Consider the following 72,089-nt stretch of genomic DNA (forward strand, 5'->3'; position numbering starts at 1 on the left):
TGTAGTTTTTACAGAATGTTGGTATTAGCAATGTTTTACTTCCCATGGCAACGCTGTGACCACAGTAATAAATCAATCTGCTATTTAAAAGCATATTCTTTGTCAACTGCAACCGGACACGCTAGCGAACTTCAGCACTGGTTTCTGGCGCAGAATTCCGCTGTTCATTGTACAGTTGTTGAGCCTGCAATTTATGTACCATGTCTATACGTAGCGAATATATGAATGAATAGAATTTATTGATAGGAAAGACAGACAGGTCGACATGAGCTAGTGCGCTCTAGTCTGCTACTCTGCACTGGGGAAGAGGGAAGGGGAGTGAAAGTATTGGGATGGATGATGATGATAAGAGAGAAGTGGTGAGTGCTTATGTACATGAGACAGTTGCCTCGCTAGAGCCGCTCGTCGAGCTTGGTGTCCTGCAGGAACTTCAACAATACTTTTGTTGCACGCATTGAAATTGCAGTGTCAGGTCATGGGCCGATGATAGCTTCCTCCGACAGTAGTTGTCTGCCAACGCTGGCTAGGAAACTGTCTTACGTCCTTCGCTCCAGCATATATGCTGGGCAGTCGCACAGTACGTGTTGCAGTGTTTCGGGCATCTGGCAGTGTACACAATCAGGGCTGTTCGATTGGCCGATGAGGTGCGTAGCGACGGGTGAAAGCAACGCCGAGCCAAATCCTGTTTAGCAATGATGTTTTGCTCCGTGTAAGGTTCGGGGGCAAACAGAATTTACCTTCTGGGTCAATCATATGTAGACGTCTGTGAATGTTATCAGAGTGGGCTCTGTAAGCCTTTGTAAGGTCCTGCATGAGTGCCTTGATCATGGAGTTGGTGTCAGGTCGCGAGTAGGTAATCCGTACTTCATCAGAGGAAGAGGAGGCCGATCTAGCCTCACTGTCAGCGAGTTCATTACCAAAAACACCACAATGGCTAGGCACCCATTGAAAGGTGATCACGTGGCCACTTAACTCGGCACTGTGATAAAGTTCGACGATTTCCAGCACGAGCAGATAGTATGGTCCTTTCTTTAAAAAGTATTTTAGCGCCTGTAGCGCTGATTTGGCATCGCACAATATCGTCCATTTATGGAGTGTCAGCGTTCTCATAAAACGGACAGCCTCCTGCATTCCCGCAAGTTCCGCAGCCGTAGATGTCGATTTGTGGTCTAATCGAAATCGTTGAGTAATTCCAAGTTGTGGGATGACAAATGCGGCCGTTGTGGCAGATGGCGTGACCGAACCATCGGTATATACTTGTACGGTCCCACTATATAACGCAAATATATGGGAGAGGATGAGCTGCTTCAAGCCAATGGAGGAAACGTGAGGTTTCTTCCTAATTCCGAGTATCTGAAGCCTTACTAGCGGTCTTGGCAATGTCCATGGAGGTGTCGCGGGGATGTCGGTAGCCTGGAATCTTGCAGGTACAATGCTTGCGTGACATGCAATAGCTTTAGAAAAGGCACAGTCAAGGTTGGTGCATGGAAGTGTTGACAGTGGATGGTGTGAGTGTCTGGTTAGCAGGCGAAGATAGATTCGCGCAGGCTCACAAGACCTGTGCATGTCGATAGGGCAAGCCCGTGCTTCTGATATTGTGCCCTTAGTTGACGTGCAGCGTGGCAAGCCAAGACATATCCGTAGTGCTTGTGCCTGAAGGCTCTCCAGCGTGCGTATACAAGATGACCCCATGTTGTATAACACAGGCATGCTGTAGCGTATGTAGCCCACAAAAAGTGCCTGGTACACTTGGAGCAAACTTCACTCAGAGGGGCCCCATCTCAGTCCCCATATTACACGAAGAACGTGTATGAAGGTGGTCAGTTTAGCCCTAAGCGCAGTAACATGTCTGGTCCAAGAAAGACTGCGGTCTATTATCACGGCAAGATATCTCTGGTGGGTGACTAAAGGGAGCGCCGTTCCGTCGACAACGATTGGATAATGTGACATTGATTTGCGCGTGAATGCCATGACTACACACTTAGTTGCTGAGAGTTGCAGGCCTCTACGGCCCAAGTACTTCGCCGTTATGGTAGCCGCACGTTGGAGCCTTGCACGCACTTGTGGACGTGTGACCCCAGATGACCAAATACAGATATCATCGGCGTGCGTACTGATACGCGCTGTTTCAGGTAGCTCGTCTGCAAGGCCCACCATTATGATATTGAACAATATTGGGCTAAGGACACCACCCTGTGGAACACCCCTGCGAACGTCATGCCTATCAGTCTCGCCATCCGAAGTGGACATGTAAATGGTGCGGCCACTGAGGTAACTCTGCAGCCATGCATACATCCGGCCACCAACACCAATATCCTCAAGCGCCTGAAGAATCGAATGGTGGAAGACGTTGTCGTAGGCACTTTTGATATCCAGAAATATTGCGCATACTAGACGACGGCGTCTCTTTTCTTGTTGCACAGAAGATACTAGGTCGATCACACCGTCAATGGATGATCGGCCTCTTCTGAATCCATTGATGAAATCAGGAAGTCCACCACTTTTCTCAAGTAGCCATTCCAGTCTGCTCGGTACCATCCGCTCCATCACATTACCGACACAGCTTGCCAAGGCTATTGGCCGATAATGTGAGAGATCATGTGGGCATTTCCCAGGTTTTAGCAAAGCCACAAGACGACTGCACTTCCAGTGATTAGGCACAGTTGCTGTGTCCCACGTAGAGTTGTAGAGCGCCAGGAGAATTTCTCGAGCTTCTACTCCAAGATGACAAATCGCGGAGTATGTGATTCCGTCTGGTCCTGGACAAGTTGACCGGCGGGAAGAAGATATCGCAGCGTCGAGCTCGTGCATAGTAAAAGGCGCGTGCAGACGGTAATCACTAGATGACGGGAAAGTCAGTCGTGAATGGGTTGGTATATTGTTCGAGGAGCTCACGAGTAATTTGCAGAAGTCATCGGCGACCTCAACTTCACGCCGGCCTTGCCGTATGGCCACAGCGCTGAACGGGTGAAGCTGTTGTGGAGGCGAGCGAAGGCTTCGTACAATTTTCTAAACTCTAGAGAGAGGTTTTCTCGGATCCAGAGAGCCACAGAATGATCTCCAGCGTTGCTTGTCAAGCTTGTCAAGGTGGCGCAGGACATGACGCTGAGCCCGGCGTGATGCAGTGACATCTAAGGGTGATTTGGTCCTTCTGTATTTTCATTCTGCTCGACGCCGTATCGCGCGAAGTCGCTCGTACTGGTCGTGAATAGATGATCTAGGTGAAGGTGTGCTGAGGTGCTTTGTTGTGTCACGTAAAGTTGCCGCGATGACATCTTCAATATTGGATGGTGTTTGGATGGCTTGACATGCGGTGGTCACAGATTCTCGAAATGTTGGCCAATCGATAGAAGGAACAGTGTGAGGAGCTGGGGGATGTAGCCATTTCAACTGAACATATGTTGGTAGATGGTCACTTCCATGGGTGTCGAGATCAGTACACCATCGTGTAGCAGACAGCAGGCTTTTTGAAACAAACGCAATGTCAAGACAACTGCTGTAGTAAGAGCCTCGAAGGTATGTTGGCGAGCCATCATTGATCACCATCAAGCCTTGACTGAGCATGAAGTCAGCCAAGTCTCTACCGCGGGCGTTCGTCGAAGCAGAGCCCCACATGGGATGGTGGGCATTAAAGTCACAGATGACTATGTGGGGACCCGGACAAGCTTTCAGTATGGACAGCAAATATGAACTGTCAATGCTCGATGTTGGGGGTATATAACCGCCAATTACTGAGAGTGTGCGCCGCTTGTACTTCAGCGTTATGCAAACGTACTCGTTGGAAGCGTGTGCAGGAATGTCTTTACGAAGGCACGTTAAATTCCGACGAACAAAAGTGAGCACTTTGCTTAAATTGTGATCATTCCTTGACCACAGTGGCACATATCCAGATACGCGTAGTAAAGACGTCATGTTCGGTTCACATATTACAGCCACGGGAAACTGGTATTTGAACATCCATTGCCGAAAGTCTGCGAGGCGGCCTCGTAGGCCTCTGGCATTCCACTGTATTATTGCAGATCTTCGTAATTGGTTTTCAAAAGAGAGCACCATGATGCCTTATTGTAGAGCCGCGAGGAGCGGTTCCAAACCATCTAGAACATGTAGCGCGGTCTTAGCAACCGGCGCCTGTAGTCCGCAGAGAAGGGAACGCATCGTAGTTACCAGGTGTTTCAGCATACTTCGTACATTTTCATTTTCTGTCTTATCATTCTCAACCGCCTTTGCAGACCCATCACCCGACGCATTTAAGCCTGTTTGTTTGGGTGGGAGCGACGGCCAGTCAATGTCAGAGTCTGTCGGCGGAAGCGTCGTTTTATGTAGCGCATGTGTTCCACGTGCTGCGGCCGAAGAAGGTACGTCGGGCCCGCATCTTGATCGCAGAAGCAAACTTGGCAAGCGAGGAGTTTGCCATGCGGCCGATGGTCCATCTGTACGGGATGTACTCTTGTCTTGCTGTCGTCTGTGTCGCGATCGACGTCTGCGGCGGCGTATCGATGTAACAGCCTGTCTGTGAGTGGAGTTGTCCCGCACCGTCTTTCGAAGCACTGACATTTCGTCCTTGATTTTCTGGCAGTCTTTTGATGTCGCTTCAGGACATTTTAGGGCAGTAGCATCGCAGCTATCATTTTGATGGGCCCCTCCACACCGTTGGCATGTTACGCCGCCCTTGCAAGCTGCGCTTATGTGCCCTATTTTTAAACACTTCCGACTCTGCACCAGTTTTGGCACGTAAAGGCGCACACGGTGTCTTACCTATCCTACTTTTACGTAGTCAGGTAATGTTTTAGAGTCAAAGACTATTTTAATACACCGGGATTGACCGAAGCGGTGAATCTGCACTATTGGTGCGGTGGAATTCAAAAGCCTCTGGAGGTCAGTGTCTGCGATTTATTTGTCCACGTCAGAAATAACGCCAGTCGAGGTTCCTTTTCCATACGCAAAGAAGGAGCGCACTGGGATGTTTCCTAGTAGTGTGGCAGCCTTTAGTGTATCCAGAATTGACTTGTTGTTCACGTCAACCGAAAGGATGTTCCTCCGTGCGTTAATTCTGATCTCGCTGACTTGGCCTCCGCAATTCGCTCAAAGTACTCTGTTAAGCTCTGCCTGTTCAAGGTATTCAGATCGTCGGTAGCTGTGGTAGGGACGTAAGCAACAGTAAATGATTGCTTACCAGTGTCCTGCCTGGGCAACGATTCACTGTCTGTTGATGTCCTCCTGAATTTTCTCTTCAAACGGTGACCCACGGCAAGTGTGAAATCATTGTACGATTCCATTTCTTCAACCGTTGAGTCGTCGGAAGATTCAAGGGCGACAGTGGAAGGGCCAGTGCGGTCCCTTGTCTTCGCTGCAGCCAGTGGTGGACGACCAGGGTCAAACGCTTGGTTGGGATTCCTATCCCCCATCCTGAAGGATGACGTTGTGCCCTTTGCACAGCCTCTGATGTTGAAAAACGTCCGATACACAGGAAAATGAAGAGACCACAGCTATAGGCGTTCTTCTTCCGAGGCACTTCTTCCTTTCTCCTACGCAGCGAAAATAAACAGGCAAAAATGCAATGGTCTTATGTTCTGCAGAATTTTCGCACAGATGCAAAAATATACATTCTAGTATAAAAAAATTGGCAGTGGCTTAGCTCGGCTATGCCAGGGCTATGCGTAGCGAAAGCTAAGGCATTGCATGGTTAGCCTTGGTTAATCTTGATCGCAAGTCCAGGTTAGGCTGGTTGTCTAGCTGTGTTGCTGCGTTTAGCCACTCGCTCAGCGCGCTGTTCGTCTGTTTCCTGGGCGATTCGTTTCCTCTTAATCTCGTTCCGATGTCGATTCCAGGCCTCCTCCTCCTTATCAGAATTGTCGCCGTCCATACTGCCGCCTCAACTGTGGCTGCGGCGCACGCGAGCTTTCCTTTTCAATCCTCCGACATGTTATCAGGCATGCGACGCAGCTGGGGAAGTGAGCGGAGGCGAACGCAACGACGAGGAACGCGGTGTGACGTCATGTGCCTCCTCGGAGCACGGTCACGGCGAAATCACAAGTTTGCGGCCAGTAAAGCTTTCGCTTTAAAAGTCTGGAACTGACACTAAGCGCACTGCCTACCCTCTAAATCGATCTACCCCACTGTCTGTAAATGTGCCCTCTTGCTCTACAGGGCTAGAATTTTTTATCAAATTACTTTCAGTGTTATTTCGGCGGCTGCGTAACTTCACACCACCTCATCACTGCTTCTCAATTATTGATGCTATACTTCACTTTATATTACAGCGAAGCTGTTAGCCTCTCGGTCGGCATTTTTCGTGCCGATGTCCGTGGGAAAAAATTCACCGATGATTACGATAATTCCTAATGTGAAATTTGAGACCAGTGCTTTACGTGTTTTCATTTCGCGATACACTGAGGCAAAGAATTTGGGAGACATGTCACGGAGTCGGCGATCCTCGAATATCTGATCTGTGGGTCGAGCGCGTCGGCTTTTATGCACGACTTGTCGAAGATTCAAGTGTAATCGCTGGTGCCGCGTGGCTCTCAGAAAATACTACACCATTCGTGTCACACATACAATCAGAATACAAAACAACCGCAAACCATGACAATCAAAACAAGCGCGAACGAGAGCTGAGGCGAGCGGACGACAGTACGTAACTAGCCTTCCGGCTGAGACCAGATACGAGTGCTCATCGAGCGGTCGGGTGAGTCCGCATGACACCAGTTTCGCCGCGAGCACGTCACTGAAGGGGCCACTCTCATTGGTCTACGCCGTTCGCGACTGGCGTCTTTCATCTGTTGCTCCGCGTTCGCTCTTTCTATTTTTGCTGTGCTCGTTCGCGGGGCTACACGCCAACGCTCGCACAAGGAACGGGCGCCTAACAGCCGCGCTCTAAAATGTGGATTGATCCCGGATGTAGTACAGTATCGGACCGACACGCGGCGGAGGTGAAGAAGGCTTCAAGTACTCGGCAAAGTGAAGCAAAAAGTGCATACATTCTTTGGAATCACGCACACAACATAGATAACAGCATTTGCTTCAATGAAGAACAAGCACAAAACAAGCATCCGAACAATATAGGTGATAAAGAGCTCCTGATAACAATGCGAAGCATGTAGCGCTTCCTGCATACCTTTCCCGGTGAAGATTACTGTTGAGCAAGCGGCCGCGGCGAGTGACGTCGCTAGCTTTCATACACAAAAGAACCAGCCTAACAACTGATTTCGTTGTTGTTGCAGCATGGCTACGGGTAGGCAACGAATAGTTAGCACTCTAGATGGGCAGTGTGAATACGAGGGGCGGCAAAGGGAAAAAGAAGCTCCTACACGACCAGCGACGGCGTGCTGTCAAAATTACAATTACTCCCATTACTATATTTACTCTAATTTATCAATAATACCGCTGCTCCAAATTAGCATTAATATCGTTACTCTAAAGAAATAAAGCGTTGCATACCACCCTCATCATTTGTAGCGGTGGTTTTCATCAGCTTCGCTGGGCACCCACTTTCGAAGGACCGGGATGGCGAATGAATTTTTTTTGTAAACTATTTACGATTTCGCATTGTCTTGCCGGACGTACATTTTAGCTGTATGCGAAATGTTTTCGTGTTGTCCTTATTTTCTATGCGACCCTTTTCCTTGCTTTCTGCTGTACGCTGATGTCAGCCATACGCCCATCTCACGCTGTTCTATGAGCATCTTTATGCCCTTCGCCTTTTTTTCTCCGAGACATAAAGAATGCTTGAATCGCGTTGATTGCGGTCTTTTTTCACGAATGCGACTAACTTGCCAAGAAATGAGAATATGAGCGCAGGTGTTTTGCGCTGTCCTGAAGGTGCAGCATCCGTTGCCTAGTCAATAGCGGTCCTGTAGCTGTAAGGTGTTTCTTGACACCACTTATGGTAGTGGTCAGTTACTCGATCGTTTCGCCAAGTAGAGGTGCTTCTACCAAAGGGGTTTATAAGCGCGCGGTGCCAGTAAACCGATCGGTAGTCTCCGAAGAGAAGTCACCAGCAGCGTTCACGGCCAACATGAGTCACTGCCATCACAGATATCGGTCAAGTAAGGCGGATTTATATTCTATCTCTGATGAAGCTTGCAAAGCAACATACATATTTATTTAAATACGAATATGGAGGCTCTCCTCATGAAGTTGCAGTATAGTCGCTTAGCAAAATGATCGTCCGTGGAGACGGAGATCACTCTGGAACTTTTCTTTCTTTTTGCTGCTTGCGAAAACTGAAAGTGGCGTTGTCAATCTAGGTTCTGTCACTGAGCACAGGGTCATAGGTTCCATAGTGTACTTGTAAAAAAAAGGAATCAAATTTTATTCGAGTAAGAACCTGATTATACAAGACTTCTTTAGCGATTGATTTGTTGAACTACCTACAAATGGACAACTCGCTCAGTGCATCAATAACGCTACTATAAACTTTGCCGTAAGTCTCTTATGCTTAACGATTGTTTGGGTGTTCATTTCAGTGTGGCACAGCCTACACGCTGGACATTACATAGTCAACTAGTGTGCGGCCGTATAGAACTGCTGAGCCGTTGGTACCCCTAAATAATGCATACATTTCCCGGAATAGAGGGTGAGGCTTAATTAACGAAACCGACGTGGTTGCTTAGTGGCTGTGGTGTTGGGTTGCTAAGCACGATGTCGTGCGATCGAATTCCAGCCACGGCGGCCGCACTTCTATCGGGACGAAGTGCGAAAGCGCCCGTGTACTTAGATTCAGGTGCACGGTAAAGAATCTGGTGGTCCAAATGCTGGTACAAATTATTGCTGAGTGTAAGCCACCTCCACAGCCATGTGCTGAGTATGTCACACTACGGTGTGACTTATAATCAAATCGTGGCTTTGGCACGTAATACCCCATAATTTAATTTTTTCAAGTCTGAATTAATGAGGCTCAAACTAACGTGATTTTGCTATGTAACACCAAGCTGTAATATATGGATTTCCGAAGCACATGGCTCCCTTGTGGAGAGAGCCAGTCGTTTAATGCAATGAGCGAGATAGGTAGCCCCGGAAGGGCGGTGTTTCACACTGTGAATAGTCGAATACCACATGTTGGGTGAAGCGAATTGTCAAAGTATTCTTATCTGAACGTGTTCCGATGTTTTCCGAGGGTTCGCAGCGTTTGGTTTAGGGTATGCTGGATTGCTTTTCGGTACATGTGCGCAAGTGTTCTAGAGCACAAGAAAGATGGCGGTGTACTGCCATGGTGTGACGAATGCGCGCTTGATATGCGTAAATAATAGAAAAATTCATCGCACTCTACCCTCAGCAACTCACCACCCTCACTTGCTAAGTATTGCGCTTTGGGTTATTACCTTACATTGAAATACATCGCAATTTTTAACATAATGAATTTGTTGCTACGGAAACGCTTTACATAGTAAAGGCTTGCCAAAGCCAATACTGCGGACAGCATCTCTAGCTCTGATGCACTGCATTGAATTGTTGCCCGACATCAAAGGCTGGAAATGCGTGCACACTGCGCAGGCGCAGCCCGCCGATGGCTACGCAAGCTCCGCTGGCCAGGATTCCGCGCAGTCCCAGTCGGCGCCATCCGAGGAAACTGCCCGGCGTTACCTCACCTTTCCCAGCATGAAGGACCGTAAGGACGGCCTGTGCTCCTCATGGAATCCGCTCCAGATGTTCACGAGCGCAGTCCAGGGCCCGGGGACTACCATCCAGGAGCATCTGGCCAAAAACGCATTCCGGTGTAGGAGCACCGAGACTGTCCACCCGAGGGCACTTCCATCCACCTCCACTGCCACCGCCTCCTCCTCAGCCCGTAAAATGGGCGAGCCCCGATCTCTGGAGGCATTTCGTACCTGGAAAAACTGATCCTGGCACTGTCTTGGCGATCTTAGAGGCAGGTGTTTCACCATGACACGTGGCCGTTACGACATATGCTGGGCTCGCAAACATGTCTATCATGAGAAGTGCTAAACAAGGAGTTGTTTTTACAACAAACGCCTTTAAAACGAAGTCCTCTACAAAGAAATGACCTGTATAACGAAGGACTGTGTGCGTCCCGATGGAATTCATGTCTTTTGCATGTATTGTAAGCTCTTCTAGAGGGAAGACAACTACAAGAACTTTGTCTGTAGAACGGAGTTTAGGCATCCCGAGCGGTTAATTTTTGCTTGACAACGAAAGTACGTATGGGGCTGCTAATGCTCTCCGCAGCAGTCACTCATCCGAGCGCCGCGCGACATAAGAGTCTATTCGGCAGGATCAACGCCCTGTAGTAAATATTGCCCACCCACCCCGTACCTTTGACATGCTAAATGCAAAATAGAAAACAAGAATATGCGTGTGTTGGGCGGATGAAGATGGACAAGTGGCTGGCACTAAACTGGCTTGCAGGCAAAAAATATATAAATAATGATATGAGCGCTGCTTTTTACGTGTTTTCATTTCGTGATATGTTGAGGCAGATAATTTGAGAGGTGTAGCACAGTTGGCGATCGTCGAACGTCTGGTGTGCGGGTCAAGCGCGTTGGATTTTATACATGACTCGTTGAAGGTCCATTGTACTCGCTGGTGCCGTGTGGCTTCATGAAAGTACTACACAATTCCCGTCTCGCATACACATTCACAAAGCAGTCGCAACCAAGGACAATCGAAAAAGCGCGAATGAGATCAAACAAAGCAAAACGAACAAGCGAGAGTGCACGCGAGCAGGCGATCGCACGAAACGAGTGGTCTGGTTGAGACCAGCAGGGGTGCTGTAGCGTAAAACTATTCCAAACTTTTCTATTCCAATTCTGCAATCAGGCCTCGGCGATTGGTGAAAAACATTTTTGGACCACCCCCACTTCAACTCTTTGTCACGCGACGTCACGAAAACCGCGGTAGCTCCCCATCTGATATGACCTGTACGCACTGATTATGCATGATTTGACCGAACAAAATAAAAATAGTTATTTCTGATTCGACGCCTTTTCCCCATTAGTCCTCGATTATTTCGGACTGCACCCACTTCACCTGCCTGTCACGCGACGTCACAAAAACGCAAAAACTCACCGCGTCAACGTGACGTGTACGCGTTAAAGACGCATTAATGTGCCAAACAAAACTAAAATTTATTCTGAATACCCGCAGATTGCCCAAGGTAAATATATCTGGTAGCGAAGCTTCCATAGGAGCGCATACGTTCAAAACATGGCAGTTCATCGGCGGTTCATGGGGCTTAGCGCCATCTGTATGTGGTGGGAATACTTCCGGCGGAAGAAAAAATAATGTGACGCCATATCCGTTAAAAGCAAAAGTGACGTCATTTTGTTTTCGAAGGCGCGAAATTTGTTTTGTTGGTCTGCCTTTGGAGCTATATATTCAAATGCCCCGCCATTCGACTTGATGGGCGTTTCGAGCTTTCAGCGCGGAAAGCGATTTAGGAAAAAGACAGCCCTAGAGTTGTCGAAATCGCACCCCTGCACAAAACATATTTTCTTTGGAGGCCAACGAAAGCTTGAGGTGTGGAGTACTGATCCTATCGTCGGATGCCAAGCCCGTCGGCCAGCGCAGTCGCACGAAAACAACCACATAATTATCTAGTGGTCGTAACTCCCTACTTTTGACTGAACAGGTTAAGAAGGGATGAAGCGACCCGCGTCACCAAATTAGACAAACTTCGACAAGCAAAAAAAAAAAAAAACCACAACCTGTGCGGGGGGGCGTATTTCAACAGGTGAAGTTTACGAGCGCGCCTTTCTGCACACTTCAAGAGCTGCATTGCATTGCGAGGCATAGTGGCGTCAACGCCCCCTGTAACGATGGGCTCTGACAAGAAATGTATTTATTAATAATTATAAATTCAATAAACTTGTATTATCTTAACTCGCCACGAATATATAAGATGGACCAGGCATTTTATTTTCGTTCAATGAATCTAACTGTGTTTCGCTTTAATAAAAAAAAACGCTTATCTCTTTCCCAATGTTTGTTCCCTCCAAACAAAGTCGCGCTTCAATCGCTGCTCCCATAACCCCCCTTGCTGATGTTGGTGACAATTGTACTGAACCGCTTTTCGCCCGAAGCTTCGCGACCTATTTGGATCGACCTTGGACTGCCGCGTTCCGAAAGGAATAAAAGATGGCTGCCGCCGATTGCTCAGGCACAGGTTAATCGCACCTGCCGGAGAGCATGAGTTTATTTGTGTTTAAGAAAACTTTTTGCGTGGCCCGTTAACGTTTTCGAGCACTTTCGGCACGTTTGCGACCTCGTTCTGCGAACTCTTCTTTGCTGAGGATTCGTTTTAGCGTAATTTTTGAGCTTCCGTTGCATGCCACCGCGATTGCCGACGAGCCATCGCAAGCTAAGTAAGGGAAAGCGGACCAATCACAGGCGCCGGCACCACCTTCTTCACCCGGTTTTCAATCTTCAGTGCACTGGCTCGGCCCCATCGAATCCCTCTCCACTTGAGCGTGCTCCTCGCCTCTTGTGAGCCAATTAGATGAGACAATTCAGACTAGGATACATAGCGCAAAAATTTTGACGCAGGGACAAGCAGAACACAGGACGAGCGCTAACTTTCAACAATTGATTTATTGCAGCTGGTGAGTATATATATACTCACTGAGACGTCACTGCAATAGAACACACTGAAGGGAAGGAGGAAAAAGTCAGTCATGTGACCATTATGCCCAAAAATTCAAGCTCTTTCCTTGATAAAAATATAGACGGCATGCTAACGCACTCGTCACCTGCTCTGGCTATCTCTGCTGCTGCCACAATTTCCCTCGTAATCTTATTCCTGTGGCGATAGAAAAGAACAGTTTGTTTTAATAGCGAAAAGCATGGTGCCTTCGCGTCACATTTTCTACAATGGGCAGCCAGATGCCCATCTATTGCGATGCTCTCCACTTTGTTACTATGCTCCGCCAGACGCACGTTTAAACATCTGCCCGTCTGGCCCACGTAGTACTTCCCACACGAGAGTGGGATTTTATACACAACATTGGGAGTGCATGTCACCAAAGGATCTTTGTGCGCGGTAGCGCAACTAGGCTTTCGTTTCCTCATGGGACAGCTCATCACACTCAACCTCAAGAGTTTGTTAGGTGCTGTAAACACAACGTTTACACCAGAACGTTGCCCACGTTGTGAAGAATTAGCGACTTGTTGCACTGGGTATTTCTTGACTTCGCGTCAGGTAAGTTTTCTTGCCCGTGCTCAGCCGAGTGGTACGGTGCGCTATCTTTGAAGATTCTTCGTTCTAAAGGTCACTTCGTTGTAAAGTCCCAAGCGCTTCGCTATGGAGGCGTTTGACTCCATATAGTCGAATCGTAGCTTCAGTCAAAAACAGTGCAGATAACTAAAAGTAGAGGGTGGAACGTGCGTACAATGTGACCAGGTTACAGCCGTTGGCGAACCGAGGGCCACAAAAAGACCGCCTCTGCAATCGTGAAGTGTAAATGTGGCATCTCATGCCAGAGGCGGTCCCACGGCTCCTTAGATAGCACGAGTGAAGATTGCTCGGGCAAAGACTGACTACGGCAACAGCAGTATATGTATGCATTAATGCTATGGTTGAACTTCATTACCAAAGTTTAACTTGTTTGCTGAAGCTTGCAGTTGTCTCACTGCACGCTAGGAGGCATTTGCAGTGTGAATGCATACGTGGCCTCTTGTCATGCGCTGTGCCTCTTTTTGATTACATACTTCGCAGGAAAAGGTAAGGTACGTCTCACTGAGGTATACTATGATAGCAATGGGCCAATCACAGATGCCTGACTAATGTGGTTTGTGGTAGCGCACATCAGCGATGGACCGTGCGATGCTGAAACGTAATCGTCCCCACCCACATGTTCCTTATATGAGTAGTCTACAGAGGGCGGGGCATCCTGTGTAGACTTTGCATGTGTTCCTTTCTCTTGTCCATTTGTCAAGTGCAGTAAACTTGCACTGAAACAAGTATGGTACTTATTTGTTATAACCTTGCATGAAGATAATCTAAAGAGTGAGTCAATATTTAAGGCACGTTTGTTTCTGTTGCTTATCAATGTTTGTAGAGGTAGTAGTACTTCAGTGCTTGGAGTTTGTCATTGTGTTGTTCAGAATGCTCACTTGACGAAGACTAAATAAATCTGTTTGCTTGCCTCGTTTGTTGATTGAAGGAACAAAGTTGCACTTGAAGTCCTGTGTAGTTGTGAAGTAGCGTGAAGGTCTCCTGGGAGTGCGGAAATAATTGTCACGTGTTTGCCTTGCTGCTTCGTCAGCATCCACCGTCAATATTTGATACTAATGCAGGATTAGCATGGGCGCGAAAGTTTTATAAATGATGAGTCAGTATTTCAGTATAGCAATACAATGAAACAGTGATGATATTGTACATGTAGTATGACTAGCCTTTCGGAGTCATTCGTTGGTATAAGGATCTTGGCAGCACATTGTGTGGCATAGGGGTAGCCCAGTGATGACGATTGCTTGAAGGCCCAGTGTAGCGAATCCAGTCTTGTGAATGCTGCGCAAATAAGAGCGCTAGATGTGCTTGACTGTTCGGGTGCCTTAGCACGGAAATTTCGCCCAGAAGCGGCATTTGTTTGTGCAAGCAGTCTTATACAAATTTTTTTGAACTTGAAAAAATTGGAAGTATGTCGTCTGCACAACATAAAACATGTAGTCTAGGATCGGTGGCACGTTCTCTATTACGCAAGCGAAACAGCTCCACCGCCGCTGTTTCATAGCAGCAAAATCGACGTTCTTGAGTATATCGCGCGCGTGTGAGATATCGGTGCGAACAAAGGTACAACCAGGCTTTAAGGCCAACCGCAGCTAAATTTCACCTTGGCTGGATGTGTTATCGATCAGTAGTATCTACCACTGACGTCACCCTGCCAAAGCCGCAGGGCTGGTAATTGTGTTTTTTTTTTGTTAGCCCCTAAACAGCACCTAATTCGACGACGCGCGTGTTTGGTGGTTGTCGCTATGATGCAAGTCAAAGCATGCCGCGTCCGAGATTTTTCAGCACGTCGCGCGATCCGCCTTATCTCGGCCATGCCGATGAACCACGCATACCAGGTAAACCGCCAATTCCGTCAAGCGGCAATGGCGGCGTGTTCTTTGGTTAGGGTATACGAAGAAATGCTATACTGGCGAGCTTTACGGGGCGCTTCCGCTCGTATTGCAGACCTAAAGTTTCGCACAGCTTTTTACGTGGGCCAAAATTATGTTGCAGTTTGCCTCTAAGGGCGTAAGAGATGTGATGGCGGTAATTGCGGGGAGCTCACGTTTCCTGCACAACTGACCTCCGAGACGACAGCCTGCTGCACAAACTTTTCCATTCTGTGCACCACAGTGATTCAGACGGGCCAGGAGCAACGCGCGGTAAGAGCTTGACGCCTACTGGCAAGAACATTCATCACGTCCTTGCAGTGGTATTCAATGCTGTCGAGCTGCCGTCAAAAATTGAATGGCATTCTGAGTTTTTCTGTTTATTTTTAATAAATCTGCTGCGCTGCGATTGTTAATGGCATCTGGCTTGCAAGCAGTCGAACGAACGTTCGTTCGTTAGTATGACGTCATCCTAAAACACTGCGCAATAGGAAAACGACAAAGTGCGACGCGACAGCACCAGTCAGCGTTTCGTGCGGCAACAGTTCCCCCAATGCTTCGCAATGCGTGGCTTGTCTACTACACTTGAGTCTGCAAATTTTTTGCAAGGTCGGAAGGAAAGTAACACAAAGTAACAGATTACACTTTATTAATTGCTCTATTTGTTTCATGGTGCAGTAATTGGTCGCTGTAGTCAAGTACATACTTGACTCTTGTAACGCGTACAAGTCTGCGTTGAACGTTGTCTCATGGAGAAGTTTTGTGTTGGCTGGCTGTGTTCAGCCAATATGGACTTTTGCAAGCAATTTGTCCGTTATCTACCTGTGTGGATAAATGGCTTACGTTTTCTTATTTTCATACAGTAAGAGCGAACGCAGTCGACATCTTATTGCAACCAACTTCTGCTGTTCGATGATCAATAATAGTGTTGCTTTCGAGTACACGTAAGCCTATACAGTAGATGTGAGTAATGTACGTCGTCGACCTTAGTATATTTATGCACAGTTTTACAGTGTTACGAAATATTGTGCTTAGATAGGGGTCTACCTGTAGACCAAATACGCGACGTGTCGTGGAGTACACTAAGAAATTTGTATTAAAAAAAAGCTAACTTTCTGGCAGCTGGCTTGCCAGAAAATTTTTGCTGTGCTATGTTTTCTGTTGTTACTTCTTTCTGTCAATTTGCAGGTTCTTTCTGTTTGCAACTAACACAGAATTTTAGTGAAATTGACAGAAAGTTTCTGTTATGCTATGTTTTCTGTTTTAACGTCTTTCGGTCATTTCACAGGTTTTTCGGTTTGCAACTAATAGAAAATGTGTGTAAAGTTCACTTTCCTGTGTGCTATTTTCTGTCATTTCAGTTATTTCTGTCGGCACCTGATAGAAAAATTCTGTAAAGCTCCATTTTCTGTCGCCAAGTTTTGTGTCATTTCACAACTTTTTTCTTTTCATGATTCACAGACATTTTCTGTCATTGTACATTCTTTCTTTCACACCTTTTAATGCCTGAATTAATATAATTACAACTCCTCCCACGTTTGAATGCGATGAAATATTTATTTCATGAGACTGCTAAGAATGGCACGTTAGTATTGAGCAATAGTGGTAAACGCATGTGCAATATTAAGAGATGTTATCACGACTAGTACTTTACTATGTCCTTCAGCATCATGCAATTAAGGTTAAATGGTAGATGGGTGACCGAAGAAAAAAGGCAATTGTTCTCCCTGCACAGCTTATATGGGACAGCTGCTAAATAAGGTATGCAGTACAAGCACGCACAGTATGCAGTAATGGCAAGTGTACACGATCACATATGATTCACTATAAAACACTAGTACGACACAGTGAATGGAACACTGAATATAGTAATACCTGTACAATGACGACAACCAGTCACTAAAATGTGATGGCAAGTATACACATAAGGGGAGTATCTCGGGCAAAGTGTGCCTTGCTCGACACTAGTACAGGATGAAGCAGCTAGTGAGATTCAAGGAAGAGAATCTAAGGCACGCCAGAGGCTTTTTTGCATTATTGCTGTATAGCCAAAATACTGGATGTACTAAGCAGGGTGAATCAACCTTGTGAAATAAAATTTTAAAAATGAAAATAGTAGTACAATACAATGAATACACAACTGGTCTCTAAATTGTAACAGCAAGCTTATGCATTAGAAAAATTATGCAAAATTGGCAAATTGCGCCTTGCTTGACACTAGTACTGCATGAAGCAGTGAGATACGAGCAACAAGTCAGAAGGTATGAAACAGGCTGTTTGAATTATCACAGTGTAACTGTAAAGCAACCCATTGTGTCACTCTAATTAATATGTCCAATCTTGTTTTTGAAATAAATATAAAAATCAATATAGTAATGCAACAAATACAACCGGTCAAGAAACAGTAATGGCAAGTATATGCATAAGGAAAATTGTGCATATCGGCAAAATGTGCCTTGCTTCACGATAATTGCTAAAACAGCGCAAAACAAGACTGGACAAGCAAGAGCACACAATGACATGAGTGTCGACTTTCAACTGTTTATTCCTTGATGTTACCACGTATAAATACACACATGAACCGCCAGCATGAAAGTGAAAACAACAATCAAGGTTTGACGTAGTAGTTCTGCGGAAACCCGCAAGGTGGAGAGAAGTAATGAATAAAGGGAAAATCATACATCCACCCACCCGTTCGTAGCAATTGCTACAAAGAAAACCCATGCGGATTCCTCGAAAGAAAAGCCTCACAGTTGAAGAAAAATTCGTCCTGGTCCAGGACTCGAACCCGGGACCACCGCCTTTCCGGGGCCGCCACTCTACCATGTGAGCTAACCAGGCGGCTAGCAGATGGCAGGGCGAAGTAGAATTTGTCGACAGCACGAAGCAATTGCTACGAACGGGCGGATGTATGATTTTCCCTTTATTCATTATTTCTCTCCACCTTGCGGGTTTCCGCAGAACTACTACGTCAAACTCTTGCCTTTGCTTCGTGTTGTCGACAAATTCGACTTCGCCCTGCCATCTGCTAGCCGCCGCTAGCTAGACTCCCGGTACAACTTTCTGATTCTCGATTCGTGCTACGTAAGTGTTTTTGCGAGCGTGAAAGAAGCCCGCAAATACACGGAAAAATTGCCGCGCCACGGGCCGCTCGAGGCACCTCGCGTGTACGATTTTACTTGCTTCCGCATAAATAAATAATCAGTAACGATAATAATATATTCTTGTGAGTTATAGTTTGGACGCAAAACGAGTTTGAAAACCTCGCGCTTTTTGATGCTGCACAGCCAACTAATCGCGTACTCCCCAAGTTTAAAAACTAGCCACGTATATTCACTCGGATTTTGTGTCGCGGATACCTGCTAACAAAGTAAACTTACCCCTACTTATGGCGCGGAAGCGCGAGAAGGCGTAGGCCTAACCCCCCACCCCGCCGGCGCGGACGACCGGCGTTCCAAGCGAACTACTTACCAACAGAAACCATGCCCGGGACCATAGTCGTCGAGGGGATGGAAATCGCCCCGGAGGAGCTCGATGAAGCGGGATGGACGACCGCCCTCGGCAGCAAACGAAAACAACCAACGAGTACGCCGTCATATGGCGGGCAACGTGTCGCCAGGAATATGCCGGCTGGCAGCCGCACGGCCAACTAGCCGGCCAAAAGGTTCACGAAGCAGGTAACGGCAGCCTCGAGGTTACCGAAATTACCCAAGGACCAAATCAAGATCATCGTGCGCCCCAAAGGAGGCCTCGACATTTCGAAAACGGATATCATACTCCTCGCCCAAGCCGTGGTTATGGCGCCGGCCTTGACGGAACAGCAGACTGCCGAGGACACCGTGTGCCGAAACAAGATGAAGAACATTTTGGTTATCTCTACCCCTCACGATCAAAACGCGAGGGCGTATGCTAGAATCAGCAAGATACATACTAAGCTCGGCGCCTTTGAGGTGTCAGCCTACATTTCTGCCCCTGATGACACGTGCAAAGGTGTAATAAGAAACATCGACCCTTCATTTGACGAAGGAGCCCTTAGGAGGATGATTCTGAACCCAAGAAACCCTACGGCATTGGAAGTCAGAAGAATTAAGAACACACAAGTAGTTGTTATACTGTTCGACGGCATGCGAGTGCCCAACACGGTCATGTGTGGAGCTGCCCTCGTTCCATGCTTTCTGTACAAACGGCAGATGGATGTATGCTACGCGTGTGGCCACGTGGGTCACCGAGCCGACGTGTGCCCCAGTAGCGAAGAGGAAAAGAAGTGCCACGGCTGTGGGAAAATGAAGTCATCAGAGTCACAAGAGGAGGAACACCAATGCACACCCAAATGTGAAGCATGCGGCGGCCCCCATATCACCGGGGATAGGACATGCAGACAACGCTACCAGATCCCATATATCGTTAGGCGTCGACAAATGTTGCGAAAAGCACAGATGGCCAGCGGCGATGACATCAGCATCTCCTACGCACAGAGCTCGGTGACACTTTCGGCAGCATATGATGACTCCACCCTGCAAGCCCGCTCACAATCGAGGGGGCGCTCTCGCTCCAGGAGGCGAACCGGCTCAGGGAAAGGCGGGAAATCCAGCGCATTCAGATCGAGATCCCGGTCCCGGTCCCAGTCTCGCTCCCAGCCCGCGAAACGGGCCACGTGGGCCGATAAAGTCAAGGGCTCCGGCACAGCACTGTCGATGGGAAAGAAGACTACGATGGCCAAAGGAACAAGTGGTGAGGCACAGTCAGAGCAAGTGAATGATCCCCGAATCCAATCACTTGAGGCGGAAAATCAACAGCTCAGGCGCGAACTTGCAGAGCTTAAAGAAGCCTTAAATAGCATTAGAGGGCAAATCTCGAACCGCGATGAGGATAAAATTAAAGATCTAGGCCCACTTGCTGGCAAATCCAAGCGTAAAGCTCCCAACCCAGAACAGGTGAGCGAGACAGAAGAGGACCGGTGAGAAGACAGAAGACTGGCTGAGCCGAGCGAAGCAATAGTTACCGCCGCCGATCCTCCTGCCAAAATAAACAGCAGAGGCAAGCAGCTGCCATAGAAAAGACCCTAGGACGCATGACGGAAATGCTCTCCGGGATGGATACGAGATTAACTCAACTAGAGAGACCCAACGTCCAAGGCAAAGGCAGGCTTACGGTGTTGACAGTGCAGAATCAGGCAAACCCGAATCCCGAAAGTGGGGCTAAAGAGCTAATTCATCATACTCAGTAGGCAAAATGGCGAACGCAAACAGCAACAATCTGAAAATCTGGCAGCGGAACTGCGCAAGTTTCCAGAGGCGCAAGGCCCCATTGGGACAGTTTATCAGGTCTATTGCGGACAAGCCGCAAGTTATATTGCTACAGGAAACGCTATGTACAGCTGAAATTTCCCTCTCGCGGTACCGCACGGTAGCATACAGGAGAGAAAAGGGCAGAGGTATCGCTACACTAATCAGAAAGAACATCTCATTCGTTGGGCACGAGGTCCGCGCGCACAAAGCGGGCCTCGAGGCCCAGTTAATAGAGATCGTACCCAACAGAACAATCAATTCTAAAATTTTCATTCTCAACGTGTAGAGCGCACCATCGGACAGGAAAAGAGACTTTAAAACATTACTGGGCACCACGTGTAGGGCGGCGAGAAGCGTGCCTCTCGTTGTTGCGGGTGACTTTAAAGCACCCAATACGGAATGGGGGTACGCTTACAAAAGTGCAAAAGGGACGAACTGGGCCTTCAACGCTGCAGGGCTCGGCTTAATACTCGTCACAGACCCAAGGCTCCCCACCAGATCTGGTAATTCGGTCAATCGAGATACGACTCCCGATCTCACCTTCCTGCGAGGTATCGAGGGCACGTGGGACAACCCCCAGGAGGGGCTAGGCAGTGACCATTACATACTGGAAATTCTGTTGCGTGTCAAACCCAGACCACCCGCGAGATATGAGTATGTGGAGTGGGACCTTTTTCGAAAAATCAGAAATGAAACAGTCCCGCCAGACGAAACGTATGCAGATCTACTAGTTAATCTAAACATGGCGGTTAAAGGAGCAAACAAAGAAATCATTACCGATGTTGAAGTTCCTAAAATGGACTCGAGTCTTGCTCACCTTCTGCAGGCCAACCACGCCCTCTCAGCCAGGTGGAAGACCCAAAAGCTTAATCATAGACTCAGATCGAAAATTGCGCTTCTTAACAAGGAGATTGAAAGCTATTCGGCCCAGCTCGCCCGGCAGCAATGGGATGCGACGTGTACAGAAACGGACAGGCGTATGCGAAGAGGTAGCAAACGGAGCTTATTGAAAAGTTTCCTCAACGATAAACAGTCTAAGGACACCCTTAGCCTTGCAACGGATAGGCTCACTAAGAACCAAACCGCAATCGGCCCCACCAACAGGGAATTAGCCAACAACTTAGCACGTACTTATCTCCCCCTCGCCAAAGACGCGGATCGCCCGGTAGAGCGTGTGAACTACAAGGGATTCTCGGCACCTGATCTAGACGAACCTTTCACCGTGTCAGAGATCAGACACGTTCTCTTCAATCTAAATGGCGGATCAGCCCCGGGACCTGGTGGAATCACGAACAAACTCCCCAGGAACCCAGACGATAGGGCAATCCAGATAGTCACGGCCAAAATAAACGATGTATGGAAAAGTGGACAGGTCCCGATAGGCTGGCGTACCGCAAAAGTGGTACTGATACCCAAACCAGGAAAACCTTCACATATAGATAATCTGCGGCCTGTTTCCCTTACATCATGCATCACCAAGGTTGCGGAGCACGCGATACATAATAGGATCACTGAACATATTGAAAACAAGGAACTCTTTAGACACAACCTAATCGGCTTTAGACAGGCGTTGTTCACACAGGGCGCTATGCTTTTGCTTAAGAAAGCAATCTTTGATAAGCCTACTCGCGACGTGAGAGGGATCCTCGCACTGGACCTCTCCAAGGCCTTCGACAGGGTCGCGCATAAACACATCCTGACAGAGATTTCGTCTCAACCTGGGTCAGCGGTTTCATGATTACAACACATCTTTCCTCGCGTATCGCAAGGCACACCTCCGGCTAGGCATGGTCACGGGAGGACCCTACGAACTAGGCACCTGCGGCACCCCGCAGGGCTCGGTCCTCTCCCCACTCTTATTTAATATAGCCATGCACAAGCTCTCCACTCGCCTCGCTGCAATCCCGAACGTGGGTCACGCCATTTATGCGGACGATATTACGATCTGGGCGCCGGGCGGATCGCTAGCCATGCTCGAACACTCGTTACAAAGTGCGTTGGAGGCTACCGAAGATTCTCTTTCAAACATGGGCCTTGAACTCTCCCCCGATAAATCAGAGCTACTGTTATACTGCCAGGCCAGACAGGGGGTCGAAAATCTTGCGCCTCTGGAAACTCTGCCGATAGAAATTCGAGCTAAAGATGGGCATCCCATACCGAGGAAGGGCTCGGTCAAGATACTAGGTCACCTCATTGATGCCAAGGGTTGTAACTCGACGGCCGCGTCTCAAATCGAAGAGGCGGTCTTAAAGAGGATAATTTACTCAGAGCTTATCAGGCATTCTTCCTGAGTCATGTCATCTACATCGCGCCGTACCTTAATTGGGGTAAAGTGGAAAAGGCCAAGCTCGACTCCCCAATAAGAACCGGCCTCAAGCGCTGTGCTAGGCCTTCCGCAGTCCACAAGCACTGAGAAGCTGCTGGAGCTAGGACTCTATAACACCATCGATGAGCTAATAGAAGCTTACATAGCGGCTCAGATAATGAGGCTTTCATCCACTAAGCCAGGGATTAAGATTTTAGAAGAAGCAGGAATCCAACCCAGACATGAAACGGCGACCAAAGTTAGCTTGACCCGGGAAACCAGAGCTCGCATCATGGTTGACCCCGTCCCGCGAAACATCCACCCAGTGCATAACCAGGGTAGAAGGTTCGCGAGAGCTAAGTCCATCCTTAAAAAGATCAGTCAGCAGAAACTAGATGCCCTCTTTGTCGATGCTGCCTGATATGACTGGGGATAAGTTCGCTGTCTCGGTGGTAGACGCGGGGAGCAACCTGGTCAATGCAGCCTCTTTTTATACTAAGTTGGCCCATGTGGCGGAGGAAGCGGCGATCGCTCTGGCTTTTCACAGCTCGAAAGTTCCCGCCATCGTCTTCTCGGACTCGCGCACAGCGGTTAGATCCTTCTCGTCCGCCCTCATATCTGAACAGGCGTACAGTATTGCGATTAAAGCACTTCAAAGGACCAGGGAGAGTACCGAAGGAGGATACAAAATCTCGTGGTTCCCAGCCCATCTAGATAGCTCAATTAACTAGCTTGGATGTAATCCTAACCAGCAGGCCCACCGGAGAGCGCGCGATTTCACGCACCGCGCTGTCGCGGGTAGCCAGGCTTGGAACGAGGTCAACATCCACAAAGATCCTTTATGTACTTTCCATGAAATTGTTTCCCATTATCGACTAGGCAGGAGGACTTTTCCAACCCTTCACCCCAAATTGAACAAACCTCAGGCTACCACACCAAGACTCCTGCAGACCCGTTCGTATCCCACTCCCCGGTCCCTTAACAAGATAGATCCTGAAAACTCACAGTCGTGCCCCAAATGTGGTCATGACTCATGCTCCTTTGACCACATGCTCTGGCTGTGCCCAGCCCTTAACGCCTCTCCACCCATCACGAAAGAACAATGGCAGGAATCTCTCAAGAGCAGCAACCTCCACATTCAACTCCAGGCCGCCCAGAGGGCCCACGATATTGCGGCGGGACTTGATCTCCCGGTTCCATCGTGGGCTGAGCCACCGACTTGATCTTCGGGAGCCTTCGGTTTTGGCTCCCCGAGGTCTCAGTCCCTCAGGACTCAAATAAAGTTCTTGTCATGTCATGTTTTTCATTTTCCCGCAGACAATAGTGCTCTTCCGTGTTCCTCACTTACATTCTTTGTCTTCTCCGTGTTGCGCATTCTTTATAAGACGCAGTTAAGCCGAAGTGACGAATCGGTGGTGAAGCGGCTGCCATGCGCACGCTGTTTCGACAGAATAGCATTCGCTCATAACGCAAAGGCACGCATTCCTTTGGTTCTTTGCAAGCGCATTACGACGTTCCAATTTAATTGGGGAAACTCCTAGTCTTAAGGCCTCTGGTGGAAACTACAGCGATCTGTCCACTCAAGATTTTACAACATTCCTCAGTGATTCATTTTCGCTGCCCTTTCGGTAGCAGTGCAAGGCCGCAACAAGAGTTCTGGAAGACAACATAAATTCATACATTAATGCCGATAAGAATGTGCACCACTCGCCTTGTGTGTGACTAGCCTGGCCGGTGAAAATCACAGACGTAGCAAGCCGGTATTGCCGCCGGTCACGTTCATCCCGCAATGCGTGAATGCAGGACCGCAGAGAAGGGAGGACTGCGGAATGTCTACTGTTTCTCATTCTATGGGCTAATATTACGCACAATGACGTTTTTCGCGCTTAAAATATGCGAAGTGACTGATAAGAGTTCCAAGTGTTTTTCAAATCTCTTTTTTTTGTATAGAGACGCCCACGTTACCAACCGTTCGGTGATGCGGGGATAGCGGCTCAAAAAACTGAAAATTACTGTTTTTTTCGTGAACGTGTTTCTGTTTAGGGCGGGAAACAGATATTTTCTGTATGAGAACGGAAAATTTCCTTAAACATACCTGTTATTTGACAGACATTTCTTACAGTGTAGGCTGAACGTTTGCTGGTTATCGTGGCCTTGGTGTTAAGTGCCCGTGTATACGTGTATGTGCAACGGTTGACTTAGTAGTGAAAATTATCCAGTGGCAATGTGTCATGATTGCATAGTAGTTTCGGCATGCATGGACTAAACATTTTCATCATGTAACAATTTCTTAAAGTTTATCTTTATTATGAACTGTTGCTATTAGGCTCATTACGTTTTTTTGCAAGTGTGACGCATGCGATTCCTGTAAGAAATCACCATTGACAATACTCTCGTAAGTGATCGATTTGACCCTTCCCTTCAGTTATCGCTACAGGCTTACGATATTTTCCCGTGCGTGGCGCATTTAATTTCAGCGTCATCGTGTTATAACGCCTTCGACAATGCGCTCATCAAAAGCTTAGACTGTAGTTTTGCCAGGCAGTTTGATCGCCAATATCATGTGGATTTCCTTTCTTTAACGCTTCCCGCCTGGTGATTTTCTATTATAAACGTCAGACGAATACACGTGACTCGCATTTCTGACCGGAACGCAGCGTGCGCAGAAAACTAAAGAATGGTAATACGCACGGAATGCCGAATATTCATGGAACAAGATTTCACTTTTAAGTGCGTGCAATATTCAAGGTGTATGACGTTGCCAAGGCAGGAATTTTCGTAAAGACGACCCTGGACAAAGGTGTTATACCGCAGAAAACATACTGAGGGACGTCTAACCTCCGTATTCTTAAACACTTGAAGCTTCTCCTCAACTCAGCCTAGTCGATGCGACGGGGCTTCCTTCACTCAAGGGCCGTTGCGTTTCATGAGCACTACTCCACCTTTCGTCGGCGGAGGAACGCACTGAAAATGCGCCCATATGCGCCCTCGACTCGAGTGAAGTGAATTGACCTAGAAAAGCGTCTGATATCGAGACTGTTCTTAAATTTGCTTATGAAAAGCCCAATTATTTAAGACATTTGTTTCCGTTAATTCGTCTTCCCAATCAAACCACTACATGGCGCAATGCACAACTTTAGCTCGGCAACACTGCCACTGTGAACGTTCGACTGATAGGGCAAGCGGGAGCTCTGTTTGAGGTCTGGCAACAAACGCACCCCAACAGCTGAGAGCGTGGCGCATGGCTGAGAACCAAGAAAATTTGCGCCGGCATTTGTTCGCTGCTCTTTGTTTCCTAGTGTTTCATTGGTGGCTGACGTTGCGGTTCTTAATCGCGGTTATGATGGGTGATTTTGTCTTTGTGCGTATGGTGACCGAGCCTGATTGACTTCGGAGGCCACAGATGGAACGGCTGATGGGCAGCCTTGTTTACCTTCAAGACCGAGTGATGCTGAGAGTTTGCTAAAATCAACAACAGGGCAGGAAATATGGGTGAGTGCGCCCTTTTCTCATGGAAGCACAGTGTGGTAATGCGGTTTTCGGGAGCTTGCCGCGGCGCTGTCGATAGACCGTTTCCGATGTGCCCAACCATAATTGACTCCAGCTGCTCATGCTGCGGGCGTTAGCACCTGAAACATATTTGAGCCAGCATAATCTTGTGCAGAACATTTTTTTTCGCTAATGGGAACTTGTGGCAGATTCGGCACAATTTGTTTTTGGTTTCGCTTTTTTAAACAAAAATGTAGAAGGTACGGATCGGCGCCTGCATCCAACGATCATTCCACTATCGCGCGCAGTTATAGTATATATGTGGCAGAAGGGGGGGGGGGGACATATATGGTTGAGTGCGTAGCTCCGGAGGGTTGAAAAAACAACAACAAGCGTTTTTTGAGTCCTTTACTTTGTTTTAGAAGCCGTGGTGGTCAGTCGGTTTGCTCAAATCGTAGCACATACGGTCAACAAGCAGCACTGATGTCTGCATTTCCAGTGCCTCCTCACTGCACATATACGCTGCGCAATGTTTTAATCTTCCGAAAATTCACTTGTGGATAGTTGATCACTGGCTTTCGTTTTTTCTTCTTGCCTTTTTCAGTGTGCTATGCGGTAGCTATTGCTGCACGTTCCATAAGTTGTGCTTTCAGGTTCACGCAATGGCCACATTTTTTTTAGTTGCGCTACGTATTTTCATTTCCGTTGCTTAGGTACACTAAATTTACTTAGCGCGCGAACGCCCTGTCTGAATAAATTTTTTGGCACTTTGGTGCAGGATGTGGGCCTTGGAAGGACCGGCTGATGAAACAATGAACTTCTGGGTTGCACAGTAAGGCTTCTGGCAGACCTGAAAGCGTCGATAGATATGGTGCCTGCCTGTTGGAATTGCACCAACTCGCTTCTCTGAAAAAACCTAGGTGCTGAAGGAGTACTTGAATAACCTATCCGGTGGTTGGTCTGTGCTTATTTTCATAAATTTTGTAAAAAATATTCATGTTACGTGTCCCCACATTCACGAAATGGCGAAATGAACACCGTGTTATTTCGAACAACAAACATGAAACAGCCATGTCATAATAAAATCAAATTAATATTTTATTCTTCTTCAACTGTCATATAATTTTTGTTTGAAATAGCAGGAATATGATTCGCGACGTCATCGGCTGCCCATGGCGCGTTGCAGTTGCGATGGGAGCTTTATGTTGCCCACAATTTGTGATGGAACACTATGGTAGCATTTGTAGCCAACACTTCAGTGTTTAGCTGCACGCTGAAGCTACTTTAGCATGAGCAAGTGCAGATGAAAAAAAATATGCCATAGTTTTGATGGTTGATCTCAGCTTTTCTGAAATAACGGTCGTATTACTCTATACTGTATTAATAGCATTGTCATTGTGACAGTCTGCATCACCATTTGGCCTATTTTCAGATCCCACAAGACACGCTGCTACCCTGGTTTTTTTTCATTGGTCAATTGCTGAAGTTCGGCGAGCCCTATGGAAGCCAACTGTCATCCGCATCCAATGTAAGAAACTAATTGTTCCGGCCCTCATAATTCATCTTCAGCTGAAGCTAGAACCAGGCTAGAAACAACATATATTCCACAAGGATTTACCACTGCATGCCATCGGGTGGCTACACCGGACATGCTACTGTCTTGGACAGAGATATGATGATGATGATGATGTGTGCTGTTTTATGGCGCAAGGGCCAGGTTTGGCCAAAGAGCGCCATGACAAGTGGTTATGTTGACGATGTATTATGGAGATGTGACTTGGCTGTAAACTGGCCTAAAAATTGTCGCTGTAAAGTGCGTAAAGTCTACGTGCTATAAAATTATGGCGGTGACTAATGACGAATACTATGAACATTAAAATCCATCGTAGAAGAATGATGCAAAATAGAAAAATATAGGATGGTAAATTTACTTGGAGCACTGCTGCCTCGCCAGAGCCCTTGAAACACAAGGGCCTAGAGGCATGTGCTATACGAAAATGCTATCACAGCGGCACCCTCTGAAGAGAGGACCCGCTACGAACACGTGGGGCTAACAAAATGCAAGACAGCATCTTTCAGAAAACTTAGGACTGCGTTGGTGTCAAATAAAGGTTCTGGGCCGAGTAACATAACAGGATGAAGGGGGATGTGTTGCCGGTATGCTAAGGAAAAATGTTTCTTTCTTTCGTATTCGCCTTCCCGACACTCCAGGAGGACGTGGAGGACGGTCAGCCTCTCCCCGCATCTACCGCAGGCTGGAGGATCATTTTCAGTGAGTAAATAGTTATGCGTGCCAAATGTGTGTCCTATTCTGAGGCGACAGAATAGGACATCTGTTCGCCGTGATTTTGATTCGGAGGGCCAAGAACCTAACTGTGGCTTTATCACGTGCAGTTTGTTATTTATTTCTGCGTCCCATATACGTTGCCAGTGGTTTCGCAGTGTCTTTCTTAAGAAAGGCTTCAGGTCTGTGACAGGGACCGAAGCAGTAGGATTAACGGCACGCGATGAAATTGATGTGGCCATTTGGTCCACTAGAACGTTACCCTGGATGCCCCTATGGCCAGGCACACAGCATATAATCACATGCTGGTTAGATACATATTCTTTACATAAGACGGAATAGAGTTCAATTATAACAGAATTTTTGTGCTTACAGAACGATATCAGAGCCTTCACAACACTTAGGGAGTCCGTATATATAACTGATTTTTTTAGTTTTGATTTCCTTATATGCTTCACGGTCGACAATATTGCGTAGGCCTCAGCCGGAAAGGTACTAGTTTCCGGATGCAGTACGTCGGATTCCGAGAAGGATGAGCCGACGGCTGCATAGGACACCCCGTCGTGTGACTTCGATGCGTCTCTGTAGAACTCCGTGCAGGAGTGTTTGTGCTAGAGTTCCCGGAAATGCATTTGGATTTCAATGTCTGAAGCGTGTTTTGTGACTTGCATTAAAGATATATCTCATTGTATCAGCTGCCACTCCCAAGGAGGTAGCAGCTTGACTGGATGCATTAGGCGAAGCTCGAGGAGTGGGACATGCATTTCAAGACTAAGCTCCCTCACACGCAGCGAAAAAGGCTGTCTTACGGAGGGACGATTACGAAAGAGTGTAGCATATGTAGTCTCGTTAATGGTATTAAAACACAGATGTTGAGGATTAGAGTGGACTTTCAGAAAATATGTTTGGCTGATGTATGTTCTCTGCAGATGAAGTGACCACTCATTTGATTCTACATGTAAACTTTGCATGGGACTCGTTCTGAAAGCGCCAGTGGCCAGTCGTATTCCTAGATGGTGGACCGAATCTAGCATCTTTAGCGCCCTCGGGGCTGCAGAATGATAGATCACGGCACCATAGTCTAGTCGTGATCGAAGGAGGCTCTTATAGATATTCATTAGACACTTCCTGTCACTACCCCACGTAGTCTGGGATGGAAGTTTCATTAGGTTCATTGTTTTCAGACATTTTTCTTTAAGGTGTTTAATGTGGGCGACGAAAGTGGGTCTATAGTCATGTATGACACCTAGAAATTTGTTTTCTTTGTTTACAGGTATCTGTTGTCCACATAGCTATAAGCAAGGATCTGGGATCAGGCCTCTCTTTCTTGTAAAAAGAACACAACTTTTGTTAGGATTGATCTGAAATAAATTTTTGTCTGCCCACATTGACACTTTGTTCAGGCCATGCTGTACCTGTCTCTCGCATACTGCGAAGTTACAAGATTTGAAATCTATTTGAATGTCGTCCACGTAGACAGAGTAAAAGATGGTTGGTGGTAATGAAGCCCGAAGCGTGTTCATCTTCACGATAAAGAACGTGCAGCTGAGCACGCCTCCTTGGGGAACACCTGTTTCTTGCGTAAAAGGACGTGAAAGTACATTGCCGACTTTTACCCGGAAGGTACGAGTGGACAGATAGCTTTCTATTAGGTTAAGCATATTACCGTGGATGCCCGTTTCTAACAAGTCTCTTAAGATACCGTAACGCCACGTTGTATCGTACGCCTTTTCCATATCGAGAAATATCGATAGGAAGAACTGTTTATGTATAAATGCGTCCCGGATATTTCCTTCAACACGTACGAGATGATCGGTTGTGGAGCGCCCTTCTCGGAAGCCGCACTGATAAGGACCAAGCATTTTGCTCTGTTCAAGAAAATGAATGAGTCGCCGATTTATCATTTTTTCGAACACCTTACAAATGCAACTGGTGGGGGCTATCGGGCGGTAACTTGCCACTGAGGAAGGGTCTTTTCTTTGCCTTGTTTCAAAACAGGCACAACAATGGCTTCCTTCCATGCGGTTGGAAGGTACCCTGATGGTGTTGAATAGTGTGAGTAGTGTAACTTGCGTATCACTGTGTAAGTTTTTAAGCATTTCATACATGATTCGATCAGATCCTGGTGCGGAGCTCTTGCATGCGCTCAAGGCAGCTCTCAATTCGGCAATACTAAAAGGACGGTTGTAAGGCTCATTCTGTCGACATTTTCTGATGAGTGGCTTGCATTCTTGTATTTGTTTATATTTCAGGAAGGATTGCGAATAATTTGTTGAACTTGACACGTTCTCAAAATACTCCCCAAGTGAGTCTGCCTGATCTTGCACTGTATCGCCCTGTGTGTTTACCAGAGGGAGTGAATATGTTTGCCGCCCTCTAATCCTATTAACCCTGTTCCAGGCTTTGGCCTCATCTGTATAGGAGTTGATACCGGATAAAAACTTGTGCCAACTCTCGCTTCTGGCCTGTCGGCGGGTTCACCTGCCTTGGGATTTTACTTTTTTAAAATTGATAAGATTCTCCGCAGTGGGGGAGGCGCGTAGCAACCCCCACGCTTTGTTTTGTTTCTTACAAGCGATCCTACAATCGTCGTTCCACCACGGGACACACCGTTTGCATGCCAATCCATTTACTTGTGATATACATTTAGTTGCGGCATCTATTATGAAGGCTGTAAAATATTCCACAGCACCATCAATTCCTAACGAGGACATGCCATCCCATGAAATACTACTGAGAGTTCGGAATATCTCCCAGTCAGCTGTATCAATCTTCCACTTAGGAGCTTGTGGTAGATATTCGTTTTCTTTAGGTGTTCTTATCAGTATGGGGAAGTGGTCGCTCCCGTAAGGATTGCTCGAAACTTCCCATTCGAGTTCGGCCAGTGTAGACGGGCCGAACTCGAAAACAGCGCGTTCACTAGAGCCTTAAAACAGCGCGTTCACTAGAGGCGCTTTTGTACTGCTTTGAAGCATCGAACAATAAAGAAAAAAAAAAACTCGTGGCTCAGTGGTAACGTCTCCGTCTCACACTCCGGAGACCCTGGTTCGATTCCCACCCAGCCCATCTATTGAAGAAAAGGTTTTGTTGGCAACACAGTAATATGTGGGTACTTTCTTATTCAGAATGCACGCACCAGAAGAGAAAAGGAATTGTTCAACAAGTCGTCCTCGCGCATCTATACGAGGGTCGCCCCACAGGTAGTTGTGTGCATTGAAATCGCCAAGAACAATATAAGGTTCTGGCAATGCATCTATGAAGGATTGAAATTCATGTTTAGCTAATTTGTAATGTAGGGGTATGTAGAGCGAGCATACAGTGATACGTTTGTTTAAGAGAACAGCACGAACCGCCACTGCTTCAAGGGGCGTTTGTAGCTGTAAACGCAGACAGGAAATACTTTTATGAATAAAAATGGCAACATCGCCTGATGATACGACAGCATCATCGCGATCTTTGCGGAACTTGACATATGGTCGGAGCAAGTTTGTGTGTTGTGGTTTTAAGTGTGGTTCCTGTAGACACAGAACTTTTGGATTGTGTTTTTGGATAAGCTCTTGCACGTTATCAAGGTTCCTAAGAAGACCTCTAACGTCCCATTGAATAATTTGTGTATCCATATTGAAAGTAAATAAGTGCTGTGTGTATGCAAACGGAGGTGATGCCTTAGGTTACAGAGCTCTTTCGAGGCCCTGTAACGGGGGTTCTGCCCTTTCTGGAGCGTTCGAGGGAGCCTCGCCGCTCCTTAGGCGCTTGGCACCCCTTGAGGATAGGTGTAGTGTCCATTGCCTCTTGTGAGGCGCCGGACACGTGCTCTTTCGAGCGAGAAGTTACCAGGGAGGGTCCCGCCTTCGAGGGCAAGACCCCTGCGCCCACCAGCCCGGAGGTCGATGGGGCTCCCTGGGGGATTTGGCTGCGCCGGCCGTTGCCAGCGCTGGAAGGGACCTGGTAGGTTGAGGCAGCCTCGGCTGCGCCCACCTTCGGGGTCGATGGTCCCCTCTCCTCGGTTGACGGAGCAGCGCTAACTGCAACCGCCGCGGGGGCAGATGGCGTAACTGCCGACTCACTGTTTGTGGGTCGAACAGCCGCCGGAGGCCGTTGTGACGCTGCCCCCTGACGCGCCACATCAGCAAAGGTTTTCTTGGGCAGGTATGATATCCGCCTGCGTGCCTCCTTGAAAGTTATGTTTTCGTTGACTTTGATTGTAACAATTTCATTTTCTTTTTTCCAGGAAGGGCACGACCTCGAATACGCGGCGTGCTCCCCATCACAGTTTACACAGTGGAGAGCGTTCGCACAAGCTTCAGTGGTGTGTTCGTGGTAACTGCATTTCGCACATGTTTGGCGGCCGCGGCAGCTCTGCGAACTGTGGCCGAAGCGCTGGCATTTCAAACATCGCAGTGGATTTGGCACGTACGGCCTAACACGGAGCTTCATGTACCCGGCCTTGATTGACTCGGTTAGGACACTTGAATTGAAGGTGAGTATTAGGTGTTTGGTTACAACCTCTTTACCATCCCGCCTCATCTTTATTCTTCTCACATTGACAACATTCTGTTCACTCAAGCCCTCCAAGAGCTCTACGTCTGTCAGGTGAAGCAAGTCATCGTCTGAGACAACACCGCGGGTAGTGTTCATAGTTAAGTGCGGAGTCACTGTCACTTGAACGTCCCCAAATGACACGAGACTGGATAACTTTTCAAACTGTTTCAGATCCTGGAGCTCCAAGAGAAGATCTCCACTTGCCATCCTTGTCGCCTTGTAACCTGGACCAAAGGCCTCAGTTAAAGACTTTGATACTAGAAATGGGGAGATTGCGCGTACTTGTGTGTCTGACTTTTCCGAGTGAATGACGTGAAATCGTGGGAAATTGGGTCTTTGGCGTCCAAAGAACTGAAATACATCTTCGGTGCGCCCTCTTTTCTGAGGGCGATCTGGGAGGGGAGGGAAGGAACTAGCCATAGAATTATGTAATTTTCGGCAATAAAGCCAGCCACCCACCGTGGAGCCCTACAAGGGGACGCTACAGGGACTGTAAAAAAACAGGTCCTGTAAGCGGCAGCTGTACGTTATCACTATAACCAAATATGAGATAACCTAGGTTGGCTATTCACACAAGGTTAACCCTTGCTGCCTGGAAAAATTGGAAGTAAGCGGAAGCTAGGAGAAGACAGGAAAGATAAAAAGTCAGAGAAAGACGAAGGCTGGAGGGAGAGAGAGACAGGAAAAGGCAACTACCGATTTCCCCCGGGTGGGTCAGTCCGGGGGTGCCATCTACGTGAAGCCGAGGCCAAAGACTGCCGCCGCCGGGGTGCCGTAAAGGTCCAAACACCCGGCATTGGCTCAACCCCCAGGATCCCCTTTTCCCCGGACACGGCTACGCGCGGGAGGGTCCAACCCTCGTGTGCTCGGGTACGTGGTGTCGCAACGCACCAACGCCTGCTGACGCAGACGCCCCTGCGGGGTTGAACAGAGATAGTGGTTTATTTTAGAATATATTTGTCAGCAGTACTACTGCTTCTGTTTCTATACTGAGAAGCAAACAAGCAAAATCACCAGACAACATAGGAGAAATTACTTGAACGTACTAGTTGAATTACAGAAATGACAAATTAATGGCGCTGAAAGTGGATGAAAAAACAACTTGCAATAGGTGGGGAACAATACCACGTGTTCGCATTACGCGTGCGTTGGTCTAACCAATTGAGCTACCGTGGCGCCATTTTCCCATTCACTTTCTTGTGTATTTATATTTGACTACTAGAACTAACTAATACTACTACTAGAATAGATCGTTGCCCACCTGCGGCAAGTTGTTTTTTCATCCACGTTCATTCCCATTAATTTAAATTTATTTAATTTGATTAGGAAGTACAAGTACTTACCCCTATGTTGTCTTTGGTGACTTGTTGGCTTCTCATGATATGATTACTAAATATCGCGGCCCTCTATTAATCCCCTTTCTTCTCCTTCATTACTGCTTGTTTGTAGGAAAAGAGTTCACGCTGTATTTGCATACTATCAAAGTACAAAAATACGAGAATAATGTTAATTTATTGTTTTACAAAAAATTGACACTAGGATTGACCAGAAATTATTAAGGGGTACGTACTGTCTGAATAAATATGACTGAAGAAAAGCCATCTGGATGAAAAATACAATGACTTAATTCAGCTACAACGTGTTTATGAAGGCAAATCCATGCAGTCGAACTGCTTTTAGTGGTGATGTTTGAGCTGGGGGGGGGGGGTAGGATGTCAGAAAGGTGATAGATGTCTTAAGCAGAATAGTCCGACAGCTATTATAGTGCATCAGGACACCAACTGGAGCTCTCCTCCACTTGCACACCACTGCAATTGCAGCACAAACAGCACAGTTGGAAAGGCAGTTGCTCTTCGTGCGTGTGTCGGCAACCTGGTTCCTGCATAATAGAAGGGGTTGGTAACAGTGTCAATGATCTCGGGGCCGTGCAGATGTTGGGAGAGATGGAGTCGGGAGACGCAGGGCAGCACAGCAAACAGATTTTACTCGAGTCGAACCCAAAATGAAGCACACTAAAATTGGACCTCAAAACTCAATTGGCAAATATAATACTCCACACTTGCGTAGCCTAAATATGTCCTTATCCTCACCTACGTTCGTCCTTAGCGCGTTCCGCGCGAAAGTCCGGCAACCCTGGCTTATGGCTGCACACTACCGAAAAGAAGCGTCCTTACAGTCTCTTGTCATCGCCTGTATCTCCGATGCGTGTCAGCGCTTCATCGTAGTCGGTGCTCCCGCCGACTCCGCAAGCTTTACTGCCTTGGTATCGGCCGGCCAGCTCGTCCGTCTTGGATGTCGGTGTCCCGAACTCTGTTGGTGACGTAACACTCTGGCCTCCCTTGCTAGGCCTAACGCCGGGTTCTGCCGCTACTTCTGCGAGTGCCGACGAGATGCCTCGGGGACTATCGCCCGTGCTGGTCTACCTCTGAAGGGGGATCCAATTCCTGGAGGGCCCGGCACCGCCGTGAGAGGCTGCAGCAGGTCCAAGGAGCCTCACTCGAACGTCGCCGAAGTCGACGGCCGCATCCTGGATCACCAGCGTCACGGGCTTGCCCGAACCTCCATGACTCCCGTCGCCAGTGCGAAGCCGACGCTCCAACCTTCTTGGCCCAGAGCCACGTCGATAATGCCAGCTTAGCACCGCTTCTCTCCTGATCACAGCTCGGGTCACGCGCCTCGAGGGCTGGTGCCGTTCGGACCGATCGGCGTACATCGTCCTCTTCTTTTCTTTTTGTGCCCCATGTCTCTTACATATGACAAATAAACATACAATGATGTTAAAGAAGGTCCATCAAAACTAGCTCAGGTACTGTATTCGTTTTCTTTAGTTTACATTTCGAACTAATAGATTCGATTAAGACTTTTGTATTCTAGAGCGCGATATTTTTTACATAAATGAGCTCATACTGTTCTTATTTATTTTTATTTGCAAACATTTTTCAGCTGGTCTGCCACTTGCGCAACCAGACCGACACACAGCGATCCAACACTTACATAATGAACCCTATAGAGAGCTGGGATCTTTGCAATAAAGATGTGCGAGATATTTCTGCTATCGCTTGCTGACAATGCCTGTATTAGGAGCTGTCGCTGCACTGCTACACCTTTTTTATCGCAATAAAAATAATGTGATGTACAAAAACTCCAGCCTGTTGTATTGTTATTCTGTCTCTTTTATTCAAACAAAATATTACATTCACCTGTGCATACATGCAGATATAATTCTGAATGCCATTTCACGGTTGGTGACTTCCTAGTTGAGCTCGGATCTTCATAGGGATGATAGGCTAATTAAACTGAATGTTTTGAAGCAAGGATTACGTAATTAATTGTTATGACTTTAAATTCTACCAACTGCACGCGGTCCGCGCGAAGCTACAGTACATTTCTTATTTTCCATAGCGCAACTACCTGCATCAAATTAAATTGCAAAAATAAAAGTGGACGCACCTGCTCGTTTATAAGATGCTCGCTTTGCTGCGGTGTGCTTCGCCATCCTTGACCCGCCGTGGTTGCTCAGTGGCTATGGTGTTGGGCTGCTGAGCACGAGGTCGCGGGATCGAATCCCGGCCATGGCGGCCGCATTTCGATGGGGGCGAAATGCGAAAACACCCGTGTACTTAGTTTAGGTGCACGTTAAAGAACCAGGTGGTCGAAATTTCCGGAGCCTCCAGTACGGCGTGCCTCATAATCAGAAAGTGGTTTTGGCACGTAAAACCCCATAATTTAATTTTTTTTCGCCATCCTTCGATTAGCGTAGTCAGTGACGATCAACCCGAGTACAAACAGCACCGACGGGTGACTCCCGGTGTTCGCGCAAGCAACACACGCACACAGGCGATAGGCGCACTAATGACAGGAATCTTCGTAGTTGTTTTCACAAGTTCGAAGTCCGCCGCAGTCATGTATCGCGCCATGCTTGAACTGATGCGGCTTCGTATGATCAGCCGCAAGAGACACGAGAATGCACTGACGTCGATAGCAGTTTGGGAGCACTGGCACAAAGAATACCCGTATGCCGGTCATCAACTGAATCATGCACGGAGTAAGACGACAGTCACTGCACTAGCTCGCAGTCTTCTTGACAGGACGGCCGATCTCTCTCTCGGCGCCGCAGTGGAATAATTCCGGTGCCGAAGCGCTCCAGAGGACTGCACCATTCCCTAAAACGAAGCCCTTGAAAATGCGCAGCATGGTTGAGCAAAGAAAAGCTACGGAGGCAACTGGCGTCCATCGTAAAAAGCTGACGAGGCGACCGGAGTTTCACAAGGCTGCCATGTTTGCGCTCTAACTTCACTCGAGGAGCGATCCAGGGTAGCTCCGGGGCTACCTTGAGATTCTCGAGTAAGGCGCTCAAGCTTTCCTTCACTCAAGGCGCGTTTCAAGTGGAGGGCGATTTGTGAAATGAAAAACAGCCCTCGAGGAGCTCTTTGAGTGGACGGTCAAGTCGAGGTACGTTTGTGAATACGGGGGTAAATGAAATTTAGACACATGCGTATAAACGCCCTAAAGGGACCTCACCACGTTTACGCGTTCCAAATAGACAAGCGTGACTCCTTTGTCAGGCGATGACGGTTTCTGTAAATTATTAAACCACTGCATTGCGGATCCTAAATCTCAAACAAAGGTCCGTGCGCTCATTTTCTCGAGAGATATTTTCATCAAGGTCACACACACAAGCGTGTCGACCTTAGGCGTTCGGCCTAGAACGTCACCGATTATAGCCCGTGACTTCGGTAATTGTTAATTCAACGCGGAACGCGCAGAACCGACCTGGAAGTGCAATCCGCAGTACCATCGATGAAAATTGCCAACGCGAACGATTAGTTTGAACTAACGAACGGTTTCCTTGACGAGTCCGAGCATAGACCACGAAAGCAGACGGAAGAGGGAAGGAAAGCTAATCGCTTAATAAGAAAGGCATAATTCGTGACGTAAACGTGACGTGGTCCTAACTCTCATCCAGTGATAGAGAAGACAGGCAACGGATGTCGCTTGCGGAAGTTAGTCCAGGCAAAGGCGAACCTGAACGCGATGAACTCATATAAAGCCAATTATGACAGGGCAGCTTCCTTTGCCTCTTCTATCAACATATTAGGTGCTACTGTTGTAGTCTAGGTCAAGCGCGCCGTTGGATTTGATGGCACTCGCCTCCTGGTCTTTCTGCAGTTTGTGTTCAATGGGAAGGGATGAGGAGTGAGGATCAAGTTGATATCAACAAGGAAGTGATACAGGAGTGCCCGCTATCGGGGGCGAGGACTTACAGAGTCGCCATCTGTCGGAAGCGCCTCCCTTGCGTAGTATGAAGGACCACGCGGCACGCTCCTCAAAGGTTTCGCTTACGGCGCTCAATAAAACCACCACGCGGCAACCCTCCTGGACATTTGCGCAAGCGCTCTTTTTAAAAGTACGGGCCTGGACTGTAGGCTTTGAGCGTGCCAAACTGCTTGCCATATGTTTTGCATCCTCCTCTCGTCATCGTCACCCATCATGCGCCTCTTTCTTCTATCTTTCTTTCCATCTTCCCCTTCCCTAGTAGTCGGCTAGAGGCAGAGTAGTAGCTAGAGTAGTAGCTGGCTAGAGGAATATACCTCAGGCCGACCTCTCTGCATTTCGTACCATTAAACTTTTCTCTCTCTCTCTCTCTCAGAACGATGGAAGTTATTGAATGTCGATATAATAATCTTGGGCAAACTGAAAGCATAGAATCGTTTACAGACGCTATCTCTTTAGCGAATACGTACACTGAACGCCACTGCGCGCGGTCGCCGCGATGGAGTCCCTCGAACCGGCTTCTTGCGTGAAAGGTAGGCAAATGCTCATAGTAAACTATGCTAATTATGCTATTATAGTGGTTTGTCTGTATAACCAAATGGAGCATAAGGGAATGAAGCCTCAATGCAGCAATCGCAGCGACTGAATGCAGTTCGCAGCGACTGAATGCGCGTCTGCATGCATGTCTGCGCACAATGTTTTGCTTTCGCTGTGAGCGCGTTTTGGTACCGTGCCGTGAGCTTTAGGCTGCAGCATATCAGCATTTGACAGTACGCTAGCAACCATTGTGGCGTGGGAGCTATCAGAACTGTTCAAGAATAATTTCGTTATTGAGACTTCGGCGCCTAAGGCGACAGTGATGTGCCGTCGCGACGATTGAATCTTTTTTTGTCTACTAAATTCTTGGACATTTCAATATTATTTCTCAAGTTGCGTCGCACTGTATGTTTATCGGTCTTCTCAGCGTCAGATTTCCCTGTGCTTCTTTTTCGTAATCCAGCGCATTAATTCATAACACAAACATGACCATATCCCATGCCCTTTTTTAATGTGCGTCTTATCGCTTCCTTTCCGTTCTAGTGAACTTGCCAGTATCTAGCATCAGCAAGTTCATAGACCAAACCGTCATGAAATTAGCCGGGCAGCGGGCGCGGGCGAGCGTCTCAGTACGCGTTTTCTGCTACATACCGAACATCGCAGTCCTGGCGCCGTAGCAGAAATCTTCCTCGCGTCTGTGCTTGCTGCCTATCTGAGTTGCAGCCGATGGCTGTCTGCCGGTTCTAAGTTTCGCCAGCCAAGCGTCCCACAGCTCCTTTTCCTGTGGCTACGTGTGAATAAGGCTGACACTGGGCTCCGTTGCGTACGTCCGGCACTGCGGCACTGAGCAATAGCCTACCATGCTGTACGCTTCCGAAAGTAGCCACTACCTATGATAGTACTTTCAAATGTTGTCAAGCAGGCACCCAAGGCGGTAAAGCCTCACCAATTAATCAGAAGCGCAGCGCAGTTGGGTCTTTAAACTTTCGTTTTCATCTCGCTTCGGCGCTTCGGAAGCAGCAGACGCGGCCGCTTTGTCCACGTGATCCCTCATGCCACGTTACGCCGACGGTGGCACCAGCTTTTCTAGTGGTGGAGCTCGCCCCGAATATAGTTTGCGTTGAGCGGGAAGGGATGAGGAGCGAGGAGCAAGTTGATATCAACAAGGGACTGAGACAGGGGTGCCTTCTATATAGTTTGCGTTGAGTGGGAAGGCCTGAGGAGCCAGGAGCAAGTTGATATAAACAAGTAACTGATACAGGGGTGCCCTCTATATAGGTTTCCTTGAATGGGAAGGGATGAGAGATGAGCAAGTTTATATCAACAAGGGACTGAGACAAGGGTGCCCTCTATATAGTTTGCGTTGAATGGGAAGCGATGAGGAACGAGGAGGAAGATGCTATCAATAAGGAACTGATACAGGGGTGGCCCTCTATATAGCTTGCGTTGAATGGGAAGGGATGAGGAGAGAGGAGCAAGTTGATATCAACAAAGGACTGAGACAGGGGTGCCCTCTGTATAGTTTGCGTTGATAGGGAAGGGATGAGCACGGAGGAGCAAGTTAATATGATATCAACAGAAGTCTGGGAAGGGGGTGCCCTCGATGCCCGCTGCTGTTTATAATGTAGATTGTAAAGATGGAAAGAACACTAGAGGCAAGCATTATTGGGTCCAATCTCACATGCAAAGAGGCGCGTACAAAAATAGAGCAGCAGCTTCCAGGTTTGTTTTATGCGGACGGCATTGTGTTGCTAGGTAACAAGCAAAGTGATATGCCACGTCTGGCTAACATCTGTGGACAGGAAGGCGAAAATTTTGGTCTGAAATTTAGAGTTAAGAAACCAGGTGTTATCGTATTCAATGAAAACAGTCAGCAGATGGTGTGAATACAGAGCTGACAAATACCTCGGGAGAAGACTATAAGTACCTTGGTATGTGGAAAAAAGAAGGCAGTAAATACATTAAAACCTGGGAAAAAGGAAAAGGGAAATGCGCACATAATAAAACAGAACGTAAAAGGGTTACATATGCACGAGGTGCCTCCGGGTATGTGGAAAGGCGTAATGGCTCCAGCACTTTTATTTGGTGATCCGGTTGTTCTGTTGAAGACTGGGGAACAATCGTGGCTCAATGGCTACCGAATTCAGTGGGACTCCTCACATTGGGCGCTCACGGGAAGACAGCCAATCAAGTTATATAGGGTGATATGGGATGGATAAATTTTCAAGTGAGAGAAGCTCAGAGTAAAATTGATTAATACGAATGACTGAGAAATGTGGATGAAAGTAAATGGGTTGGGAGAGTGTTCGAATATTTGTACAGGAAAAACATTGATTCACAGCGGAGGAAAAGAACTAGGAAGCTTATCAGGAAGTATGCGACTGGTATGCTGAGCAGCATGGCAACAAAGAACGTCAAGTAGAAAGTCAGAGAGGCTGAGGCAGTCTCATGGGTGCCGGCAATGGAAAATAAACCTGCTATGAGTAACTACTTAAGAGAAAAAAAGGAAATCAGGAAGAAAACAATTTATGATAACTCAAAGGAAAGCTCTTTACATTTCGAAGCGAGATTATAATGCCTTAGGACATGCACTTATAAAGTGAGATACAACAAGGAAGAAGAATCGTGTGTTTGCTGCGATAAAGCTAGGGAAACGATGGAGCACGTTTCATCAGAAGGTGATGTTTGCGCCGCGGTTGATTTAGGCACCTCTGGCCTCGTTGAAGCCTCTTGGTTCAGCAAAACTGGCAGGGATGCAAATATGTCCGCAATAGAGATTATTAGCAAGATGCGATTGGAAGATTCGTGGAAAAGAATTAGGGAAATGACAGACAACGGAGGCGTACAAAAGTAACGTTCCCAATACGGGTTCATAGAGCTTAGTGATGAGAATTGTTCGTTGCTTTCTTTATACATATGTAGGACATTAGGCTATATATGACAAAAGCTTGGTGGCGCAACTCACCGCCCCGTTCCAAAGGGGACGTTCATAGCAGCCATTCATCCATCCATGCTCATGGACGCCGCTGCATTTCTTGGAACACCGCCAGACGGTGCACGCCTCCGCACATCCCAGCCGGTGCCGCCGTGGCAGTGTTTCACAGTTTGTGCGTATGGAACATGATGTGCTCGCTTTGCTATGCGACCAAAGTGCAGGTGCTGGGCTATGCAGGTCGCGTGCTGGGCTGTGATAGTGTAAGCATTACAATCGTCAATAGGCTGAAGAGAGCGCTTGGTGCTCACGTCTCAACCGCGTGCTGACAGCAGAACGAACCTGCACTCAGCGTTGAGGACACTCAGGCCTGAAAGAAGCGTCGTGCGGAAAAGGAGCGCCTTCGCTAGGCAGCAAAACGTGGTATATACTGTAGACATGCATTCATAATAACTAAATGAATTATGTACAGCCCCACAATTCAATTAGCCTGACATTTCTGCCGCCATGCGATGTGCCATGTGAGGCAACGCTAATGCTCAACTCACTCGTAGATTATGAACAATGGCGCACGACCCCTCATGCAAACACGTCTTCCTGCGCGCTCTGTGGACAACGCAAACAGCAGAGGTGCACGCGAGGTTACGTTTAACTCGCCACACTCGCGTTGGACTAATCGATGAAGAAATAACACATTTGCCGCCAATATCACCGGTAATTGTCGTCAACCAAAGCAAACAGCACATAAAGCTTCGCTTACATCGATTCCCACAGTGCTTGTGATACACAGATCTTTTTCTCTGTGTCGAGCGCGTGACACTTGCTGACCAACATCAGATTTTTGTACAACTCACAAAATCTGTGTACGCATCTGATAATGCAGCGTTCGGCCTTCGCTAATGTTGTACGCATATATATTGGTCAATAAACCCACACACGCTACCTGAATGCATCAGGGCTGCAGGATTCGAGACCCTCGCTATGTAAACATCGAGAAGAAAGCAAACCGAGGGGCCCGATTGTTATTGGTCACATCAAAGAAACCAACAAAGACACCAAGGACAGCATAGTGGAAATTACCTGTAACTAATTGTACCTACGCGTAAAACTCAAGGCCGCGCACGTACTAGAACACACAGAAGTCCGCTCTTTCATCGTGCACGCTAGGGCATCCGTCATTTCCCATGTCGTTCGTTAACTGCAGCGAAAAATAATCTTCAAGGATCCTTTCTTCAGCAGTGAAGGTTCTCAACTTTCGTCGCGTTGGCCGCTCGACGAGCGTCAAGCATCCTTTCGAAGGAGGCATAGCTGATCACGTCAAGGTGGGGCACATGAGATACCCGGTGCGTCCTTTCGCGTGACGACCACTGCAATGTCGCAAGCGCTTAATATTAGGCCGTGTCAGCGGTGCTTGCGCAGGCCAGGTGGCATGACTCCACCGTGCAGGCAGCCATGAACTATATTTATGCACAGCATAAGAAAGAAAGGGCCCAAATAGCGATGGGCCCCACGAGGCGGATTCCAAAGATTGTCCTCAACGGAAAAAGGAGCGGAAAATATTGAACCGAACGGGCACGACGAGCATGTCACGCCAAGAAACGTCAGTGTCAGTGCATCATTGTAGGACCCGGTCGCGGCGTCGACTTAAGCAAGCCGACTAGAACAAGCGAGAGACCCGTGGCTTCAACTGCTGAAATCCAGTGGGAGGTGGTTGAACCGGCCTCGGTTGATATTCCAGAAACATTGCATCAAACTTTGCAACGCGGTCCTTCACTCGAATACGTTTCCACGCTTGCCGCCTCAGCCACGGAACTCGGAATGTCAGAACAAACAACGGCAGTGCGAGGAGACGTCTCTATCAGACTCTGCCACGAAGGCCAGGCTGCGGCAGATTATCAACCCGCTGAAGTTACTATTCTCTATTCTAAGTACTCTACTGGTGCGGGCAAGGTCGAAAATAAAACCCGCTATGGTTGACCTCCTGACTATGCTGCAGTAACCTCTGATCATGCCCAAGAAGACTCATGTGCAATGAAGCGTGTGAGTACGTGTTGCACAAAAACAGTATAATGTGCAGCCTTTCATCGTCCACTACATCATACCAGACTCCTTCCTCTTCACATTATATGTTTATTGCTACCCCAAACCCCTTCCCCAGCGGAGGGAGGCTACCTCACTCAGGCCGACCTCTCCAACTTTCTGCTCTCTCTCTGGACGGTAAAACCAGCATTTTGATTTTAAATCGCAGCGCCAGATTTCCTTTTCGTAATCTGTAGAGGTGTGCGAATATAGTAATGTTCGAAACCGAACTGAATACCAATTGAATTGTTTTCGAACGATGAACCGCTGTATTACCGTCACAAGCTAGTATGTTGTTCACACTATTATCACGTTGCTATGATTGCGATGGACGTTTTGTTTTTTGAAGTCACAATTGAAAGTGTACGAGTAAACGGGGCGTTTGTATACTCAGGGCTGATTGGCTGGTACAAATGACAGCGGCTTAGCCAGAAAAGCTTTGCCTACTGAGCGACGCAGTTTGCAACGATAATACCCTGCTACGTGGTATGATCCCAGAGTTGGAATTTTGACGTATTATAGGTCCTAGCGTGCTAACACCAGGATGAAAATTATTGTACGTTTGCGACACTTTTATGTTTGGTTGTACACAGTGGGCTGTTTGAAATATCCGTAAGCTATGTCTAAAAGTGTTCGTATTTATGAATAATGACTATTCGGTTCCAAGGCCAGCTAGAATATGGCAGTATTTATTTATTTATTTTTACATACTGCCGCCCATCTTTGGATATAGCAGGAGTGGCGATAACATCACATGTCGATTGCAGACAGAAAAAGTTCGTCAGGCACAAAGAAGGAACATTTCCGAGCAATGCATTCCAACATTTATTTGTTGAGGAAAAAAAAGCTATGTTTGTACATGTCACTTATGGACTGCAATGACAATGCAATGAGAGGTTGTGAGAGCTACGGGTGCGAGAAGGTTCAGCAAACTTAAACTGGAGCATGGAGAGTTAATTAAGATGTGCAGGAACTTTATGCTTTCATTGTGGCGACGTGTTGCCAGAGAAGTTGAGGTTAGAAGGGTTAGAAGAAGGTGAAAACTTCCTATATGTTATTTGGGACCCATATGTTAAGAAAGATATAATAAAACTTGAGGGTGTTCAAAGAAAGGTTGTGCGGTTTATATTCGGAAAATATAGAAGAACAGATTCACCATCGTCTCTGATGAAACGTAATAACATTACAACATTGGAGATACGTAGAAAAATAAACCGACTATTGTTACTTCACAATTTTATATCCGGAAAAATCGCCCTATCTTAATGAAGTTATGTTCAAGCTGCTGCTACTAGGAAAACAAGGCACACAGCAGAACATTCACTGAGACCTATTTTTGCGAAAACTAATTTCTACAAATACCGTTTTTTCCCTAGAACAGTTCGACAGTGGATTGAGTTGCCACCAAGTGTTATCAAGGATGAAGATTTTCGGCAGCACTGGAACGTTTCTATTGTAAGCAATAGATACTTGCAATTGTATAAATGTGCGTATTTGCTGCTGGTTTAGTTCTGTTCTGTCTGTTCTACTTTTTTTTGTTGAAAATTGCTTCTTCATTGTGTTAGCGCTGTTACTTTTGCCCCTTTTGCTGTTTGCGAATTTATTGCTGTTATTTCTTGTTCGTAATTACGAAAATGCCTCTCCTGCTAGGGCCAAATAATTGGCTGCAGTATGGTCAAATAAATAAATAAATTAGAGAGGTTAGAAGAAGGTGACAACTCCCTATCGTAGCTACGGTGGATAAACCGACCAGCCTTCGTTTGTACGTACTCAATCTTCCCAATATCGGTTTTCTGAGAAGGTTTTGAAACTATAGATGCTTATTCAAGGATTGGGCGGATTAGTATTTTGTATGAGTCTCACGAAGATAGTCGAGCTTTTATAAAGATATAGTACATATTACTTCAACAAGCTATGGGAGTGTGGGTCGACATTCCCCAAGTTCATCAAGGAGGAGTGGGACTCGCTGTTGCGTAGCCCCGCTCTAGAAAAGCAAATCCTGGCCGTCCAGCGTGCCCGCGACCGGGCCGGTGGGCTAGACCTGCCGGTCCCGACGTGGGACTAGCCGGGTGCGCGACGAGTTCGCGTCCTCGCCGGACCTACAATAAAGTTTATTCATTCACTCACTCACTCACTCACTCACTCACTCACTCACTCACTCACTCACTCACTCACTCACTCACTCACTCACTCACTCACTCACTCACTCACTCACTCACTCACTCACTCACTCACTCACTCACTCACTCACTCACTCACTCACTCACTCACTCACTCACTCACTCACTCACTCACTCACTCACTCACTCACTCACTCACTCAACAAGCTATATTTCGCTATATGCCATATTCAACGTGCTATGTGCCATGTATGCTGCTTCCATATAAATTTCATTGGTTATTCACAAGTTTCGAATATTTACGCACCTTTGTAGAAATCTTTTGTAGACGAACTCTGGTCGTGGGTAAGCACCATTTCGCGCCGCATCAACAACACCGACAAGACAAATTCGGGCGAGTGCGTGCCCATCGCGAGGCAGAAGAAGAGGAACAGCCTCGAGCTCGCGCGGCTCCGTTCGGCATTCTAGGGCTGCAGTAGGGACGCCTGCCAGCCCGAAAAACTGTGAGTCACCGTCACTTGCCTTCATTCGTCTTTCGCTCTCTGGTGGTGGTCGATGTCTGTCGTAAGGCTGCGGCCCCTACCGCGTTTTGTCGCGCTATTCGCGCCCAGCTCCTCTGCTCGGGCTAACTTGGGCCCGTCCTTTTTTTGTAGCTGCCCACTTCATTTTTAATTATTTTAACCCTCAAATCAACCTTTCGCATGGATGGATGCGGTCTCTATGGCCGAGATGAGCTGCTTGACGTGAAGGATAAGAAAGCAAAGTCAAATGAAATGGATCGGACGCAAAGTAAGCTACCGGTCGATGTTTTGCAAGGATTCTCAATAAAAAATTTTGGGGGCTAGAATGAACGCTTACAAGAAGTCGCCATTGGATAGTATTTTGTGACGGTTCATTTGTGTTTCCTGCTCATGTTCCTTAACATCCGTGACACTCAGCGATCGATCTCAGTGATAAGCGCGGCGCTGTGCCGTCTGAGTTGACGAGTGACGAAGAGCGAAGACAATAGTGAGCACCCAAGCCCGAGAGCGCGGCATGAAATTCCAGGCGTGGTGGCGGCATTTCAATGTGGGCGAAATGCGAAAAACTATCGTGTAGCGTGCATTGAGGGGTCAAAATTAATCCAGAGTCCCTCATTACGACGTGCTTCATATCCATGTTGTGGTTTTCGCATGTAAAACCCCAGAATTGAATTCTTAATAGTGGTAAGCACAGTGAATATGTAGAGATTACCGCCCCTCTATGTAGCGTTGTGTTATTGCCATCAACGTAGCGAAGAGAAAAAAAACTGTCAGTTTCTCCAGATGGGCGAAGCAGAGCCTTCGATCTGCGTTGCATTCGAGCTCCTCGGACGGTGTTTCATATCAACGGGCGGGTTAGACGTGTTGGCGCGACGCAGCACGCCAGATGATGGCTGGCACGCACCACGAACAGCACCTAGGCAGGTAACAGGCGTCCCATAACGAGCGGCAGTGACGAGCGCCACCAGCGGCGTTTCAGGCATCGCACAATGAATGTGAACACGAGCTAAGACTGATAGAAAAAATGTCGGCTTTCTAGCAGCGCCCAGTGAAACCATTGGATAGCGCTGTAGGTTGACGTTTCCTCTCCGTACCTCAAACCGCTGGGCGCATCTTTATTGTGACATGCGCGCAAGCTGCTCAGCCGGAATGCTAGTGGGGATACGCACAATGCTCATGCCAGCATTGGAAAGTGGACACTCTGCCCCATCGGATGCTGCCCTATAACGATTCGGAAAGCAAACGCTTCGCTCGCCCTCGCGTGATTGATCAGAATGGCGATTTGGTCAACCTCGCGAAAGCAAGCGAACGGTTCGCTTTCCGAGCAGTTATAAGGTAGCACCTCTATCGAAACTGCCAAGCGTAGCGCGACGGTGCGTTCGCTGGGCCTGGTTGCTTTTGCAACCAAATGCAAACGTCGTTTTTGCAGCCACCAATGCGCGTCTATGGATACGTTTTCGGCATCCACGTGTGCACTATCAATAGCGAGACAGCTTCGATGGCGGAAGCGGTGGTTGCGCGAACAACGTGAATATGCGTCGAATGTCCGCGCAATTGCATCCAAAAGAGGATGAACTACAATACTTTGACCTTAGACTACGTTTATTAGACGTATGCCAAGCCCCTGTTGAACTTCACCTCAAGTCATTCCAAAGTAGTAAAAAAATACCAATTGCATCGCCGTACTTCGGGCCGCCCTGGTAAAAACACGTGCTCATGCATTGGGTGATGCCTTCGCACGTCAGGTAGTCAGGCTGGAGGAAGCTGCATGAGTACCCGGGTAGCTTCATAACGGACAGCTGTGAGAAGTCGATAAAATCGGTAAAAAACTCAAAGAGGCAGGAGGCCGAAGGAAAAAGCAGGAACAAGAACGTGGTAGTTGTACCCTATGAGCACCGCTTGTCCCCTGGCCTGAAGAACGCTGCAGGTCGTTAAGGTTGTCTTCTGGGCTCCTGGAATATTGAGTGCTGTTTGTCTGGCGGTCGAAAGGTGAGCAAGTGGAGCAGAACGTAATCCTAATGTAAGATGCTAAGTGAACCATCTTAATAAGTATGTAGGCTGCACTAACGATGTGGTGTACTCTTTCTCGCTCAAGTGTGGGCGAGTGTACACAGGGCAAGCCGGCCGGTGCATCAATGTAAGACTTAGGGAGCATGAACTGTCCTTGGACAATAATTATTATGCGCATGTGTCTGCCCATTGCTGGAAATGTAAGTGTTAGCCTCTGCTCTAAGAGGCACAAATTTTCTTTAAGCATACTGAAGTATCTACCAGACTAGTCGTGGAAGCAGCCCACATTGAGCGAAAGGGCACGGGGTGCATTAGCCAGCCTTCAATTGCGCTTTCTCAGCAGGAATTTATTTATCTAGACAGTCCTATACGGTAGAAGATGCCCTGTATCCACGTGGCGTAGTTGTGCGTTCCTCGATTGACCATGTGATGGCCTGTGTCGCTTATATTGCTTGATGTGTGTGTTTCAGTAAACTTGGCTGTGAGTCAGCGCTCGCCCTGTGTCCTTTCACTCCGTCGTCGTTCTGTTCGCGCTGTTACCATTATGAATGTATACAAACTCGCCTTACTTTCCACCTAAATACGTTTAAGTACGCTAAGTCAACTTCAAGCGTATCGTCGCGTAGCGCAGTTTTAGCCTCTCTCACAGCGGCAAAGTGTTTCGGGTAATAATCGGCTGCTTGAGCTAAGTTTTCTAGCGGGGTATAGCATTATAAACAGAATAAGGCTAGGTCAAAATGAGGACAAAAGTATTTTAGGCTCTCAAAATATAATTAGGCACCAAGATTGAAATATACATTTACAGACCCAATAAAAGCGCGACTAAAATTTTCCTAGTCGTATATAGTTTGTGCATTTATGTTAAATAGGAAGGAAGTAAGAAAACTAAATAGCCATTTTACCTAATGTTCTGGGGCTGAATTAACAAAGCTTTTCGTTGGTAAGTGCTGTTTCTCACTGGCTGATCGCCTTCGCTAATAATGTGCTACATCACTATTGGCTGGCAGGAACGCTTTTAGCGACAGAATGTGTTGTGAATACGGACCCTAGTCTCTAGTTAAACCGCAACAATTCGCAATCATTATCCACCTGTGCAGGAACGCACTGCTTTCATGCGTATGGAAAAAAAAGGAGATTGCTAAGGAATTTAGGCAAATAAAGGCAGATAAGGGGTGTAAACTAAAGCCAGAAGAACGTTTTGAAGCCACAAGCACAAAGGTTGGACAAGTCCATGTGTTATCCATTGTTCCCTTGGTAGCTGAAAGATTGCAGCGGCGGAGTTCACTCATGCAATTCTTGTAGAACATTCCATGGTTTTGGGGACCACGAAGCAGCGCGACTTGGCAAGTATTGTAAATATACGGAAGGATACGCGTTGGCGCAAACGCTCAAATAATCGTCACTCAGGCATTGCTCTCTTGCCTGTACGCTGATATTCAGACACGTCGTGCATTCGCGCTTGTTTTCCATCAGCGCCTATTGTTTTTCGCATTCTTCACTTCGACGGTTACTTTAGATTGGCTCGAGCTCGCTCTATTCTCGCGAACGCACTTTCGGTGGCAGTGAAGCGAAAGGCATACCCGGGGTGGTGTTTCTGCACAGGTGTCACTACAAGTAGTCCCGGCAGGGTCACAGCGCTTTCTCTTACACGGAGTGCCATTCCAGGACAGCGGCACCATGTTACTGGAGCCGCCATCTTGTCACCTCTGATTGGCCGAGAGGGCGGTGCTTTGACGTCTCTGATCGGCTCAAAGCGGTGTCATTGCATCATTTGACAATATGTAGGAATTCGACGATGTCCATAATGACGTTGCACTTGCGAATGGCTTGAAATGGCTACTTGCAAGCCGAAGCAAAAAAAAAAAGAAAAAGTAAGAAAGCAAAAAAAGAGTGACAACTCACTACCAGAGATTCGAACAACGCGCAGAGCTTTTGGCTGCAAAAACGGCCTAGCCAAGTAGCCGTACCCGTCAGGCTCCGCTTAATCGGCCTTTACATGGGAGACTAAGGGGGTGGTAGTGTTTAAGTGTCCACCTGGTGGACATGTCTATTTGTCTGCTGCTGAAGTTCCGATTGACTGGGTTTGGAGTACGCGTCAGAAGGAGACAGAGCGCTTCCAGCCAATCAGAACTTGAGCAGCAGACGAACTCGACATGTCCACCTGGTGGATACTTACGGAATGCAGCGCCCCTCCCCTTCCCCGGGAAGCGTTCTGTCTTCTGCTGGCGTGAGCGGTATTTTCACTGTAATGAAGCAGACACGCCTCTGCGTATGTGCCGACTGAAGAGGAAGACGAAGGACCGTGCCTTGATCGCGCGGGAGCCCCTTACTACGGACAGCCCTTGCAGTGCCTTGAACTAGCGTTCCACAACGTTAACGACAATACACCACGTCGAATTTGGTGTAAGTTGCTGAGATCCTTCGCCTCTTACTGGAGCTGCGCACTTGAACCCTGCCTACAAGATCGCCCTGCATTACGCCTGATCCCGCCACCTCGTTGCCTGCACCACCGGCTGCCGCTGTCATCTGCGCCGGCGTCCCTCGTCAGCGCGACCCACCCATCTTCAGTGGGATCGCCGAAGACGACGTTGAAGACTGGCTGTCATCGTACGAACGTGTAAGTGCCCATAACAAATGGGATGACCAGTCTAAGCTGACCCACGTGCCTTTCTACCTCGCCGACGTAGCCAAACTTTGGTTCTTCAACCACGAATCTGACTTTACAAGCTGGTCCGCGTTTAAAACTCTTTTTGCCGAAGTGTTTGATCGCCCAGCTGTGCGTAAGCTACGCGCTGAACAGCGCCTACGCCAGCGCGCACGGCAGCCTGGAGAGACATTCCCAAGCTACATCGAGGATGTTCTCGATTTGTGTGAGCGGGTAAATCCCAGCATGTCAGAGGATGACAAGATGAAACATATCCTCAAGGGCATCGAGGACGGCGCATTCCAGATGTTGCTGGCCAAAAGCCCGACTAGCGTATCCGTCCTCATTAACCTCTGCCAGAGCTTTGACGAGCTTCGCCACCAACGTTCCATCGCCCGTCAGAACGTTCAGAACGTTCAGAACGCCGATTCCGTCTCGAGCATCGCGCTTTCTGCCGTCATGACCAACTCGACCCTGTCACAGCATATCAAAGATTTTATTCGTGAAGAGGTGGCCAGGCTGCTCTCGCTGCTCCCCTACAGCGACGCACCTATGGCAGCTTGGCCTCCAATGCCGCAGCACGCCATCCGGACTCAGATATCCGAAGCGCTTCCTGCAGCTCCTACGACCCCCCACCCAATCCTGTGAGTGTGCCGCTGTCTGATACCGACTTTGCCACTCATCCTACGTCGCTCCCGCTCAGTTATGCAGCCGTGGTTGCACGGCCGCTTGCGCCGACAGCTCCCTTTTCATCGGCCGTGCATCCGGCTTCATTTCCAGTTGCCCGACCGTCACCACAGTTTTTTCGCCCCACCGAGACATGGCGCACTAGAGAAAACCGGCCTATCTGCTTCGCCTGCGGCATTGCTGGCCATGTGGCGCGCTTTTGTTGCCGACGAGCCCCAACTACGCGTACCACCTTTGACACGCCCAGCTACGTGCCACAACACGCCGCCACGCCTCCATTTTCACCGCGACATCTTGATACTGATCGCCGGTCAGAAACTCGGCGTTCCCCTTCCCCTCATCGCCGTTCGATTTCACCCCTGCGTCGTCGAGCTCCCACTGAAGAGGGAAACTGACTGGTGCAGTTCCCGAGGCAAGAACTGCAGATACATCGATGTTTTGAAGACCCCATTCTTCGCCGCAAAATGTTATTACCGTTTTTGTAGAGGGAGTACCCGCGGTGGCACTAGTCGATACTGGAGCAGCCGTTTCCGTCATTCACGAGAACCTTTGTTGCAAATTACGAAAAGTGACTACAGCTCCCTCTGGCCTGGTGCTCGCCACTGCCAGCGCGCAGCGAATTCACCCTTCAGCTGTATGCATGGCCCGTGTCGTCATAAACGACGTTCTCTACATAATCGAGTGTTTCGTGCTACCATCGTGCTCTCACAACCTCTTCCTTGGTTGGAATTTCATGTCACGTCATCATGCTATCATTGACTGTTCGCGTGCAGAAGTGTCGCTCTTACCACTCTGTGAATCACTGCTGACCAGCTCTCATCACTTTGCCGACAAACTCATTGTTGATGACGACACAACCATACCCCCTGAGTCGTCAATGGCTGTTGTCCTGTCGTCTGATGCCGCATCTGACGCCACTGTAGTGTTCACGCCGTCCGATTTGTTTGCTCAACGCAAAGGCATTGTTCTCCCGTTTGCCGTGCTTACTATAACATCGGGGTCAACTGTGATTCTGGTCACCAACTACTAGCAGTACCTGATCAGCCTACTGCGTGGAGAGACTGTAGGATACTTCCAGGCGGTCGACTAAGTTGAAGATCTCGATGTTCCTACCGACTCCCTCCGTCACTTTGATGCCATCGCTCCGGTCTCATACTTATCACCTTCAGTGGGTTTTGACAACGCCATCGACCGGGCTCTTTCCCCATCTCATCGCCACCAACTTCTCTTTCTCCACAAGTCTCTCTCTTCGTTCTATTGTCATCGGACGTCATTGGGCCGTGTCCCCGGTGTTTGTCACACCATCGACACCGGTTCCCACACCCCCTTGCGACAGCGCCCGTATCGTGTCTCCGCTGAAGAGCACCGAATCATCACAGAGCAAGTGGACGATATGCTCAAACGTAGAGTCATCCGTCCCTCTCAAAGTCCTCGGTCTTCAGCTGTCGTATTGGTAAGAAAAAAAGATGGCTCCATTCGCTTTTGTGTCGACTACCGACGACTAAACAAGATAGCGAGAAAAGACGTTTATCCACTGCCTCGGATTGATGACGCTCTCGACTGTTTACAAGGCGCAGAATATTTCAGTTCCTTGGATCTGCGCTCTGGGTACTGGCAAGTTCCTATGGCCGAATCTGACCATCCGAAAACCGCATTCGTTACACCCGATGGCCTCTACGAGTTTAACGTCATGCCCTTCGGGCTCTGTAACGCGCCTGCTACTTTTGAGCGTATGATCGACACCATCCTTCGCGGCCAGAAATGGAAGACCTGTTTATGTTACCTCGACGACATCCTCGTCTTCTCAACCGATTTTCCGACACACCTCGCTCGCCTTCATGAGATTCTGACCTGTCTCGCATCTGCCGGCCTACAGCTTAACCTCATAAAGTGCCGTTTTGCTGCGAGCAAGCTAACCATCTTGGGTCACGTTATCTCAAAAGACGGCGTCCTCCCGGACTCAGACAAGCTCCGCGCCGTTGCAGACTTACCAAAGCCCACGTCTATCGAAACCCTGAGAAGTTTTATTGGCTTATGTTCCTATTTTCCTCGCTTCGTAAGCAATTTCGCATCCATCATAGCGCCCTTGACAAGTTTACTTTCCACCAGTAATGGCATAGCAGCGTGGTCACCTGAATGTGATGCAGCATTTCAGCAGTTGCGCCACTTGTTGACCTCACCACCGATTCTTCGCCACTACGATCGTGATGCTCCCACGGAAGTTCATACTGACGCGAGCGGAGTTGGGCTTGGCGCGGTCTTAGCGCAACGGAAAGCTGGCTATGATGAAAACGTCGTCGGTTATGCGAGACGTACTCTAAAGAAAGCGGAATTAAATTACTCCGTCACAGAAAAGGAATGCCTAGCGATCATCTGGGCAGTAAGCAAGTTTCGCCCACACCTTTACGGCCGTTCTTTCGCCGTAGTTACTGAACACCATGCCCTTTGTTGGCTTTCTTCCTTGAAAGACCCGTTGGGACGCTTGAGACGTTGGGCGCTTCGCTTGCAAGAGTACGACACCCGCGTCATGTACCGCTCTGGTCGCAAGCACTCCGAAGCTGATGCGCTCTCTCCCTCCCCACTGACGCCTTATATGGCGTCTTTGTCACCTTCCTCGTCCACACTGTCACCGTTGGCCATCACTGACGTGCTCACAGAGCAGCGCAAGGACTCAACACTTGTAATGTTACTTGACTACCTTGCCGCTCCGTCTGACGCCCCTTCGACACGAGCACTGCGTCGCCAAGCAACCCACTTTTCTGTGCGGGACAACATTCTATATCGCCGCAACTACATGCCCGACGGTCGGAAATGGCTCCTGGTTATACCTCGTCATATGCGCTCTGACATCTGCGCGTCTTTTCACGCAGATCCCCTAAGCGCTCATGCCGGCGTCCTCAAAACTTGCACACGGTTGCGTCAGCGCTATAATTGGCGAGGCATGTACAACTTTGTGCAAAAGTACGTTCAGTCTTGTACTACGTGCCAGCAAGGCAACACACCCACCCAGCGTTTAACAGGACCGTTACAGCCGCTACCGTGCCCATCTCGTCCTTTCGACCGCGTCGGCATCGACATCTACGGCCCGCTTCCATGTAGCGGGCGTGGAAATCGGTGGATTATTGTTGGGGTAGACCACCATACTCGCTACGCTGATACTGCCGCTCTGCCACCAGCGACCGCCCATGACGTTGGTTTCTTCATCCTTCGCAATTTTGTTCTTCGCCACGGTGCTCCCCGAGATCTACTGAGTGATAGAGGCCGTGTCTTCCTGTCGGAGGGCGCCCAAGCCTTCCTCGCTGAGTGCAGGATAATTCACCGCAAACCGACCGCGTACCATCCCCAAACCAACGGCTTGACCGAGCGGTTCAATCGCACTCTTGGCGACATGTTGCGGATGTACATTTCATCGAATCACTCCAACTGGGACACCGTACTTCCTTTTGTTACGTTGGCATACAACACCGCGACGCAAGCGACCACCGGCTTCTCCCCTTTTTCCTTGTGTATGGCCGTGGGCCTTCCTACCCATTGGGCACCATACTGTAGTACCAACCTGACACTACAGAGCATGCTCCGCTTTCCGAAGTCGCCAAATATGCTGAAGATTGCCGTCAGCTGGCACGTGCCCTGACTAGTGAGACACAAGCACGTCAAAAGGCAAGACATGACCATGCTCATCAACCACCGCACAACTTTGCTCCTGGTTCGCTTGTGTGGCTTTGGATACCAGCCCACCGTTCCTGGACTTTCTTCTAAACTCCTGGCGCGTTATCACGGGCCGTACCGTATCATCGAGGCCACTTCACCGGTCAACTACATTGTCGAACCGCTCACAGTCTCACCAGACCTGCGTCGTCGTGGCCGAGAGAAAGTACATGTCAACCGCCTGAAACCCTATTACGACCCACTCATCTTCTCCGTGCCGTGAGTCGCCAGGATGGGTACGCTTCGATCCCGGGGCATTGTAATGAAGCAGACGCACCCCTGTCTATGTGCCGACTGACGAGGAAGACGAAGGACCGTGCCTTGAGCCTGAGTGAGCCCCGTGCTACGAACAGCCCTTGCAGTACCTTGACCTAACGTTCCACAGCGTTGTAAACGACAATACACCTCGTCGCAGCACACACACATACACTAGCGTTCCTGCTAACAAGGAGCCGCATTCTCAAAGCTTTTCTTTAGCGAGCAGCCTCTGCTATTGGCCAGCCGTCTTGGCTAGTGATACCTCCAACAGCAGGCTTGGCCGAAATATTCTCGTGCAAAAATTCGTGGGGCCGCAACATTCATATGGGGACGGGTTACCGGCGAAGCTGTTTAGGCTGCATACGTTATGAAATCATACGTATTTTTAAAGATACAGCCCCGTACTACATTCGACACAAGTGCCGCCGCCACACTCTTTCCTCATCTCATTGTTCGTCAAACAGTATTTAAACAAATAAAGCGTATGAAGCCCAATTCGCTACACTAAATGCACTTTCTACCTCTCTCTCTCTCACACACAAACACACACATGCACACACACACACACACACACACACACCCACCCACCCACACCCACCCACCCACCCACCCACCCACCCACCCACCCACACACACACACACACACACACACACACACACACACACACACACACACACACACACACACACACACACACACACACACACACACACACACACGCACACGCACACGCACACACATATATATTGTCGCAGTACAACGCGGACAGTAGACAGGGAGACGTTCAAGAACCGCAGGACAACTTGTTCAAATACCAAACAGGCCAGAGACACGTCTTTTTCATCCTCGCCGTACCTCACTGACCCACTAGATGAAGTCCGTTAATGTCCCTATCTTCGTTGTCGTCTGCATAGAAGAATAGACGCATCATTGGTCCCTCCCTAAGAGAGCATCATCCCGATGCTAGACCAGAAGTGTCACTTGCGGAAGTAAGGGTCTCTCGCATAGTTATTCGCTCACATACGGCTTCATGCGGACAACGTGCACAAGTTCAGGACGGGGCGTGCGGCGCCGCGTACAATTGGGACTATCGTGGACGCCCTCATACGTGACGTCACTGTGTCGGCGCAATACTCGATATAGTCCGAAGTATCGTCTTAACAGCTTCTCGGAGAGGCCTCGTTTCCGTATGGGTGTCCAAACCCACACTCCGTCGGCGACGTCATAGATTACTATTCGACGGTGAAGATCATACCGCCCTGCGTCGTAGTCTTGCTGCTGGCAGATCCGCAATCGCGCCAGTTGCCGAGCCTCTTCGGCGCGTTGCGTAAACACAGCGGCGTCCATATCAGTGTCTTCAAAGTCATATGGAAGCATCGCATCCAACATCGTTTGTACATCCCGCCCATGAACAAGGGTGAGCGGAGTCATGTGCGTCGTCTCTTGTTTCGCCGTGTTATATGCAAAGGTAATATACGGTATAATGTCGTCCCAATTTTTATGTTCAGCATCCACGTACATGGAGAGCATGTCTTCCATTGTCTTGTTTAGGCGTTCTGTTAATCCGTTGGTTTGTGGATGGTAGGCGGTTGATTTCCTATGCGCCGTTCCACTTTGCAGCAAGGCGTGATCTAAAAGCGCAGCCATGAATGCGTTTCCTCGGTCTGCTATTACGACGGTTGGTGCGCCGTGTCACAACACAACATGCTAAATGAAAAAGCGCGCCATCTCGGCCGCTGTGCTTCTGTGGATTGCCTTTGTTTCATCCTAACGTGTGAGATAGTCGGTTGCTACGATAACAAAGCGATTCCCTGCAGTAGAAGTAGCAAGCGGACCCAATATATCCATTCCGATTTGGTCAAATGGTCTTTAAGGAACCTGGACGGGTTGTAGGAGGCCTGCTGGTTTCGACGGAGGCGACTTGCGCCTCTGGCAGTCGAGGCAAGTGCGGACGTGATGTTTCCCGGTGGTGATAAGTCTCGGCCAGTAGTACCTCTGCTGCAATCTGGCCAGCGTTCTCGTGTAGCCTAAGTGACCAGGAGTCACCTCGTTCTGACAGGCTTGAATCACTTCCGTACGAAGAGCTGCAGGAATGACGAGCAGAGAGGGGGACCCGGTCGAAGAAAAGTTTCTTTTGTAGAGGACTTTGGTCCTCAAACAAAACGACAACGGGTCTCTTGCGGAAACTCTAGGCGGTTTCGCAGATCTGCCCTCTAAGTAATTGATGAGTTGAAGCAACTCAGGGTCGTCCCGTTGTTGTTGGGTGATGGTGGATGTGTCCACCATAAGGTCCTCAATAAAGTAAGCAACAAAATTCCAATAAAGAAAGGCGTCAAGCAGGGAGATACGATCTCTCCAATGCTATTCACAGCGTGTTTACAGGAGGTATTCAGAGACCTGGATTGGGAAGAATTGGGGATAAGAGTTAATAGAGAATACCTTAGTAACTTGCGATTCGCTGATAATATTGTCTTGCTTAGTAACTCAGGGGACCAACTGCAATGCATGCTCACTGACCTGGAGAGGCAAAGCCGATGGGTGGGTCTGAAAATTAATCTGCAGAAAACTAAAGTAATGTTTAACAGTCTCGGAAGAGAACAGCAGTTTACAATAGGTAGTGAGGCACTGGAAGTGGTAAGGGAATACATCTACTTAGGACAGGTAGTGACTGAGGATCCGGATCATGGGACTGAAATCATCAGAAGAATAAGAATGGGCTGGGGTGCGTTTGGCAGGCATTCCCAGATCATGAACAGCAGGTTGCCATTATCCTCAAGAGAAAAGTTTATAACAGCTGTGTTCTACCAGTATACTCACGTACGGGGCAGAAACCTGGAGGCTTACGAAAAGGGTTCTACTTAAATTGAGGACGACGCAACGAGCTATGGAAAGAAGAATGATAGGTGTAACGTTGAGGGATAAAAAAAGAGCAGATTGGGTGAGGGAACAAACGCGAGTTAATGATATCTTAGTTGAAATCAAGAAAAAGAAACGGGGGGCATGGGCAGGACACGTAATGAGGAGGGAAGATAACCGATGGTCATTAAGAGTTACGGAATGGATTCCAATGGAAGGGAAGCGTAGCAGAGGGCGGCAGAAAGTTAGGTGGGCGAACGAGATTAAGAAGTTTTCAGGGACAACATGGCCACAATTAGTACATGATCGGTGTAGATGGAGGAGTATGGGAGAGGCCTTTGCCCTGCAGTGGGCATAACCACGCTGCTGTTGCTGCTGCTGCTGCTGCTGCTGCTGCTGCTGCTGATGATGATGATGATGATGGATGTGTCCAGAGCACAAAAAAATGCCGAGTCTTCTTCGGGTGGAGCAGACGACTCTATCGGCGATCGAGACAGGCAGTCGGCATCCGTATCGAGTTTCCCCTACTTGTACTCGACAGTCATGTCAAACTCTTGCAGCCGTAGGCTCCAACGCGCCAGTCCTCCCGAAGGGTCTTTAAGGTTTGTCAACCAACACAGTGAATGGTGGTGGCTGATAATTGTGAAGTGGCGGACATACAAATATGGGCGAAATTCCATAACCGCCCATACTATGGTGCTGGAATGTATTTCTCTGCGGCAGAAAGCACGCTCCCGCAGGGCGCGCCGAGTCATTGCGCCTGACGCATGTAAGGAACCACGTGTCACTGACGTCACGCTGGTTCTACTTAAACGGCTGTGGAAATAAAGACGGGGCTCTTTCCTCTTGCTGGCGTTTTGGACTACAGTCGTCTCCTGTCTTTCGTCGATCACGCACTGATAGCGGCGGCGCCGATACGACATGGTGTCAGAAGTTATGCGATCCACCCACTTTTAAAAGCGATTGAAAAGAGCGTCGAGACGTCGTAAGAAAGGGAGGCTGCAATGGCCACTGAATCGCCGCTGGGTCTTCAGCAGCCGCCACAACTGGACTTCGACACTAGCTCAGAGTGGCCGGCGGGGATATTGCACTTCGACGACTATCGCTATGCATCGGGCGTGAATGAGCGCCCGGAAGAGGCACAAGTACGCACTCTGCTTTATACCATGGGTCGACAAGCAAGGGACATCTTCGCCACCTTCAATCTTTCTGCAGAAGATACGAAGAAATTTGAGCTGGTCAAAAGAAGTTCGACGATTACTTCGTCAAGGAGAGCAACGTTGTCTACGAGAGCGCTTACTTTCACAAGCGGCACCACATGCCTGGCGAGTCAACTGACCAGTTTATGACTGCTTAACACGTCTTGGCGGACAAATGCGACTTCGGAGAATTCAAGCGGCGCCTCATCAGGGACCGGTTCGTCGTGGGCCTGCGGGATGAAAAACTTTCAGAGTCGCTCCAAATGGATCCCAAACTGCCTCTCGCAACAGCTCTGGCAAGGGCCCGCCTAAAAGAGACCGTTCAGCAGCAGCAAGAACTTCGAAACTGCAACGAAGTCCACGAATACACACCATGCAAGCCATGTGAGGACGTCAATGTCGACGCAGTGGGCTACCGCAGGAAACCGCAACGCAGCAAGGAAGCCCGGCCGACATCAGCTCGTTTCGAGGGACCCTGCATCTGCGGAGGTAACTCGCACCTAAGGAAAGCCTGCCCAGCGAGAAGCCAGAGGTGCTTCAACTGCGGCTTAAAGGGACCCTTCGGCAAGGCGTGCCTCAAAGGGACTTCTCCAGGCTACCAGCGAAAGGTACAAGTGTCGTCCGTACAAAAGGACAGTGGGGAGGTTTTTCTGGGCGCGGTCGAGGCGCCTCGCGCCAAAGCGCGTTACGTTCAGGTATTACTTAACTCCGTGCCTGTTTTTGCAAAGGTCGACTCAGGCGCAGAAGTGTCCGTAATTCCAGCATCATTTCCGGGACTTCCCACGAGCTTGGAAAAGGCCGACGAGGTCTTGACTGGCGCTAGCGGTGACCGCTTAAATGTTCTGGGCAAGTTTCAGGCCGATATATTTTGGAGGAGACAAACTTCGCGCCAAACATGTTATGTGGTCAGCCCTTTGCGCCATGTACTGCTGGGTTTGCCGGCTCTCGAAGCGTTGGGAGTCAAGTTCGTTGACTCTGTGGCTCACAAGGAACCCAACTACGAAGTTTTGGGCCCTCAGGTTTTCAACAACTTGGGCACTATGCCGGGGGAGTATAGAATAAGGCTTGAACCAAATGCTGTTTCATTGGCAATAAGCGCACCGCGCAGAATTCCTATACCGCTTCAGGAGCCTGTAAAACGAGAACTCGAGAAGATGGAAGAAATGGGCGTCATTCGTAAAGTCGAAGAGCCAACAGAGTGGTGTGCCGGCATAGTACCTGTACAAAAGCACTCGGGAGATGTAGGGATCTGCGTAGACCTTACGCAATTGAACAAGTTTGTCTTAAGAGAAAGATACACATTGCCTACTGTCGACCAAGCACTGGGCTCTTGCCGGTGCAAAATGGTTTTCCAAATTAGACGCGAATTCCGGCTTCCATCAGGTGCGACTCAGCAAGGCCTTAGAAGTGTTGACCACGTTGATTACACCGTTTGGGAGGTAGCTGTTTCACTAGGTTGCCATTCGGGATTACATCAGCTCCAGAGTATTTTCAAAGAATGTCTGAAATCCTGGCAGGCCTTCCTGGCGTCGTTAACCTGATGGACGATATTCTCATTTTTGGAGACAGCAAAGCGCAACATAACTCGACTATCGAACGTCTTAGCTAAGCTGGCCCAGTCTAACGTTACCTTAAACAAAGCAAAGTGTGTGTTCGGTGTTCGAAGCATAAGCTTTCTAGGCCACTTACTCAGCGAGGAAGGCGTACAGCTGGATCCGGCCAAACTCAGAGCCATTAAAGAGCTGAAAGCACCCTCTGATATATCGCAATTACGCAGTGTTCTGGGCATGGCCAACCACCTAGGCCGTTTTTTGCCGAACTTGGTGCAAACAATTAAGCGCCTGATCCTTAAATCTAAGGACCCGTACCTGGCTCTGCTTGCCTACAGGGCAACCCCAGACATTCTGGGCCCTAGTCCGGCTGAAATCCTCATGGGCCGGCGTCTTAGGACAAGAGTTCCAATGGCGCCGCAGCTGCGTGGTCCAGTGCAGCCACCGCTGCTTAATCTTGCGGCCAAAGACAGTGCCAACAAGAAGCTACAAGCACGGTACTACAACAGGCGCCACAGAACCCGAGAATTGAAAGAACTAAAAGCTGGTGATTCCGTTTGGGTAACGGACATGAAGACTAGAGCAACGGTGCTAGCCACTGCCGCTACACCACGGTTCTACATAATACGCACCCAGGATGGGAGTACGCTGCGGCGTAACCGACGAATGCTCAACCACTTGCCAGTACAGAGGAAGGCAGAAGGCAGCTACGAGTTTCCAAACGAAAGTGATTCATCCGAATTGGTTTTTACGAACAGGGAGTCACCCGCTACCTTAACAGATTCGTTACCTTTAGCATCGGGGCTATGACTTCAACTTTAGTACCTTCTGCTTCAGTGACTGTGACAAAGTCTGGTAGAGTGGTTAAGCGACCAGTTCGATACGGGATTGATGAATAAGGCTTTGTTCGTGGTATATTGCCACTGAGGGTTCTTGTTTTTAGTTCATGTGCGGGTGTGCTAAATGTCATGCACGAAAACCACTTTCATTTTGCAAAAGGGGGATGTGCTGGAATGTATTTCTCTGCGGCAGAAAGCACGCTCCCGCAGGGCGCGCAGTCATTGCGCCTGACGCATGTATGGAACCACGTGTCACTGACGTCACGCTGGTTCTACTTAAACGGCTGTGGAAATAAAGACGGGGCTCTTTCCCCTTGCTGGCGTTTTGGACTGCAGTCGTATCCTGTCTTTCGTCGATCACGCACTGATAGCGGCGGCGCCGATACAACTATGGCGAGGCATTTCTTTTCAGTTGTAGAGTAATTAGCCTCTGTGCGTGAGTGTTCTGCTTGCATAAGCAAGCACTCTTTATGTGCTGTCCTGCAGCTGCACAAGAACAGCTCCCAAGCCAACATTGCTGGCATCAGTGTGGAGCAATGTAGGAGCGGTCTCATCAAAGTGAGCAAGCACTGGAGGTGTCTGGAGACGCTCTCGCAAGTCATTGAATGTACCTTGCTCTTCGTCGCCCCATACAAAAGCAACGTCGTCTCTCGTCAGGCGAGTTAACGGCGACGCAGTATGAGCGACGTCTGCAATAAACCGCCGGTAATAAGGCACAGAGGCCGAGGAAGCGCCTGACAGCCATTTTATCGGTTGGTACGGGAAACTGTGCTACGGCGGCAATTTTCTCAGGATCTGGGCGAACACCTGCGTGGCTGACGACGTGACCGAGAAACTGTCGTTCCCCGAAGCCAAAGTGGCATATCTCCGGCTCCAGGGTGAGGCCGGCGGACCGGATGGACTGCAGAACCGCTTCAAGCCGTTTGAGGTGTTTTTCAAAAGTTGCGGAGGAAAGGATGACGTCGTTCAGGTACACTAAGCAGGTTTTCCACTTCAGACCCTGAAAGCCCAGTATTCATGAGGCGTTGGAATGTAGCAGGGGCAAAGCACGAGCCGAAAGGCAATACTTTAAATTCGTCACAAAAGCAGTTTTTCCACGGTCTCTCGGATCTACCGCGATTTGCCAATATCCGCTTTTTAAGTCCATTGAAGAGAAGTTACGCGCGTGACGAAGCCTGTCGAGTGAATCATATATACGGGGAAGCGGGTACACGTCTTTCTTTGTCACTTGATTTAGTTTTCTGTAGTCCATGCAGAAACTCAAGCTGCCGTCTTTTTTCTTAACTAGAACGGCAGGAAATGCCCAGGGACTCTATGGTTGAATCACGTCGTCTTCCAGCATTTTTGTGACTTGTTGTTGTATGGCTTCACGTTCTCTGGGAGCCACACGATAAGGATTTTCGTGAATTGGTCTTGCCGTATCCTCTGTAATTATCCGATGCTTCGTTAGAGGCATCCGTCAGACGCTGGACGTCGGCGCAAAGCAGTAATTGAACTTCGACAATAGCGTGAGACGCCGCTCTAGTTCGTGCTGCGACAAAGCAGTGCTGACGTCAAGTGCAGAAGCTGGGTCTTGCGTAGGTGCTTCTTCGAGCAGCGAGCAGCAGTCACGAACATCCGCAACACCATCAAAATAAGCCACAGCCGTGTCCTTTGGAAGGTACCGTCGCTCTGTGCTAAAATTGGTTAGTAACAAGTTAGTGCGCCCGTCGGTGACATTTACGATTCCTCGTGCGACCGAGATACCGTGAGTAAGCAACAACGTTATTTGGTCGGCGACTCCCTCGCAATGAAACGGTGCGTCACATGCTACCGAAACAAGGGTACATGATCGAGGGAGGATGACGACGTCGTCTTCTGCTAGACGAAAGGAGTTGCGTTGCGACGATAAGCAATGGACTAAACCAGGGCTCTTATAAAAGGTAACCATGCGGTCTGGTATGTTAATTACGGCGCCATATTCTTTCAGAATATCCATTCCAATTATCAAATCTTTGCAGCACACAGGAAGAACGATGAAAGTGGCCACGAAAGAAGAATCCTGGATGCTAATTCTAGCAGTACATATTCCAATAGGCATCAGTAATTGCCCGCCTGCCGTCTTTATGTGGGGTCCCGTCCATGGCGTCTTTACTTTCTTCAGACGGAGGACGAGTTCTTGACTCATTATAGAGAAGTCGGCACCAGTGTCGACTAACGCTGTCACCGGCTGTCCATCCACCAAAACATCAATGTCGGCGCTCACAATTTCTTCGGTGTCGGGGTTTATCGGCTTCACGTCGTTCTTCGGCGAGAGTATCGGGGGCTTTTTATTGTCTTGCGGTGGGCCTGCAACTTTACCCCCAGAGGTTGCCGCCTTCAGTTTCCCCGGCGTGGGCTGGGCGACCTTCGTCCTCGGAGGTAAGCAAAAGTACGTCCAGCTGGGGAAGGCATCTGACGTGGAGGGGTTGGAGAGCGCGGCGCACGGCCGGAACTGGACTGAACATGCGGCACAGATTCGTCATTCGGGTGCGCTATTGGAGGTCCCTGAAAAGCAGTTTCGTCGCGGCGTAGCATGGAGTCGTCATTCGCACGTCGACCATAGGACCGTGGGCGAAAACGTCGAAATGATGTGTCGCGATGCCAGCAATAACGCGAAATGTGGCCGGTGCCTCCGCAGTCAAAACAGAGTGGGTGCCTATCGACGGTGCGCCGTGCGTCGGTTCTCTGAAATTGCGGCCGTCCCGTAGTGTCGTTTTGCGGCTTTGACCAAGGCGCTGTGAACGGCGGCTGGGGGTATGACTGTAGCTGCGCAACGGGTGCGCGCCTTGAAGCCCCCTCTTGAGGTGACGACCAAGGAGCGACTGTCGGAGGCTGGTGGTACGGCGGTGTGGTTGTAATGGGTGGCGGACATCGGACAGCAGCTGCGTAGGCCATGGGACGCTGGTGATCTTGAAGATCGGCTGCCGTTAACGCCTCCCTGATTTCGTCACGCACCACTCCTGCGATTGACGCTACGGGTCTATCCACTGTCGGTGTCAGAATCTTTTGAATTTCTTCTCTGACGAGTTCTCTGATCAATTCCCGCAAGGGGTTCTGATGCTCACCAGTCACTGCGACGGCATTGATTGTGGTGCAGGTGGACAGTCGATCGTACTGTCTGCCTCTCTGATGAAGGGCCCGCTCAATAGCCGTAACCTCTTCGATAAAGTCAGCAACGCTGACTGGTTGATGCGCCACAAGTCCCGCGAACAACTGCTCTTTTACACCTTGCATGAGGTAGCGCAACTTTCTTTCTTCGCTCATGTTTGGGTCGGCTCTACGAAAGAGGCGGGCCATGTCCTCGGCGAACATTGTGACCGACTCATTAGGTTGTTGTACCCGTAGCTCTATCATCTGCTGGGCACGGTCGCGTCGGTCGGCACTCGCAAAAGGATCCGTGATTTTCTGACGAAAGTCATTCCATGTCGTTAGGCTAACTTCGCGGTTTTCGTACCAAGTACGGCCACTGCCGTCAAGGGCGAAATAGACGTGGGAGAGCTTTTGCTGCTCAGTCCACTGCTTAATCTGTGCGACGCGTTCATATTCGTCAAGCCAGTCTTCAACGTCTTCGAAGACTGCTCCGCGATAGCGATAGGGAACCAGAGGATGCAGAACGGTTACTTGCTGTGGACTGGAAAACCGGCTGCTTTGAGGTGCTTGCGGTGGGCTGGTTTCGGCCAATGCGAGATGCGTGGAGCTCATGGAGAGAGGTGGTTAAAGGGGCGAGAACTCCGGGGCAAGGCCTAGCAGTCGACGACAAAAGCGATGCACGGTTGTCGTAACTGGTGATAACGCGTCCGGGCTGGAGGAACGGCTTTCAGAAGGACTCCCGAGCATCAGGTGCGGTCAGTACCCAGCACCTCCACCAGTGTCGCAGTACAACGCGGCCAGTAGACAGAGAGACGTTCAGGAAGCGCAGGACAACTTGTTCAAATACAAAATAGGCCAGAGACACGTCTTCTTCGTCCTGGCCGAATCTCACTGACCCACCAGATGAAGTCCGCTAAGTCCCTATCTTCGTTGTTGTCTGCATGGAATAGACGCACCAATATATATATATATATATATATATATATATATATATATATATATAATGAAGTTTTGCATAATAATGAATAAATTAAGGAAAATAGCAGGGCTATAACTTGGACAGGATACTTTATCGGCATAAGCGTATTTAGTGTTTTTCAGCACAGTCCTTCGTTAAGAATTCATCGCTGACGCCAGCTGATAGGAACTGACAGCTGGAACCATATATGGGGGTATTGCTGGCACCGTGGTCTGGATTTTTAACCAGCACTGGAGAGGAACTCAGGCAGAACCCAGGCTACGTCACGATCGATGACGAGCTACGTCAGGTACGAACACGGCACACAAATTACAATGGTTTAGAACTGTCGCGGGTTTATCGGCGTCTTTTAACACGTCCGTGCTTTCGCTGTGGACTTGGCCGGGCGACACGAATTTTTTGTCGCAGAGACGAGTCGTAGCACCCTTTAAGGACGGTGGGATGGATAGTTGGGCGTGTGGGTTAAGCATGATCACAAGTGAAGGCGCGACAACGACGCTGGACGAAGAAGGAACACTCTGGGGTTGTGGTCGCGGAGATAATCGCGTGCGTGTGTGTACAGTAAGCACACCAACACCCCGCAATGGTGTTGAATGGTGTGTTTCTAAGAATCGACACCCGTCGGTTGACCCTTGAGGCAGCCTATATGCTGAGTATTTACGTACAGTCCATAAGGAAGGCGTTTGCGATCCTTGAAGCCGGTCCTCGCAGCCGTAAAGGTGTTGAAAGTATCACGTGCTCCTTGTGACTGATGAACTGCGCAGCGGGCCACGAGGCACGTGTTTGCATTTCGCCCCCATCTGAATGCGGCTGCCGAGGAGAGAAATCGAAAGCGGTGAATCCCATGGTGTCTGTGCTTCCGCAGCGGTTTTTCAGAAAGAACCAATTTGTGATAGCTTACTGTAGCATTCCAGAAGTTTTATTGTTTCGGTGCATTTATGACGTTGCCGGGCTATTTTGTTCCCAATCGTAAATTAAATATTTCACGCTACTTTACTCCTGTAGCATTACAATGAATTATTGATCTAACAATATGGCGTTGCTTGCGACCAGTAATCGCGATGCGATCGCTCGCTGTGAAATCATGGTTGCGTTTATAGCTACCGCCAGCTGTAGTGTTCTGTAGGAGATTGACGGGAAATTAATTTACGCTGCTAAGGGTGCAGAGTCCGTGATGCCCAACGTATCATTTATGCGACGCTGAGTTTGGTTACTGCAAAATTGGGATTTAAGTTCAGGAAAATTAACGAATTCCTTATAGTAGCATTTTTATACGTTTGAAATGAGTTCCCTCTCCCCCTCCCGCCTACCCCCTCGTCCTCGGATGTGAATAGTTCGGGAAACCAATTACTGAATAATTACTATACGAAGGTAAAATCAAATGCCCTCTCGAGTACTGTTCTTTTTTGCCCAAGCGTCTATTCGCCGTGTTTTTCTCATAAAAGTGAAGGGTTTGTAAAAATCTCGTTCATGTGGAATTGTGTTTGAGTATTAAGAGACTCACGTGTTTAGTGCGCGTCTTACTTTTCTCGCACGCAGAACATGGCCGAGGAATCGATGATGTCGACGGCGGAGAGCGGCGTGGAACCGCCACCTGGAGCGCCGTGAGTGCACACGCATCTGTTACACGCGGTGACGTTGCGCGTTGACTGCTGTGCGAAGAGAAAGACGAGATCAACAAAACTCGAGAGTACGGGTATCCGTCAATCTCCAATTAAAGTTCAAGGTTTAGGCATATGAGAAAAACTAACGAACAAGCAGGCTGCAAACAAACAAAGGCAGGAACACACACTTACAAGAAGTGAAATTTGAGCGAGTGTGCAGCTTTTAATGATTGCCTTAATAGCGCAGGCAGGACGACGAATGAAGAGGCAACGAACGGACATGCGCCAGCTTCAAAGCAAGGTTTACTGCCAGCGAAAAGCACTTTTTCTAACGAAAAACGTAAAACACCAACAACGCAAAAGCGAAATAAATTATGGCGCCTGTGCCACGAGAATACCAAACATCTAAATGTTATCTATCACGCCTGTGCGCCCTTTTGGTCCGGAATGAGCTTTAGTTCGATGTTAGCGCTTGTCCTGTGGTTTTCTCCTCTGTCGCTGTCTTCGGCAATCATGCAAGCAAACAAGCAGCCAAAGAAGGAAGAAAAAGAAAAGAAAAGAAAGAGAGAAAGAGAGAGAACGCACGAAAAAGAAAAGAAAATATAAGTCTAACAGATATAGTGTAACATTTTCTCACAGTACGTATCTTTTGAATTCTCTTACACAGGAAGCCATTCGAAAGAAGTAACAGAAAAAAAAAATGTGGCTCTAACGGTTAAAAAATAGCTGGCGGGGTTGCTGCAGCATAAGAAGCGACATCTATATTTTTTAATTTTTAGGGGAAGCACCACTGTCACAGAGGTGCGCGAATGTTAAGATATGAGTCGAAATGGAGTACGAATTGATGAATAGTGCCGGAAGTGAAGCGATTCGAACATCTAATAATTTTTTAATGGTTTTCGAATATTGAACAGTCGTTTTCATGATTTATATGAAACAGCCTTCATGTTCTAGTATATCAACAACGCTTGAAGGCTTGTCATTATATCGCGCGTTATGAAGCGTTCGTTACATATAGCAGGAACGGACAAACAGCATTCGATTCGTAGGCGAGTCGAAAAGGGCAATATTTGATTCGTTATCCGAAGGCCTCGAATATTCCCACTCCGCTAAATGGATCACAGCCCTCGGAAAAATTGCGCGTCCGGAATGTGCCTATAGGCGGTTTTCTGTCCATTGGGAAATTCGACTGGTTGCTTTCGAGCACTCTAGTGCCCTCTGGCACCGGGCGTCTACACTGTGCTGGTGGAAGTTGAATTCCCGGGGTCCTGGTTCATTCTGAGTGCCACGTCCTGGCTGAGAGCGACCTTCGAGCCGGGAGCTTGACCGAGAACCGAAAAAATTCGTCATGCGATTCGTCGTCTTGCTCTATGAGCAGCTGATTATTTAGCTCGGGCAGGCTTTTATTTTTGGTGCTCCTACATCTAGAAGAGGATCCGCATTGCTGGAAACCATGTCGGAGCTCTGTACGAAACAGTCGAATGTACTTTATGCAAATACTGTCCTAACTAGATGACCGGTGGAATTATGACCATCGTCTTAACGTGAATAGCGTTCTTTTTTTTGGCGCCGTCGTCCGTTTTCTTAGTTGCTCGAACTCTGCGAGGAAAACGATCGCTCTCTCTCTTTACAGTTCGCTCCTTCTTTTGCTAGCCCTCTCACTCGCTAGCTAGCTAGCTAGTTCGTTCGTTCGCTCGTTCGATCGCTCGCTCGCTCGTTCGTTCGTTCGTTCGTTCGTTCGTTCGCTCGCTCGCTCGCTCGCTCGTTCGTTCGTTCGTTCGCTCGCTCGCTCGCTCGCTCGTTCGTTCGTTCGTTCGCTCGTTCGCTCGCTCGCTCGCTCGCTCGTTCGTTCGTTCGTTCGTTCGTTCGTTCGTTCGTTCGTTCGTTCGTTCGTTCGTTCGTTCGTTCGCTCGCTCGTTCGTTCGTTCGTTCGTTCGTTCGTTCGTTCGTTCGTTCGTTCGTTCGCTCGCTCGCTCGCTCGTTCGTTCGTTCGTTCGTTCGTTCGTTCGTTCGTTCGTTCGTTCGTTCGCTCGCTCGCTCGCTCGCTCGCTCGTTCGTTCGTTCGTTCGTTCGTTCGTTCGTTCGTTCGTTCGTTCGTTCGTTCCAGTCACTTACATTGAGAATCATCGCTGATGGTTTCTACAGAACGTCTTGTTGTCAACTGTTGTCTGTTGACTTAGTCCAAAAGGACCTTTACAAAAGTTCGCAATAAACCAAAATAAATGGGCCAGGTAATCACTATTGATCATTGGTTATAGTATATGTATTTCGTGCAAGTAACACAAGAAATGTGTGAAACGGCTGGTAAGTCTAAATACCTGCATAGAGGATCGACGCAGTGCTCAAGTTCATTTTTGCAATGGCGAGTTAGCAGATCGTCTAACAAGCGGATACGTGGATATGATCTGCGAAGCAAAACTGCCGGAAGAAAAAGCTTTTGCAACAAATAGAAGTAGCAAAGGAGCGTCGGCTCTATGAGAGGCGCATTGGGGGACTGCGGAATAATTACGAATTTTAAACGGCGCATTAAAAGGCGGAATAAAAAGACATTCACAACGCTGATCTTTATGACGAAAGAAAAAAAAAACCATCTAAAAGCACAAACACCGAGCACGAAAAAAGAAAAGGAAGATTGATAAGGTATGCTGTGTCACTTCCGCCTTCGACGCTCAGGCACTTTAACTATTTATTGGACATCGTCAGTGTCTTTATGCGTTGCAAGATTCTGATAGCAGTTTTTGTGCACATGACGTCGCTGACATTGGCCAATAAGGATTTGAGGTCTCTACGCGTCGACGGTAGAAATGGCGCATCTTAGAAGCTACGTCGTCACATATGCCTCGCTTTTTCGCGTTCGATATTTACTGATCCGCTAATATAAGTATGTTCTTCCGGATTTAAAAAACAAGAGCTTTGCCTGTCAGCGCTTTGTGCGTCCTGTTCTTCCGTTGTTCAGGCGTGAAACATTTTTTTTAGTATTCACGAGAATCAACCAACACGCCCAAAATTTGCACCTTGCTTTCACTTTCAAACTTTTACTTTGCTGAATGCTTGTAGCCTCTGCCTTACGGGGGTATATAGGTCATTGTATTTGGGGGTGTGAACCATGGATTATGATAGTTTTCTGTCGGCGTTATGCCACCAATAGATCTCGGGATCTTAGCAATAAATAGCATCACTATGACAAAAGAAGATACAGATTCAACGCCCATGCTGGAACATATCTGAAGCGAAGCTTTCATCAAGCTCTTAATGAAATGTTACAACCTTTTAAATATTGCGCCTTTAACAAAACTAGTGCTCGCATGTGCTATATTGGCTTATACAGGCTTGTACTCCTCCATTAGTCTTCCCCGCTGCGCGCATGTGCTATTACATAGATATCATCATCATCATAACGTGCAAACACGTTTCTTGCCTGATCCCCCGCTAAGGGTGTGTGCCACAGTATGGGAATCGTATTCATCAACACGCCGTGATCATCTCAAAGAGCTAGTTGGAGTTTACACGAGAGAAGAGCACGTGCGGTTATGGCCTGGTGGTTAGGGCTTTGGGCTGCTGCCCTGTGGGGTTGAAGTTGCAATTTCGCCGCCGGACTTGCCTATTTCTTTTTTTTAAAGTAAATGTCAATCTACTGGGCAAGAACCCGACAAACGGCCGACCAACCCAGACAAAACCAAGGAGTGTTAGACAAAGAAAGCTTAGAATAAAAAAAAAACCTGCACAATTCCAAAAGGAACGATTCACAACACTGCGAATATGCATAAAGCAAAAAAAAAAAAGCAATGCGGAACCTGGCAACCTTCTACCATAAACACGCGCCACGTTGCCAGCAACTGCCGGGCTGACTATATGAGCTGCTCGAGAGAGTTTCTTTGGTAGCACGCAAGTTCTAACGTCCTGGACAATCAAAACAACCTTCGTATACACCATCCAGAGAATGGAGTGTCAGCATCGCCTCGAGAACCACAACGCACCAAAGAACGACATGTAATGGTCGTCAGGATTCGTCGAGATGCCAACGAAAGTGGTCAATCAGCAGCAGCCTGCCACGCGCTCATGGGGCACTGATGGCGTTGGCAGATAGGTCGCATGACGTTCTGCGCATCAAGGAACAAGGGTGTCCTGGGCTTCGTAAGCCATTGTCAAGAAGGATCAGCGAGAAGATGGATTTGGGCAATTGCGACAAGTGCGCATACTTGATGCATGCGCCCCTCC

The sequence above is a fragment of the Dermacentor variabilis genome, chromosome 6 (assembly GCF_050947875.1).
Source record: "Dermacentor variabilis isolate Ectoservices chromosome 6, ASM5094787v1, whole genome shotgun sequence".
NCBI lineage: Eukaryota > Metazoa > Arthropoda > Arachnida > Ixodida > Ixodidae > Dermacentor > Dermacentor variabilis.